At 47.1% G+C, this 58175-nt stretch overlaps 1 protein-coding gene across 1 annotated transcript; it reads right to left on the reverse strand.

Annotated features, from left to right (window-relative positions):
* Positions 1–5833: 5833 nt before the first annotated feature.
* GSDME (gasdermin E) lies at positions 5834–56367 on the reverse strand. Its single transcript, XM_056118375.1, has 10 exons — positions 56218–56367; positions 45997–46226; positions 36823–37015; positions 28081–28252; positions 25946–26066; positions 21673–21819; positions 19546–19673; positions 16899–17085; positions 11513–11586; positions 5834–6098 (listed from the first exon to the last, which is right to left on the reverse strand). Exons 2-10 carry the CDS (start codon positions 46205–46207, stop codon positions 5865–5867), a joined length of 1467 nt encoding a protein of 488 aa, XP_055974350.1. The 5' UTR covers positions 46208–46226; positions 56218–56367; the 3' UTR covers positions 5834–5864.
* Positions 56368–58175: the final 1808 nt, after the last annotated feature.

The raw sequence follows: 58175 nt of genomic DNA on the forward strand, positions 1-58175 counted from the left end.
CCTATCTTGTTGTATTATCACCCAAGCCTCTGCTGTGTTTTCTTGCATTTAAAAGTGATCCCCACATCCTGTGGCTTAATCCACAGTATTAAGTTTTAAGAAACCATCACTTTCTGTATAAGAAATGCATGCCTTTATTACAAGTTAATAGCAGGCCAAGAGTAAAAAAATTAATAAGTTCAGATTTGAAATTTGAGTTTCCTCATATCAAACAAGATAGTCTGGGAGATTGGAGGAAGGCTTATGAACTAGCTTGAAGAGAGGAGCGGGGAGAAAGTTAGTATTTTAAAATTCCTCAGGTAGAAATTAAAGCAGAAGTACTTATCAGGTAAAATACGAGGTATTTTATCTTCTTAAATAGGCAAGGAGGTTAGTTATTGTTAGTAATACTGCTTTGAAGATAATGGGATGGTTGAAGGAAATACGGTGTCAATGTGAAATGTCACAATGATTCATGCAGAAACTGCTTCGAGGAATGGCTCATCTCTGTGATTGAAAAACAAGATAATTATTTCTTGTATCTATATGTCCTCCTGTTTCTCCAGTATGAATGATTCTTAAGGAAATAGTAGAAATCTGCTGTAAAAGAATAAGTTCTCGGGCTGGAGAGAAAGATCAATGGGTAAGGTGTTTGCCTTGCATGTGGCCAGCCCGAGTTTGATCGCTGGCATCCCAGATGGTCCCCTAAGCCTGCCCAGAGGAATGTTGAGTACAAAAGTACAAAACCAGGGGTAACCCCTGAGCATTTCAGGGTGTGGCCAAAAACAGACAACAACAACAAAAAAAGACAAGAATAAGCTCAAGGGTTAATTAGTAAAAGTAATTTTCTACATGTGCTCTTGAGTTTGTATTAGAGTCTACCAAGTATTTTATGTGAAAGTCTTGCTTTGGTAAATTTACTTTTTTTTTTTTTCATTTTATCTTCATCTTATTTTTTGTTTTTGGTGGGAGTCGGGGTTGGGCATACCTGGTGATGCTTAGGGTTTACTCCTGGCTCTGCACTCAGGGATCACCCCTGGCAGGCTTGGGGACCATATGGCATAGTAGGGATTGAACCCAGGTTGGCTACATGCAAGGCAAATGCCCTACCCATTGTACTATTTCTCCAACTGCCTATCTTCATTTTAAACACAACCTCATATGTTCTTTTTAACTTCTAGTCTTTGAAATGATTGTAGAAAAGAACTTTTTTTTTAATGGAGGACAAAATGCTGAACAAAAAAAAAAAGCTGAACAAAGTAGTAACGTAGGGTTTTGATTTAAGTTTGAAATAAAGGGGTCAGGAGCTGGAGCAATAGCACAGCAGGTAGGGCGTTTGCCTTATACGCGGCCGACCCAGATTCGATTCCCAGCATCCAATATGGTCCCCTGGGTACCGCCAGGGTGATTCTTGAGTGCAGAACCAGGAGTAACCCCTGTGCATTGCCAGGTGTGACACAAAAAGCAAAAAAATAAAAATAAAATAAAGGAGTCAGAATGACCTGGGTTCAGTCCCTGGCACCCCAAACACTACCAAGAGTGATTCCTGAGCGCAGAACCAAGAATAACCCCTGGTTATGGTCAGGCATGGTCAAAAAAATATTGATACTATTTTTCAAGTAATTGGTTATTTAGTTCCAGTATAAAAGACATAGTGCTGCCTTTGTGTAAACACAGCTTTCCTGCAGTACAATTAAGTGGGGTTTTTTTTTCCCAGAAACTGATTATTTCAGAAACTCTCCCTATAATTTTTCTTTGCATACATTTTCATATGCTGTCCCAAAGAAAGATGCTGAAACAGTCAAACCTGTGAGATCAAATACTTGTGGTAAGATGTTTTGCATAAGAAATAGATGTTCAATATCAGACAAATGTGTTTCATTTGTAACAAGATTTAGAGATAATATATCGCAGTTAGGAGCAGGCAGATGGCTCAGAGGGTTAGTGCACGTGTGAGATTGCACTTTACATGAATGATCCCCAGGTTTGTACATTCCTGGCCCTTTAACACCACCAGGAGGGAACCCCAAGCACCACTATTTATAGTCCAAAGTGGGGGGGGGGAATAAAAGTAATACTTAAAAAATATATACAAGATACCAGGTTAACTTTAGTAATTTCTCTTAAATACTAATCATCTTTGAAAAGAGCTTATAATGTCTTGGTTTTTCCAGCCAAAATAAATCTTCACTAATCTTTCCTATTTAACAAGGAAATCCTAATAGTTGTTTACCCTGTCCCAACCCTAGTGATTCAGTCAGTGGCTTTCAAAGACAATATAGCGCAAGAGAGAATTTGAGAGACAAAGAAAATTAAAACAGAATCAAGGGACCATACAGAGAGTACAGGAGGTAAGCTGCTTGCCTCACCTGTGACCAACATGGTTTGATCCCCAGAACCCTATATGGTCCACTGAACATTACAGGGTGTGTCTCCCCAACCACAAAATCCTATTTCCATCTTCCAGGTGAGAGGGCAGGTGGGGAGAGAACCCGTGGGGAGCACAGCCTACTGGGGCGTAGCTCTACCCCAGGTCTCCAGTGGAAAGGAAGTGGAAGACTGCCAGGTGAGCGCTGGGGGCTGGCTCCCGGGAAGGTGCTCTGGAATGTCTTCCCACACTAGGTTCTAAAATTCCACTTCACACCTCAGAAATTGTTAGTCCACTGTAAAGTTTGGTCTTTCATCTTATACTAGCTATCAGTTTTCTCCCTGCGGTAACAAATTACTGAGCTAGCAGCTTAAGACACGGCTTCTGAACTCAGATCTATAGTTCTGAAATCTAGTGAAGGTTACATGGGACTAAAGGTGTATCTCTCAGGGCCTACCCCATCTCTTTGGAAGGTTGGGGCCACACCTGGATGATACTTAGGGCTTACTCCTGGCTCTGTGCTCAAGGAACCATATGCAGTGCCAGGGACTACATCAAACAAGGGTAGGCCACACCACCTGACTCTTACCTGGAGTCTGGGAGGATAAACTGCTTCAGGCCAGCAAGCTGTCAGCTGACTCCCACTCCATGCCATTGTAGAACATGCATCGCCACTCTGGCTGTTCACTATTCTGCTCTCTGGTCTCCAAACTGTTCCCTGAGGTCCAACACTGATGCTCAGTGCTACTCATAACTCATACTCATCCAGCAATTCTTTGTTGCCAGGTCTTACTGATGCTAATGTCTCTCCCAGGGACCAGAGAGATAGTACAGTGGGTAGGGCATGAGCTGTGCATGTGGCTGACCCAGGTTTGGTCCCACGTACCCCATAGAGTTCCCTGAGCCTGCCAGGAGTGATTCCTGAGTACTTCCAGGTGTGGCCCCAAAACAAAAACCAAAAGGGGGCATACCTGAGCAGCCCAGAATTATCTGTCCCTCCCACAATCATAATCTTAAAAACAAACAAAATGTCTTGCCATGCAAAGTAACATATTCCCACAATCCAGGAACACCTCTGAGATGCCCGTAGTTGGAGCCACGCATGAGCCACTTGCCAAGCTCAATTATGAAGGACAGGTGTCCTCTCATGACTAAACTCAGTGTCAGAGTGACTGCTCCATGCTTGAAAATTCTATTTTATTGGCTGTTTTCTGGGTCACCTGTACTACCAGTTCTTGTTTTCAAGTTAACTGATGTAGATGTAGTTAGCTTGTTTGCAGTTAACTGATGTAGAGGTAGTTCTCTTGTTTGCAGTTAACTTGTAGAAGTGTGGTTCTTGGGCTAGGGAGGTGGTCCAAGGACTGGAGCACCAGCTTTGCATGTTGGAGAACACACGGCCCCCACTCCCAGCGCAACCCCCAGGCATGGAGCAAGGAGTTAGTCCACCTCCCACCACCAGGTATGACCCAATAACCAAGAAAAAGGTCTGATTCTTGGTCTAAGCAGTAAAAATGGGATCCTTTTAAATGCCGTTTATTGAAAAGAATGTCAGCCAGAACCTTGCTTTGACCCCTGACTGGCTCCCTTCCTCAGCCCCGCCCAGCCCCGTCCACCCCACCACATCCCTGAGGGTCAGGGGTCCAGAGAACAGGGAGCATCACAAATCTGTCATTTTCTGCATCTTTTCCTCCTCCCTTCCTTGTCTGCGATGACCCGGTGGTTCACCCACTGGGTTGCAAGGCTTCCTGGGAGGTCTCACACCTTATGTCTGCAGTGGTAAGATATTGGTCACACTCTTGTAGCACTGAGGGGCCCAGGAGAAGTGCTAGGATGGCTCTCTGAGCCCTTGGGGCAGTTCCAAGATTACAGGGCAGGTCCCTGCCCTTCCAAGAGTCCATTGGCCAGCAGTTTGACTGGGTAACTGGACAGCCCAGAGCACCTATGTGAATGGCCTAGTGCTTTGTTGCCTGTTGATATAATCCAAATTATGGCACTTGCTGGAATGGCGTGTTTTCTTTCCTATTGAAGTTTCCTTTTGAGTATTGGGTAATGGGAGAGAGTGTTCGGGGTGCAGGGGGGCAGTTTTATATATATAAAAAAGTAAAAAGGAGGGCTGCAGCGATAGTACAGCAGATAGGGAATTTGCCTTGCATGCGGCCGACCTGAGTTCAATCCCTGACATTCCATATTGTCCCCCAAGCACCGCCAGGACTGGTTCCTGAGTGTAGAGCCAGGAGTAACCCCTGAGCATCACTGGGTATGACTCAGAAATAAATAAATAATAAAAAGTAAAAGTAAAAAGGAATAGAAACTTAAGCCCCTAATCCACCCCCCTCTCCGCCCTCAGACTTTCCTAACTCTCAATCCTCTCCCCAAAGGCACCACTTTGGGGTTGCTCATTTACATCTAGTTCATACACAGCTTCAATTGCTGTCTGCAGTTTGCTGTTTATTCTTATTTCAGACCAAAAGGCTAATTCCTTTCCAGTTTGTGTATAAGGTGCTTATTCTGTGTGGTGTTGTCTTTACAGTTTCACTTTGCACTCTTTTCCCCCTTACAGAAGCATTTGCATCCAGTTGGTCTCATTTTTGAGAGAAGTAATGCAAGGTGACTTGCATCATTTCTTTCTTAACATTCATTTGAATAAGCAGATGATTTTGGGGGCGGAAAACAGGCTGTCCTGAGTAACATGGTTCTCCCCAACAGCTGCTTTTACTACTCATGCTTCCTGCTCCTAAAATAAGACAAACTCGAGCAAAAAGGCTGAGCTGTTTTTTTGGTGAGGGAAAAATCCCCTTGTAGAAATCAGCAGTGCAATCAGGGCCAGGAGGGAGATGGTCCAGAATATTTATAATGTAGGATGTGAACACAGAATATACAGCAAAATATATAGTCCAGATTTTCTTTTGATACAATATTTACTCTTTTACAAATTAAACATCATGTCTGCGTGAAATCAGCAATGTTCTAATGAAAAAATTTAGTGTGTTCATCAGAGAATAACAGCACCAAAGTATACCTAGCTAGACCCCTGCTAGGAATATACTAAAGGCATGTAGAGTTCATTTTTTAAGTCCTTATCCCAAACACCACCTTCAAGAAAACAGAAATTGCCTTCCCATGACATTCACAATTTAAAATGAGTGTCTGGAACAATGTCAAACTCTTCTGGTTTTGTAAAATTGAAAGTAGGGAAAATACATGAAAAGTGATGGCTAGGCTCATTTTTTCCGCAGGGAAAATAAACACAAAAAATACAGTCCTTAGGATTCTCAAAGCTCTTCAGATTTGATACTGAGAGACCACCCCAGAACACTGCTTTTGAATTTATGTAGTACCTAGTGCCTAAACATTGAGGTAAGCTATAATGCAGAATCACCATTTCTTAAACTGCTTCTGTAAATTAGTTTCACTCATCTGCTTTTAACATGCATCTGACCTAAGCTCCAAAGTATTATCTTGATGCAAAAAATTCCAGACTCAACCAACAGTGTATACTTGTAATTCCCATATGACGTTACTCATGAGCTCGTCCCAAAGCACGGAGCCCATTCAAGCTGATACAGAGAATTAGTGGGAACACATGAGGGTCCTGATGGCTGCTGGCTTTCACAGATGTCTGCAACCTCTCCAGGTGAATGTTGGCGTAGGCAAACAGCCGCTGCACGATCCCAAATCTTTCTGCATCCTGCAGAGGCACCAAGACTGGGTCCCCGAGGTCTGACACCCCATCCTCAGACAGAGCCCGGAGCTGAAGGAACACAGTGAGACAGACAGAGTTGGAGAGTAATGCACGTCAAGGTGATTATGGAAGACCAAATTAAGTTGTTTTGCTTCCCCAAACAGAACAGGAAAACTATTGAGATATATTTCAGCCAGGCCACAACATCAGATTAAATCTGACCCGATCTTACTTAATCCTGGAATCCCCATCTCTTCTGAACCAACTTCTCCTAGGTCCATGAACTCCAGAGCAAGAGAGATGTCAGAATGTAACTTCCACTTATGCTGTAGGCAAGGTTTGTTTTGTCTCTTAATGGTGGTAACAGAATTTCTTAACTATTTGCACAAGCACCTCAAAATTAGTAGTTGTATTTTAGTTATGCTTCCTTTTTCAAGAACCTTTGCCCTTGATGTTGGTCCTACCTGGGATACTTTTCCTGTAGAGCACCTGAAGGTCCTTGTCTTCCATGTCTAAGTCCCTAGGGATAATATACGCCATCCACCTATTGCCAGGTCACTGAAACACTATTAGGTCTTCACATCTTAACCATCTCTAAGATCATCTTGCTAAAATCACAGTTTAGTCTTTTCAGTAAAACTGAATCCACTCAGGAAATCATATTCATGGGTTACCCTGTCTAGTATATATCAAATGAAGGTTCCTCAAAAGACCACTTTAGACCCTGCGCTAATTATAGCTACTCAAAATGTTTTTATTCTGCTTTTTTGGTGCTGTCTTAATTCTTTTCAGTTGAGGTAAAACTGACATATGGCTTTCATTTCAGTTGTAAAGTAAAGTAAAGGCCCTCCCGTTGATCGTCGATTTGCTTGAGCGGGACCAGTAACGTCTCCATTGGAGACTTTGTTGTTACTGTGTCTGGCATATCCAATACTCTCGGTAGCTTGCCGGGCTCTCCGAGAGGGGCGGAGGAATCGAACTCAGGTCGGCCATGTTGGCCGCTTGTAAGGCGAACGCCCCAGCTCCATGAGCACCACAATAGCTGTTTGCCATCATGACCATATAAATGTACATCATCTTTCACCTTGTGACATGCATCTTTAAGATTGATTCCTGGCAGTTTTCAAGTAGGCACTATAAGATGACTGACATAATCATCATACTGTGTGCTAAACACCTTATATATTGGGAAGTCGGTGCCTCTCCCACATACACTGGGAATTTCACTGCCAACACACAGAGTTCCTCTCTGCCCTCATCCTAGCCAGCACTTGTTATTTCTCGCCTTTTAATTACAGTCATTCTGACAGATGTGAGGTCATCTCATTGTGGTTTCAATATGTAATACTCTGATGGCTAGTAATGTTCACTGTCTTTTCATGTGTTTGAAAAAACGTCTTCCTATCTGCTACTCCTTTATTTATTTGTTTTCTGCAGTGCCAGTAATAAAACATACAAGGCCTAAGCTATACTGCTAAACCAGTTTGGGACATTAATCCTTATTAAGTGGTTTGCAAGTATTTCCTATTATTGGGAGCTTCCCATTTAATTTTGTTGATTTCCTTTCCTGTGTGACACTTTCTCAATTGAGGTCATCCTAACTGCATGCTTTGGTTTTATTTGCTTTTATATATGATTATTGCCTGCAGTTTAATGCTATAGGTTCTATGTTTAAGTTTTTCATTCATTTTAGTAGTTTTTATATATGAGAGAATAGCGGTTCAGTTTTCTCAGCAACATTTATTAGAGACTGCCCCTTCCCCTGTGTATATCTCAGGTCCTTTGTTGTACATTAGATGACCATATATGTACAGGGATGTTTCTTGGCACTCTCTTATGTACCATTAAGCTAATTATCCTGTTTCTTTTTGGTCCACACCTGACTCTGTTGGGGATCATGACACACGGGGATTGAACCCCACAGCAAAGTTCAGAGATGCGTCCAGCCCCTTTTTGTCTGATTTTAAATCGTTAAACCATACTGTTATGATTACTATAGATTTACGATACAACATGAAATTGGGGCATGTAAATGTCTCCAGCTTTGTTCTAAAGATTGCTTTAGATATTCAGGTTTTCTGTGATTCCCTAATTTACATGCTTTTAGAATACCATTGGCATTTGGATAGAGACAACATTGGAATTATAGATTCCTTTGGCCATAGTATGAACACTTTATGAACATTAACTATTCCCATTCACCAGCACGGACTGTCTGCTTATGTGTTTTATTCAAGTTATTTCTTTCATGCTTAAAGTTCAGTGTACAAATCTTTCACCACCTTAGTTAGGTTTATTCTTTTGATGCAATTGTATGTAGAATATTTTTCTTACTTTCCCTGGCAGCTTACTGATAGTTTTTAGAAATGCAGAAGGCTTCGGCATATGTATTTGAGGACTCACTTTTGTTCCCAAATGAGTGCCTGGGATCAAACCTGGGCCTGGAACATGCAAGGCATGTACTCTATCATTTGAATTCATCCCTAAAGATTGATTTATAATTCATTTATTAAATTTTGGTGAAATCTAGGATTGTCTACAAATTAAAATAGTTTAACTTCTTCCTTTCCAATCTGGATTTCTTTTATTTCTTGCCTAATTGCTCATGCTAGGACTCAATACTATGCTGAATAAAAGTAGGAAGAGTGAGTATCCTTGTCTTGGTGCAGATCTGGGAAGAAACCTTACCAGCGAGTATGATGTTAATAGTGGGCTTGTCCTATATGGCCATCATTTTACAAACGCTGACCCATTCTTATATCCCTGAAATAAATTCTACTTCATCTTGTTTTATGATCTTTTAATGAATGCATCACTGAATTTGATTTGCCTTTTTTTTTTTGCGCCAGTGAAATGTCAGGGTATTTTAAGGATCCTGATTTGTGCCCGTGACTTTTTTATAATAGCCTGTAGCAATACAAGTTTTCTAGTAAGTTTTTTTATTTTATTTATATATTTTGGATTTTTGGGTCACACCTGGTGATGGTCAGGGGTTACTTCTGGCTTTGCACTCAGGAATTACTCCTGGCATTGCTCGGGAACCATATGGGATGCCAGGATGTTGGGATCAAACCTGGGTTAGCCACGTGTAAGGCAAATGCCCTACCCGCTGTACTATTGCTCCAACCTCAAAGTTTAACTTTTAAACAAGCACTCATTGCCAGACCTGATTAATAATAGAGATAGAAACATTTAATAGACTTCCTGCATTTTTTAAATTTTAATTATGCATATATTAGCACAGCGGTAGGGCGTTCACCTTACAAGCGGCCAACATGGCCGACCCGAGTTCGATTCCTCCACCCCTCTCGGAGAGCCCGGCAAGCTACCGAGAGTATTCCATATGCCAGACACAGTAACAACAAAGTCTCCAATGGAGACGTTACTGGGCCCGCTCGAGCAAATTGAAGATCAACGGGAGGGCCTTTACCTTTACCTTTATATATTAACTGAATTCAACTTCTAGGGGTGGGAAGATAGCTTGTGGGACAGGTGCAACATCCCTTACCTGTAGTGGGATCCCTGGCACCTCCATATTTCAGATCTAGATACTGGTGAGACAAAACTAATCTTGTCTATTGATGATGCTAATTTACCACCTAACCTGTTTATCAGATGTTGCTGCATCTGACACTACCCAGAAAGCCTCTCAAAGTCACTGCGACCTGTAGACAAGAAAAATACTGAAATGCAGGTAAATGTGTGCCCCACAAATCCCTTTGAGAGCATGTAGTACCAAGATTCCTTCCAAAACCTGGCTATCTGGAGTTGTTGAAGTGTGTGGGGAAGGTTATGTCAAAACACAGTCACTGTCACTGTCACTGTCCTCCCGTCGGTCATTGATTTGCTTGAGTGGGCCCAATAACATTGTAAGACTTGTTACTGTGTTTGCCATATCAATTAAAGAAAAAAATTATTTTTAATGGATTGTTTTGTGCTAAAGTAGAATCCTAAAACTCTTGTGTTGTTCTATTGTCTACTCAAGGACACCAAGACAAGGGCCAGAGTGATAGTACAACGGGTAGGGCATTTGCCTTGCACGCGCCTGACCTGGGTTCGATCCCTGGCATCCCATATGGTTCTCTAAAGCACTGCCATGAGTAATTCCTGTGTGCAGAGCCAGAAATAACCCCTGAGCATTGCCAGCTGTGACCCAAAAAGCCAAAAAAAAAAAAAAAAACACCAAGACACTCAGAACATGAGAACAATGTAAAGCCTAGAGCTGAGTGTTGGTGTGCTGGGAAAAGGACGTGGCCAGCATGGTCACTGCAGTATTATGTACTTCCCGGACATAACTGAATACCGTAAATACTTAAAAGGGCCAATTTGATAAAAAGCAGTGCATTTGGTAGCTTCAGGAATCTGGAAAACACTTTTTTCTTAAGGGGTTGGGCAGGGCATTTGCCTTGCACGCAGCTGACCTGGGTTTGATCCCCGGCATCCCAAGTGGTCACCTGAGCCTGCCATGAATTATCCCTGAGTGCAGAGCCAGGAGTAACTCCTGAGCAGAAAAAATAAATTTTAAAACAGGAATTTGGGCCCTGGTGGAAGAATTAGGGTGGTGCGGTATACCCAGAAGTGCTCAGTGCTCAGGAGACCTTATGTAGTGTAAGACAAGCACTGCCTGCTATACTATCACTCTAGCTAGTGGGGAAAGATTGTGGGAACTGACACCAGGAACGTTTTCAAGCAGATAGGATAAGGATCCAGCCCTCTTGCTGAGTAGAATCAATGTGTCAGCTGTGAGTGGCATTTGAACTCCTCAGAATAATGCCCGTTTGCAGTCTTTGGTGGCACTTTGCACAGTAAAAACAACCCAAAATACTAACCGCAGCGGTCCGAGTTACCCAAGTGTTGATGAGCGAGGCATTCTCTGAGGGCCAGTTCTGGCCCTGTAGCACCTGCTGGTCTTTGACCCTCAGTAATCAAACCTTTAAACAATCTGCCTCCAGATGCTCTGCCCCACGCTGAGCGGCAAGTGTAGAAGCCCCAGGACAGGATCCATCCCACTAATGTTCTACTGATGTCCTACTAATAGAACAGCTTTTCTATTAGTGACCCCATTTGGGACATGAAACGGAAATGTGCCCTTGGCTTGCCAGGGCTAAGCTCATCATTACCTAACTCTTTCGATGGCATTTCCCAAGAGCATAATGCAAACAGAAAGAAGCTGACTGTAGCTGGCCTAGAAACACCAGTCAAATAGCATAGTGCAGGATCCCCTTCCCTGCACTCATCCTTGGCCAGAATTCTCTCCACGCAGGAGGATTTAGACTCTAAAGACAAGGCTGGTATCCTAGTCCTGCAGGTAAGCTCTTCAAATCCTCTCCTCCTGGGCCTCCATCTTCCTGTGTGGTTAAAAATCATCCTCGACAAAGTATGTTTTGACAGCTACTGAGGATGAGCACATCTAGAAGTTTATCCATTTCTTTACCATTTCCCTGTTCCTGCCCACCCCCAGTTCCCATTGGGAGGTTCCTTACCAAGTGGCACAGCGTAGGAATGATCTGGAGTGTACAGCAAGTACCCAGCAGAGCTGAAGCATTATCTGGCATTTCTGCAAGAGACAAAGACCCATCACTATCAAGGAACAAAACTCAGCCCCTAGAGTGCTCCTAACTGATGTTAGTGCTCTCCCATCAGCTGGCCGAAGCATAAGTGCAGTGAAAGGCCCTGCTAAACCAGCAGCCTCGGAAAGCCTTCTGAAAGCAGGGAGTAATGTGCTCTTTGTTCAGTAACAAGCTATGTCCCCAGTCAGTGGTCATCAGTAGCTTTGTGTGTGATTAACTCTGTGACAGTCACACATTGGTCTAACAACACATTTCTCAAAATGTATTTGTATCTTTAAATAACATGGCGATGAGCAGAAAATTCACAGGCCTTGCAGACAGGCACAATATATTTATACTGTCTCAAGAAAAAAATTCCAACCAATAATATCCTACAAAATTGTCATTCAGAACTAAAGGAAATGAACTTTTCCAGATCAACTAGATGAGTTTATCACATTAAACTGGCCTTAAGTGTGTAAGGGACTTATTTAAAATGAAGAGAAAGGGCTCTAATGACTAATAACAAGAAAGCAAAGTATAAATCTCACCAATACCCCAAAGCATTATACAGATTCAATGCAGTTCCTATAAAGATACTCATGATATATTCTTCAAAGAAATTGTTCAAACACCCCTGAAATTCATATGGAACAATAAGCCCCCACAAATAGCCAAAGCAATTCTTTAGGGAGAAAAGATGTAAGGCATCACCTGCCCTAACCTCAAACTGTACTACAAGAACAAAAGTAACAGCAACTGGTGTTGGCATGGATGTGGGGAGAAATGGACTTTCCTTCTCTGTTGGTGGGAATGCTGACTGGTCCAGCCTTTTTGGAAAACACTGAACATTTCTCAAAAAACTAGAAATTAAGCTCCCATTTGACCCAGCAACCACTTGTGGGAATATCCCCTGGAGGCCCATCTGCACTTCTATGTTCATTGCAGCACTATTCACCATAGCCAGAATCTGGAAACAACCTAAATGCCCTAGAACAGATGAATGGATAAAGAAACTATGGCACACCGACACAATGGAATATTATGCATCTGTCAGGAAAAATGCAGTCATGAACTTTGCCTATAAATGGATGGATATGGAGAGTATCATGCTGAGTGAAATGAGTCAGGAGGAAAGGGACAGATCTAGAATGACTGCATTCATTTTGGTTTATAAATACAAATATATATGTATGTGTATGTGTACAATAGAATAATAATATCCATGGCCAGGGAAAACAGGGATTAAGAAGACTGGTCAATGGTTGGAATAATTGTGTGTGGGGTAGAGGGTAGGTAAGATAGAGAAGAGACTGCTATGACAATAATAGCTGGGAATTATCACACTGGACAAGATCTGAGGGTTAAAAGTAGGTAAAGATATTCTGGATAACCTTTCAGTATCAATATTGCAAACTATGGTACCCAAAAGGAGAGAAAGAAGGAAGAAAAGCACCTGCCATAGAAGCAGGCAGTGGGTGGAGGGTGAGGGTTGATGGGAGGGAACCTGGGGACACTGGTGCTGGGAAATATACACTGGTAGAGGGATGGGTGTTGAAATATTGTATGACTGAAATCCAGTCATGAACAGCTTTGTAATTTAATTTAAAATAAATAAATCTCACCAATAGGGGCAGAGCATAGCACAGCAGTGGGGCACTGGCCTTGCACCCAGGTTTGGTCCCCAGCAGCCCATATGTTCCCCCGAGCCCACCAGGAGAGATTCCTGAGTGCAGAGCCAGGAATAACCCCTGAGCATTGCCAGTCATAGCCCCAAAACAAAAACAAACAAAAAACCTCACTGGTAAAGTAAAATGTGTAGTGAAAGTTAAAAGATAAAAATAGGACCGGGGCAATTGTTCAAAGGGCTGAAGTATGCAAGAGCCCAGGGTTTGAACCCCAGAACCATCTGGTCCCCTGTGCAATGTAGGAAACACCTCTGCTACACACACGCACACACACACACACACATGCGTGTGTGTGCGCGCACACATAAATAACTAAGCCATTTAGGAAATGCACAATAGTAAAATGCACAATAGTGCTTCAAAGCAGATAAAAATAGAAAGCTTTAGAATGTAGAGAATTACCAGTTTAAACACAGTTAAGTTGTTAACTGTAAGACCTTGGTAACCATTGCAAAAACCTACAATAGATACACAAAAGAGAAAAGAACAGAGGGGTGGGGCCAAGATGACCAAACAGGGAGAAGCTGTGCAAAGCAAGTCAGAGCAAATGTACAGCGAAATTTGGTTTAATCTGCAAGAGAAACAAACTTGAAACCCAGGTCAATAGAGCTTCCCCAGCCAGGCACAAAAGAGAAAAAAAAAAAAAAGAGAGAAACTCCTTAGCCAAAAAAGAGACCCCATGAAAACAAATTACCGTTCCAGAAAAGATTAAAAGGCATAGAACTTGGAGTGAGTGTTATACCAAACACCTAACACCCCAATCCTATTATGATCTGATACTGAGGTCACCAGCACAGGAAGCAAAGAACTCTGGTTGTAAAGCAGATTGAAGGTGCCAGTCTGGATAACCCTTCAACCTTGCTGAGGGCAGTGGTGGTGGACGCTATACTGGAACCCTCTCTCCATATTTGTATACCTTGAGACTTCACCGAGTAGTTGGGTTAGCTTAGGTCCGAGAAACAACTATCAAGAGTTCTTGCTTCTGGCCAGCGGACCCAGCCCCTGGTGGTTTCCACTTGACTCCGATCAAGCAAACTGTATCTCCTACAGTCTCAGTTCTCAGGCCTCCTCAGGCATGGCCAGTATAGAAGCAGTCCCCAGTGTCCAGTGGACTCAACTGCTAGCCCAGTCAGCTAGATACTGCCTCCCGCCAGTCATGATGGAAAGATAAAGAACTAGTATAACAAAGGTTCATATACTACCAGAGAGAGACTTCAACAGGATTCATGATGCTCAGTGAAATGAGGTCAATAGAACGAAAAGGATAGAAGCACAAGAGATGCCCAAACACGAATCCTAGAGCCAAGGAATATAGAAGCTGCATGTTTCACTTCCCAGTGTGGAGTGTCTGTCTTTGACTTCACGGACTTCTGTTCTCTTTCTGGACCCACATGAGCAGGTATTCTCTCCCTGTTCATAAATATTCTTTACTTCGCACAAACACACAAATATAACCGGGGCTAGAGAGATGGTAGAGGGAAGTTCATATCAATACAGGAAACAAGAATCTCAAGCCTTGCCCCTAAAGGGAACTCAAGAAAAACAAAGAAAATTAAAATTAGAGCAGAAATAAATGAAGTAGAACTCAAAAAGGCAACACAAATTGATCATGGAAATCAGAGCTAGTTTTCCAAATGTTAAAATTGGCAAACCCTATATTAGGCTCACTTAAAAAGAGGGACTAGAGTAATAATACAGCAGGTAGGATGTTTCCCTTGCATGTGTCCAACTCAGGATCAATCCCCAACATCCATGAGTCTGGCAGGAATAAGCCCCGAGCATCTCCAGGTGTGGCGCCCCTCCCCCCCAAAAAAGGAAAGGAAACCCTGATAAATAGGATCCGAAATGAAAGCAGGTGCCACGAATAAGATCATAAGAGGGACTGGAGCAGGTAGGGCATTTGCCTTGCATGCGGCCAACCAGGGTTTGATTCCCAGCATCCCATATGGTCCTCTGAGCACTGCCAGGAGTAATTCCTGAGTGCATCAGCCAGGAGTAACCCCTATGCATCACCGCGTGTGACCAAAAATAAAAGTAGGATGATAAATTGTTTCAAATAACTTTATACCATTTAATTGGGAATCCTAGAAGAAAGGGAAAATTCTTGGTATTTTATAACCACCAACACTGTGATGGTAGAAACAGAAAATCTGAGCAGACCAATTATAAGCAGTAAACAGAACATCAGAAACAGTAAAAGGAAAAAAACGTCTCCCAAAACAAAAGCCCAGAATGGCTCCACCAGTGAAAAAGAATAGCGTTTATTAAGGAAAGTCTCATCAAGCTGCAAGATTCTAAGGATTCTAAGGCAAAGGGGCTACAAAGACTCTTGGGCCTGGGTGTTCTCTCGCAGACTTTTTCTGTCAGACCACAGTGCCCAAAAAGAAAATAAGAAAGAGAGAGAGACAGAGACAGAGAGAGTCTGCCATAGAGTCAGGCTGCAGGGGTAGCAGGCAGGAGGGAAACTGGGGACACTGGTAGCAAGAAATGTACACTTGGTAAAGAGATGGTGCTAGAACAATGTATGACTGAAACTCAATCTTGAATAACTTTGTAACTATCTCATAGTGATTCAATTTTTTTAATTCTATTAAAATAACAAAAACAATTTTTGTCCATGTGTTTGGACAAGGCACAGCATACAAGGTTCAGCAGCCAACAGTAGCCCTGACAACAGCCACCCAAACTATGAATATTCTAAGCGTATTCTCCAGAGAAACAGAACAAATGTGACTGAAAACTATACAGAACTTCAGTCAAAGCAGCCCTGGGGGAAGGGGGGTGGAGGGGGAGTGTTGGCATCAATGCACCACAACTTCAAACTACACTACAAAGCTGTCATCATCAAAATAGTGTGTTGGAGTCAAACTAAACCCGTGATCATTGTGACCCGAACAGAGACCTGGAGGACAGTCTGTGAGTCTTTAATCGAGGGCAGGGGCACAACCTTTGCTCACGGGAGCCCCAGGCCCCTGCCCTGCCACCACATCATCTTCCTGTCCCCCCTCCTCCCAAGTTACTTCCTCAAGCCAACCCCCAGGCGCCAAATTAGGAAAAAATAAAAGAACAAAGACTCTGAAGATGATCCGATCTGTCCTTTGTGGTGCCGAGTTGGACCCTTGAACACATCCAAAACTCAGTGCCCTGATGTCACCATCAAGAGAAGTCGATAAGGGCCGGGCTCCTTCGCCTTGTCTTGCCTTTCTGAGGAGTCCAAAGCTTTGTGGGTGGGGCCCTGCTCTGTGAAGGATGCACCCTGGAGAGGCCCAGGGCAGGATCACAGCACCACTCTCGAGACACTGTCCACCACCCATGGGGCTGCCCTGGGTGAGATGAGAAGCAAAGGGAGAGAAGAGGGTGGGAATGCTAACTGCCAGGGGGGTGGGGGGGAGGGGCTTGAGAAGGGGCCAAAGGGAAGCCACTGCGTGAGGCTGCAGGATCCTCAGGGAGGACAGCTGGACCCTGAAGTACCTCCATGCTCAGAGTTCATCTCTGTACCCCCAGCAGTGCTGAAGGCGGGACCTCATTCCAAGCAAATCTCTCACAACGGCCATTCCTGTAACCCCAGGAGCACGAGAAGTGACGTGAAAGCAGAGACATTATCATTACCCCCCCCCACTTTCCTTCCATACCTGCCAGGGCACTGAGGAGGAAGTAGGCGGTGGACAGCAGCTTCGGGGTGCTGGCCTCATCCTCGGCTACAGATCCCTGCATGTGGCACCCCACCAGCTGCAAGAAGGCGGTGGCAGCCTCCTGCTGTGGTGGCGGCAGCTTCCCCAGCACGGCCTGGGGTGACAAGCCCCTCACCAGGTCGTCACACTGCCAGGAAGAAGGAAAAAATGGGTCAGAGGGATGCAGCCCGGAGCCCACCAAGCCCGAGGCCACCCCAAGAAACACCAGCATGTGCCCTTCCCAGCCCCCAAGGAAAGCAAGAACCAAGCTCGTTTGTCTGAATATTGCTAGTCTGAGGGATTCAATGTCCTAGCAGGGAGCTGGTGGAGGGGAGCCCCACCCAGAGACCCTGCTATTCCGGCCAGTGCACCGGGGGGATGGGCAGGGCTGGGGTGGCAGCCAGGAACAAAGCATTGTACGTGGAACTGAGGGGTGGAATGTACAAGCGTCATCTGTCCTGTCCTGAATCTCAAGCCTTAAACGTCTCAAGCCTCTTATACCCAGCCAGGCTCCGGGGGGGTAGGGGACTTGCCTATAGGAGCTGGTCATAGGCAAAGGACATCCCTAGAGCAGTTCTGCTCCCTCAATATAGACCTTTGTCTGGGCACCTGCGGGAGCTCGGATGACCTGCCAGTGTCCTCTGGAAAGGGGTGATTGCAGGAAGCTCAATATGGGCTCTGCCCATGGACTCTGCGGGCTGTTCAGACTGTTGGGTATTTCAGCCACTGGAAGTAACTGCACTCTACGTACGTACAATCCAATTTCAAGAGGGGGGGAAAATAACAGAAACTCTCTCCTGGAAACCTTAACGCATTTAATGAGAAAATCAGAGTTCAAGCTGTGTAACAGAAGAGAGGGAGGGAAACGAAACCCAAAACCTATAGTAAAAACAATTTTTATGGTGCCCCCCTCCCTCGGTGAGGTGGAAGTCAGTGTGGCAGCTGACGAGCTGACACTTCCCTCCCTCTGTACAGCTGAGGGCCTCAGAGACCCCAGAACTTCCTCTCACTGCAGAACAGAGAAGACCCCTGGGATAGGTCCAGCTCCTCATTTAGTGGCCTGGACAGTGCCCCGCCAACAGACATCCCACTCAGAACTTCATAGCGTGGCCTTATTTAGAACCAGAATTTTTGCAAATGTAATTAGGGGTGTCGGGATCCTGAGAGGAGAGATTCCCATAGTGGAATACACGCTAACTCCTTTAAGTCAGAGCTTTGCAAACTTTCTGCCTCTGGAGGCTGACCATGGTGCAGTGACTAGCAGTCAAAGAACATTCCTTTGAAAAACTCCAAAGGTTGGGGCCAGAGCGATAGCACAGCATTAGGTAGGGTGTTTGCCTTGCATGCGGCCAACCTGGGTTTGATCTCTGTCGTCCCATAGAGTCTCCTGGGCCAGCCAGGAGTGATTCCTGAGTGCAGAGCCAGGAGTAACCCTGAACTCTGTCAGGTGTGTGCCCAAAACCAAAAATAAAAATAGGAAAAAAATGCTCCAAAGACAATGAGCAGACACAGGGAAGGTAGAACACAGACCAGGGTGATGTGGCCACAAGCCAAGGAAGTCCCCTGGCTGCACAGGGCAAGAAGGATTCTCTCAGAGTCTTTGGGGAGAGGGTCCCTCAGAGACACCCGGGCTTCAGATCCCAACTCCCAGAACTGTATGAAGACAAACTTCCATTGTTTGAAGCCATGGAGTGTATGGTGGCTGGTTCCAGCAGTGCCAGGAAACACGGCCCCCTCCTCCATTCTAACCCCACCCCTGCCCACAGACCTACAGGATGCAGGCTTAAGGCACCTTCAGGGTTGCACATGGCCAACCCAGTGTCAAAGTCTGGATTCACACCTTAGCACAGAGCCAGGACTAAGCCCTAAGCACTGCTGAGTATAGCTGCGCCCGCCCCCCCGCCAATTTAAAAACATTTTTAAACACTATACAGTTCTTGGGGCCAAAGTGATAGTACAGTGGGTCCTCTGAGCAATCCCCGAGCATTGCTGAGTGTGACCCAAAAAGGCAATTAAAAAAGAACTAAAGAATATATAATAATATAGAGTTCTGAAGAGGTAACATTTTTTTTGTTTGGCAGCCACACCTGGTGATGCTCAGGGGTTACTCCTGGCTCTGCACTGAGGGGTCACTCCTGCCAGGGCTGGGGGACCATAAGAGGTACCGGGGATTAAATTTGGGCCAGCCACATGCCAGGCACACACCCTCCCCACTGTACAATCGCTCCAGTCCCAGAGGTAACACTTTAAACCCAAGCTAATCTCAGCTCTGCTGGAGCGATAGCACAGTGGGTAGGGCGTTTGCCTTGCATGCGGCCAGCCCAGGTTCGATTCCTCCGTCCCTCTCAGAAAACCCAGCAAGCTACCAACAGTATCCCGTACCACATGACAGAGCTTGGCAAGCTCCCCGTGGCATATTCGATATGCCAAAAACAGTAACAACAAATCTCACACTGGAGACGTTACTGGTGTCCGCTCGAGCAAATCGATGAACAACGGGAAGACAGTGCTACAGTACTATCCCAGATCAAAGGCCTGTCCCAAGAAGCTGAGCCCAGCCCCAAGTCGAGGACACGCAGGAGGAGACACATGCCACCAGCTGCCTTACCACTTGCTCCAGGACCAGAAGTAACTCATCGTCGAACAAGACGGTCTGGAGCACATCGTGCAGAGCTGTCTGCTGCTGGGTCGGCAGCTCCGTGAAGGGCTGGAAATCCTCCTCCAGGAGGCGGGCGGCTGTGGGGCGGAAGAGAGGCCTCCTGAGTGCCTGCGTGCCTAACCAGCCCAGTAAGGCCAGCCGCTCCGGGCTCTTAAAGCAGAGTGGCCTCTCTTCTGCAGGGGCACTTCAATTGCAGCTGGTCCCGGAACTAATAGGGCCCTAAATGCCACCCCAAGTGTGCCGGTAACTAAAGTACTCCAGAGCTAAGAGAGGAGCAGGGAGAGGGGCAGAGAAGGGGGTGGAGGTAGGGGACCGACACACAGCTTAGTTCCAGCATCATGCTCATCCCTGATGACTCACTAAGTGTTCATTAAGTCTAATCAGCTACTTCCTGTGTCCCTTGCAGAAGAAAATTATCAAAGCGAAATAAACATCAGTCGGTACTTTTATAATGCTCCGGAGTCCGATCCCGAAGTGTTTTGCGTGTCGGAACACATGTCAGATTGTGTGCCCTATCTACACATTTCTCAAAGGAGCCAGCATTCTACCTTTTTAAAAACTTTATCTAAGAACCAGACCTAGCAGTTTTTTGGGGAAAAGGGATCACCCAGCAGTGCTCTATGGTTCCCGGACTTTCTGGCAAACACAAATTCCTCCTCCTCCTCCTCCTCCTCCTCCTCCTCCTCCTCCACCACCACCTCTCCTTCTCCTCCCCCTCTTCTTCTTCCTCCTTCTCCTCCCCTCCTCTTCCTTCCCTCCTCCTCCTACTGCTGCCTGGGAAAGGGACCACATCCTGCCTCATGAAGCTTAGAGCTTTCAAAGACTACAGGATGCCTGAGCCCTTCTCCTTAGCACCTCGACAACTGCTGTTAGAAGAGGCCAAACACGGAGATAAAAGCTTCATCTGCTGCACCTACTGCATCTACTGCATGAACTCAGCCCCTGCACTGTCCACCAGGGCAGAGCTGTGAATGTGTATAAACACACACACACACACACACACACACACACACACACACACACCTTTGCCACCACAACACGAACACACACAACCACCTGTAGTGAAGGTAAAGTCCAGCACAGGGCATTAAACTGACTCCCCGGGGAGGGGCATATTATGTCAGCCAACAGGGAAGCAAAAACACGTAGGATCTGTCTGAGCCAGGCCAAGCCTCCCCCTCTCCTACTGAACAAGCTCCCAAGGCAGCCCACAGGCTCCTGTGGCATCCCTTGGACCCCAGTCAGGGCTATAGGACCAGTGGCTCAAAGCCCTGACACCACATTGCTTACGTGGCCGCTGAAGATGTCACCCAGTTGCCAGTGGAGAGGAGGCAGCCGCTCCTGACCCACCGGGTTCACCTTCTCCCCGCCCGCCTCCTGCTCCTGTCTGTGCATTCCCACCCGACTCCACCCCCATCCCAAGAAACCTACTTCTTTTTCCTGGAGACTTAGGGAAGCCCCTCAAGGCAAGTGCAGGAAGTCTGGGAGCCCCACCAGTAATTCTTAGCCCACTAGGCCGTCGGTTCAGTGCCAGGCCCAAGGATATGGTGCTGCTCCAGCAGTGCGAGGGTACCTGGGCCACCCCACGGGTGCCCGGGGTCCTCCAGAGCGGCACCCGGGCCATGCTCAGGTGCCCGTGTGGTAGCGGGAATCAAACCCACATCCGGCATGTGCCCTAACCACTGCGTTATCTCCTGGCTCCGAAACCAACTCCCTAAGTAGCAAAGCTGCAGAGAGCAGAGGGAAGGGCTGGAGCGAGTCCTGGAGGGCACCACATGGCTCCCTTCCTGTGGAGAGATTCCATGGCAGCTCACATGGTGCTGACCACACCTTGCTCCTCTGGGAACCAGGGCTGAGAATATGATGAACCACCTGCAGGTGGGGCATCCGTGAGACCCTGCGGGTCACAGACACAGACTGGCTTGCCCCACAGACTCACTGAGCCTATGAAGCTCCTCCCAGGTGTTCCCAGGGTCCCACCCAGCGGAGACCAGGCATGACTGCCCACGGTTCCCGCCCCAAAGGCCATGCCATATCGCTTGGTAGGTCCAGGGCTCTGCCCAGCCCACCCAGTACCTTGCTTTAGAACCCTCAAGGGCTCCTGTGTGCCATCGGGCATGTCCCCGAAGTGGAACTCGCGGAAGGGCAGCGGGTCCATGGATGCGTAGCGGCTCTTCTGCTCCAGCTCGAAGCCGCCGCTCTTCCCTTGCAGGAGGCAGAACTCTGTGATGCAGTGAGGATGCAGGTCAGTCAGCCCATTGCATCGGGACATCACCCCAAGCCCCCCAAACCCCTTCCATACATGCGCTGCTGCAGAACCCAAGTCCAGATGAGCTGTAACTCTTTATTTTTCTCAAGGTTTTATAGTATTTTTTTAATTGAATCACCATGAGATTTGCTCGAGCGGGCCCAGTCCCAGTAACGTCTCCATTGGAGACTTTGTTGTTACTGTGTCTGGCATATCGAATACTCTCGGTAGCTTGCCGGGCTCTCCGAGAGGGGCGGAGGAATCGAACTCAGGTCGGCCATGTTGGCCACTTGTAAGGCGAACGCCCTACCCGCTGTGCTATCGCTCCAGCCCAGTTACAGAGATACAGTTACAAAGTTGTTCATGATTGAGTTTCAGTCAATGTTCCAACTCCCATCATTTCACCAGTGTACATTTCCCATCACCAATGTCCCAAGTTTCCCTCCTGCCCGCCTCTCCCCCCCACACACACACACACTGCCTCTATGGCAGACACTTTCCCCTCTTTCTCTCTCTCTTTCTCTGTCTCTGTCTCTAACTCTGTCTTGTCTCTGTCTCTCTCTGTCTCTCTGTCTCTATCTCTGTCTTGTCTCTGTCTCTCTGTCTCTGTATCTCTGTCTCTGTGTCTGTCTCTGTCTTTGTCTCCTTCTGTCTCTCTGTCTCTGTCTCCTGTCTCTCTGTCTCTGTCTCTGTCTCTCTCTTTCCTTTTGGGCATTGTGGTTTGCAATACAAGTGCTTTTAAAATGTTATTATGTAGATCCCTTTACCTACTTCCAACTACTATAGTCATAGAGATCCCTTCCCTATCCTAAGAGCAGTGGCTCTCAACAGACAGGAAACCATCTCTCAGCGTCAAGAGCATCACCTGAGCCCTTGACACGGAACGCAAGACACACACAACTCAACCAAATCTGAATGTGATCTGTTCAACGTAACGGAACTGAGATTGAGTCATTGATACTTAAGTGGTTATCTGGTAAGATTGTGTTTTAAGAGCCCATACCCCAATAATAAAATACACAGCAATAAAAAAAGGAGCTATACATTTCTGTATTTGAATGAATGAATCTCACAAACACAGTCAGCGTGTAAAACAAGACATAACACGATATTTTCTCTCTGGATGACATAAAAGTAAAAAAGACCTTAAAAAAAAGACTTATCCTGGGGCCAGAGAGATAGTCTTGGGGAGACAGCACTTGCCTCCCACACAGCCAGCCTGAGTTTGTTCCCGACACCCCATATGGTTCCCCAAACCTCACCAGGAGTGATCCCTGAGCTCAAAGCCCTGAGCACCACCAGGGATGGTGGGTGGGGGGTCTGGTGGGAGACATCACTGGGTAGAGGGAGCACAGGTCTCACCCTCCAGAAGTTCGCACCAAAAAGGCAAAACTTGAAGTGGATAAAGCAATTCTGGGTAGTTGTGAGGGGATCTGGTGGTACTGAGGAAAGGGCTCTGGGGCAAGGGCATTTTCCTCGCCCCCGCTCCTCCCCCCATGGGACAAGGAGGGGTTGGGTCTCCCCTCCAAGTTTCAAAGGGCCAACAGGATCCTGACCAAGACACTGGCACCCCAAAAGTGGGAGATGAGGCGTCTCTGACAGCGCCCCCTGCCTGCAGGTCTGTGCTTCTGCAGCCTGATGAGAACACCCAGGGCTCCAGCAAGAGAAAACAGATCGGGGGAGAAGCGGAACTGGCCCGAGTACAGCCCCGAGTCACCGCAGAGGGCAGCCTGACCACCAAGAAGCAAAGGCAGCGCAGCGGGCAGCAGGCAGTAGGGGGCCGAGGCTGCCCGGGCCAGGCGGGATAGCAGCCCGGAGCCGCCTCCCGTCTCCCAGGGGCGCCTCCTCTGCAGCACAAAGAGGAGTTTATTTTCAGAGGCAGCCAGATAAAGGGCCTGGAATGGAAATGCAAATGGGCCAGCAGCTCGGGCCAGGCCGAGGCTTTCCCAGCCCTTCTGAAAAACGGGAGACCCGTGGGAGCAACAGCACCCCGACAACGCCTGGCCAAGCAGGCGCCAGCACCCCCCACACGCAGGAAGGGCACCAGCACGGACACCCCCGCCCTCCCCGTGCCACAGCGGGGCTGAGTGAGCAAAAGGCCTTGGAAAGGTCACACCTCCCCTGCCCGGCCCCCAGGACAGGCCACCAAAGTCTCAGGCAGGCCCTGAGCCCAGCTACCCCTGCCGGTGACAAAAACTGGACAACTCGATCTTTTAATGTGGCAAACAAGGAAGCCGCTACCAGTCCGAGGGTCGGAAGGCTGCACTCCGGACTGTCCCACGCCTGCCCCACCCTTGTCTGCTCTAGGACAGCGCCTCAAAACTTGCACTGTTGGGCTGGAGCGATAGTACAGCCAGGAGGGCGTTTGCCTTGCATGCGGCCCACCCGGATTTGATCCCCTGCATCCCATATGGTCCCGCCCCCCCCACCCCCAGCACTGCCAGGAGTAATTCCTGAATACAGAGGCAGGAGTAACCCCTGAGCATAACCAAAACGAACAAGCAAAATTAATCAAAATGGTTTAATTTAAAAAATAAATAAAACTGTCACCTCTGCCACCGCCACCATGGAACCCAGCTGCTGCACTGATACTGAGTCTCGGCTCTCTTCTGCCCACCTCACATGCCAGTATGGACCCTGAAGCTGGGCCCCAGGAGCCCTGAAAAGGGTGTGGGCACACTGAGTCCTGAAGACTTCCTCCCTCCACACCTGACCCTACCCTAACTGACTGAAAAGCTTCCAGGAAGCAGCGACGACAACCAACCCCTGTGTGTCTGTTCCACACCCTGGAAAACTCTGGAAATGGCAAACCACAGAGAACAGAGCAAGGCTGGGGGCACACTGGCAGAGTCAGCAGTTCATCCCCAGCACTGCAAGGTCCCCTGAGCCTTCCCAGGAGCACCATGCTAGAAGTAGCCCTAAGCACTGGTGGGTGTGTTCCAAACCCCAACCCAAGGAAAGAAAGAGGGGGCCAAAGAGATAGTATAGTGGTTAAGGCAGACCACATGGCAGAGCTGAGTTCCATCCCCAGCACCGCTACAGTCGCCCCAGCCCCGCCAGGAGTGATCCCTGAGCACAGAGCCAGGAGTCAGCCCTGAGCACCACCAATTGCAGCCCCCAAATAAGAAAATAAAAACCCTAACACACAGCCAGATTCAAGAATGTCAAGAATGGCTGGGATCCCACCATAACCCGGGCATATGCACTTTATTGTGCTTATAGACTTGAAGCAAACTGCAGGAATGTTTCATGGGTCAGGCTCAATATAAATCTGAAAAAACATAAGATGCCCCTTTTACAAACATGACATAACACCAGTACCACCCTGGAAAGGTGAGCACTAATGGATCCTGTTACAGTTATTCAATCACGTCCCCAAGAACCCACAAAATCCTTTTTCTGGGTTCCACATCTGCTCAAAAGAGCCATGATGGGGGTTGGGGGAGGTACACCCGAGAGCAGAAAAATGTAAGCCTTTCCTTTTCCCCAGAATGAACAACGGAGAGCCCCACTCTGCACTGGTGGGCTTCTAGGAGCAAGGTCAAGGTTAAGAATACCATCAAATGACATTAGCTTGGCCCTGGCAGGAGGGAGGTGGGAGAGGAGGAAGAGCAGCTAAGGTGGAGGGAGACATTTTGCTGGCATCATAAATAAGCACCTCGCCATCTCATCCCGTTCATCCTTCCCTCCTGCTCCCCCTTCCCAGGGGTGAGTCTAAGATTCAATCCAGAGCAACAGTAAAGCTGGGAAGGCGCTTGCCTTGCACTCGGTCGACCCGGGTTGGATCCCAGCATCCCATACGTTCCCCTGAGCCCTGCATGCAGAGCCAGGAGGAACCCCTGAGCATCGCCGGGTGTGGCCCCCAAACAACAAACAATTAATCCAACATCTTGAGCATGCGTGCACACGCCCTGGCGGCAGGCTTCGCACCCATCCACGCCCCTCCCTGCACCCTCCCCATCAGCATGCCCCCTGGGCTCAGCCCCGAATCCTGCGGAGGTTCTTGTCTCTCCATCCCCACTGCAGGATTGGGGGTCCCTGGTGCGCTCCAGGGAAAGCTGGGGTGTCTCAGCACTGGCTCAGAGCAGGAGGGGCACTCACCGAACTGCCCGTCCTGTTTCACATATAACTCAATGACGCCGTAGGCGATGGTGGCAGCAGCCGGGATCTCCAGCACCACGTTTGAGTCCTTGACCAAGTTGCCGTCCTCAGAGGCTGACACCTGTGAGCAGAACATGTGGCCACCTGCACACCCAGACACCCGTGTCTCTCTGCCTCCCCCTAGTGGCCAGTCTGGCGCCCTGCATGCCAGAGGGCCGGGGCACTGGGGAAGCGGAGGCCCCAGGAGCAGATTGGCAGAATGAAAAACTTGATTCATCCCTGTGGGCCTCATGATACTGGACACAGGAAAGGGCCAGCCTGATGGTGCAAAGGTAAGATTACAGAGTACGGGGACACCATGAAATTATGTCTGAATAAAGAAGATAATAAAGTGGCTTAGGAATCGAGCATCTTCTCTGCAACTGTGAGACCCTAGGCTGAATCCATGGCATCACAAAAAGCAGGAGGAAGAGGCCCAGATAATTTGCACAGGATCTTAGGATGCAGGTCTTGAAAGCATCTGGTCATAAGTTCAAATCCCCAGCACCCCACGTGAGCCTAACGCAGTGCCAGCAGCTCTGCTCTCTGCAATCCTCACCACTACAAACAGCTTCTGACACACCAGGTGAGCGTGAGCACTGAAAGGGGGTGAAATGCCCCACAGTGAGCACAACTGAAAACAAGCCCTACCCGGGGAACACCCCAACCATAACTTGAGTTGCCTTAACTCAAGCGGGAGGCCCCACCAGCATATGCATAAACACCATAACTAAAGATGTGTGCGCCTTCGTGAAGGCTTTGGCTGAGTGTATGAGCACCTCAACCTGATGTGTGACCCCCCTCCCCGCAAGCACCACTGCTAAAATTGTGCAGCTCCACAGTTGGATGGGTGTGGGATCCCAGCCCCGACAGCTACTAGGGCTCAGGGACCACAGAACGTTGCTGGGTGTAGCTCCAAAAGTAAAACAAAAAATAAACTTTTAAATCGTAATGATCACCCCACAGAGCTAGGAGTAAGCCCTGAGCTCTTCCAGGTGTGGCCCCAAACCCAAAACACACACACACACACACACACACACACACACACACACACACACCTTGAGCACAAAGGAGTGTTCAGCCAGAAAAGCCCAGCAAAATGATTAAAAGCTAGAGACGATATAAACAAGTGAACACACAGGATCCCTTCATTAATCACTAGGGAAAACACTTAAATTCTAATGATGGACTGGGAGAGGGGGAGGAGAAGGGAGTAAAAGGGAGTGGGGGCTGGAGAACAGCAGGTAGAACGTTTGCCTTACACATGACCAACCAGGGTTCGATCCCTGGCATCCCATATGGTCCTCCGAGCATTGCAGAGAGTGATTCCTGAGTCCAGAACCAGAAGGAAACCCTCAGCGTCATATAGCTCCAAAAATAAAATAAAAACTATCTTTTTAAATCCTAATGATCAGCCCACAGAACCAGGAGGAAGCCCTGAGCACTTCCAGGTGTGGCCCAAAACTCAAACACACACACACACACACACACACACACACACACACACACACTCAAACCTGAGCACAAAAGTGTGTCCAGCTGGGAAAGCCCAGCACAATCTGACCTCAAGGACCCCCAGCCACAACACCCCCCCCCAGGTAGCAGCAGGACAAAGGAGCCTGGAGCCATCAGCCCACCTGAAGAAACTTGAGAGCAATGACCAAGCCCCAGAACCAGAACTGGACCCTGGATCCCCAGATCCAGCAGGGATGTAAGTCTAATGAGTCAACAGTCCCTTGCCAATTGTGCAGATGTTGGGTGGATTTCTGATCACTTGCTACATAAAGTGCCCTGAAGACACCCAACAATCAAAGAAGTCCCTGTTCTGATGGCCTGTAACCCTGATCCTGCTTATATCTCTGCCCGTATCCCCCTGAACTCCAGTGGCCCATGACCCCTAGCCCTAGCCCTACATGTTATCCCTGGCCTAACATGTGACTCCTGGCGCCACATGTAACCCTGACCGTTGGTGGCCTATGAACCCTGGATCTGCCTGTGATCCCATAAATGTGACCCCCAGTCCTACCTGTGACCCTGACCTCTGGTGACCTCTGGCCCATCTGTGACCCCTGACCCCTGACCTCCCAGAAGCACACCTGCAGAGTCTTGGTCTGTATCCCCACCATGCCACCACAGCGCTCTTCAATCTGTACGTGCTCCGAGATCACACATTTCTGCGTTGTCATGATCTTCTGAGTCAGGACACACAGCACCTCCTCGGGCCTCTCCAGCACCTGCTGCAAAACGGGGTTTTTCAGGTTTATTGTCCTGCAAGAGAAAAGTGGCCGTGAGTGGCCCAGTGCTCAGTCAGGGACAGCCTCCATTTGCCTCTGTCATGCTGATAGCTGAGAGGTAGGCAGGTGACCACTAGTGGTGAATGACAGAAGGGCGGATCCTTGAAAGAGATCAGAACCCAGATCCACATGGCCACTGGGAAAAGGCTGGAGTTGTGGGGGGCGGGGGGAAGGGCTACCCCCCAAATCAGAGTGGAATACAAAGAATCATTGTAGGGGTATAACAAACGCGCAAAGGCAACACAAACTGAGAACAGATCTTCAGTAGGAATCTCGGGGTAGGGTGGGGTGGGGTCACTGGGACAATGGTGGAGGAGGCGACAGTCTGGTGGAGGGGGTGGAACACTGTACGCAGAAACCCTGCCATTAACAGGTTTATAAATCACAGTATCTAAAACAAAATTTAAAACAATTTTAAGTATAAGGTGCCTGACCAATAGTATAGCAGGTGGGGGCACCGGGGGTGGGGTGGGCACTTGCCTTACATGAGACAAACAAACCAAAAAAAAAAATTTTTTTTTTGGCTTTTTGGGTCACACCCAGCAATGCTCAGAGGTTACTCCTGGCTCTGCACTCAGGAATTACTCCTGGCAGTGCTTGGGGGACCATATGGGATGCTGGGAATCGAACCCGGGTTGGCTGCGTACAAGGTAAAATGCCCTACCCACTGTGCTATCGCTCCAGCCCCCACAAATAAAAATCTTTAAGTATAGAATCTGAACTTCCTGGGCCAGGGGCTGAGGAGAGGTCTGTAAGGGCTAGAGCACAGCTCCCAGGTGGAAGGTCCTAATTCGACCTGTACCTTCTCCTGATCACCGGAGTACTGCTGGGAGCCAGGGAGAAGCCGCCAGGCAACTCTGAGTAGGGCCCAAACCCTAACGCTGAGGCTGGAGAGGGCTGAAGGGCTGGAGGCCTCGGTTCAGTCCCGGGCTCTGTTTGGTCTCCTGAGGACCACTGGGAGCGACCCCTGAGCACATGAGCCTAAGTACTTTGTGAATCCCAGGCCCCCAAAATAAGATTCCTGGGACACAGGGAATTGGGGAGGGAGCCAAGGCCAGTGGCAGCTCTGCTGTTGAGGGTCCCAGGAGCCACAAGAAAATGAGTGATGGCGTGCCAGCAGGTGTGTGCACCCCCAGAGCAATGCCTCTGGGAGGGTGACAGCACCAGAGCCTAGTGTGTGAGCCCCAGTCACCCCAGAAACACCAGCACCCGCAAAAAGGGGAGTATTACAAAACTAAACACCCCCGTTCTTTGAGAGCACTGCCACTCATCCTCAGGCCCACACACACAAAGCACGGGGCAGAGGGAGCCCAGGGATGGGATTTCCTTCTGGACCGGGTCCAGGCGCCCCTGAGCCCTCAGAAGGCGCCGGTTCCATCCCTGTCACCACAGAGAGCAGCCCCTGAGCACTGCAAGGTGCAGTTCCAAAACAAAATAGGGAGCCCCATCCCCGGCGGTCCTCGTAGATGCGGACTTGCTCCTCCGTGGGCAGGACCAAAGCTCACCGCTCCTGTTGCGGTTGCAGTGGTCAGAGCTGCACAGAGGAAACCGTGTTTGCAGATCAGCTGCGGAGCAGGCTGCGCTGGGGTCAGGCACGGAGCTGGCTTTGCTCTGTCGATGCCCGACCCCATGGCAATGGCTGCTTCTCCTCAGGGGCCAACTTCCGCCCACCCAGACCAAGTTCAAGGTCAGGTCTGCCTCCCAAAGTCCCGGGTGTCTGCCCCTAACTGCCTTCACTCCTCCTGGGGGACATGGCTTTTGCCCATTAAAGTTCACAATTCTCTGAGAGGCGGGTGGGGGGAGGTCAGCAGCCCCCCAATGTACCCCCCTGCCAGTTCTCCCTGGACCAGTGCTGCCTGAAAGAAGCTCTCTGTGCCTGAGGGCCCAGAGTGTGGAGCCCAACAGCATGAACCCCCCACTCTGCTAATGTCGGGCAGCATTCCTCCCAGAAATCTGCTTGTATATGAGTCCCTCAGCCAACCTTGGCTCTGCTTGGTCCTTTTGCAGGGTCTGGGGTGGGCTGGGGTACCTGGAGCAATTGTGGCCAGTGGGACCGGGGTGTTGCCTGTCCGAGGGGTTCCAGGAAGACTTTCCTCCCTCTTAGAGAGGCACCAGGAAGAGGGCATTTTTCTGCCCCACAAAAACTTGGAGACAAAGCAATCTTGGAGGCACCAGCACCTGGCAACCAGCAATGCCTGGGAGCTGCCACAGTGGGGTGCCACGGGGCCAGGGATGAGCCCTGCTCGAGTCAGTCTGGTGACACGTGACACATCCTGCCTTGGGCTGTGCCCTGATGAGGAAGAGCAGATGTTGTTGCAGCTGCTGTGGTGCTGCCCACGGGGCCCCTCCACTGTGTTGCTCACATACACCTGGCTTGGTGCGACCTGAGTCTGGCATGGCAGCAGAGCCACCGGTTATGCGCAGGAAACAACCAGGAGAGAACTCGCTGCCAACACGAGGAAGGAGGGCACTTGGTCCACTGAGCCTGCTCCAGACCCTCCAGCGAGACTGTTCCAAAGGGGCTGGGGGGAGACAGCACAAGGCGCTCAGCAGAAACTCTGCATGTGGAAGACCCAGTTTGAGTCCCCGGCACCACAGGGTTCCCCAGCAGGGTTGTGAAGGACACCACGATTCTGAACACAAAGCAAGTGCACTGCCAGGAGGGCCCAAAACCCAACACACACACACACACACACACACACATGCACACACGCACATGCATACACACATACACATGCATGCACACACATGTGCACACACATGCACACGCACACACACACATGCACACACAGTACTTTAAGATAAACACAGAGCTTTCTTTCAAAGGGGTCAGCTCCAGGGGCTGGAGCAATAGCACAGTGGGTAGGGCGTTTGCCTTGCACACAGCAGACCCGGATTCAATTCCCAGCATCCCATATGGTCCATTGAGCATGGCCAGGAGTAATTTCTGAGAGCATGAGACAAGAGTAACCCCTGTGCATCGCCGGGTATGACCCAAAAAAGAAAAAGAAAACAAAAAACCAAAAAACAAAAGGGGTCAGCTTCAGTTGTCTGGAAGAATCCCAAGGCAATGCCTTTGTGCCTGCCTCTGACGTATCAGGGGCACATACACGTCAGTCTTCCTGGTTAAGGACAAAACTGCTCACTCTGGTGATCTATATACTTCTGGCAGTAATACTGGATCAATGGGGCCAGAGAGACCGCACTGCAGGCAAGGTGGTTACTTGCCTTGCATGCAGCCAACCTGCGTTCGATCCCTTACATCACATAGTGTTCCCTGAGTCCCACCAGGCGTGACCCCTGCACACAGAGCCAGGAGTAAACCCTGAGAATAGCTAACTGGATGTGGCCCAAAAGAGCTAGCAAGATGGTTTGTGAGGGCGACAACCTGGGTGCTGATGACACAGTATCTAAATGACCCGAAATAAAATGAGGGTGAGTCGGATGAGAACGGGTACTAAGAATTCCTCACCACCCTCCTGGGCCACACATGGCGATTAGTACCTTATCAGCAGACAGGTCCTGGGCGTGGGTGACGAAAGGGTTTATGACTCTGAGTGGAGCAGTGCAACCCAGAAGCCCTACTCTGGGACTCCCCTTTAGCACTTCGCGATGGAGCGGCCAGAGCAGGGACTCTGCGGGGACTGTGCAGGGATGCTCTTCCACGTGCAGGCGTGGACTGGCTCCTCACTGAGCTCCCAGTATCCCCTCCAGCCCTTCCTCATCACCTCCAAAGACTCCCGAGAAAAACCTCTTCCTGCGGGCTGGCTTGGAAAGGCAGCTGGTTCTCTGGACAGCCCCCAGAGTGGTCACATTCCCACTTCCACAGGTTCACCCTGTGCTCTGCTTTTAATTTCCTTGACCTTTGCTTCACAGTCATGTAAACATGAGCTAGAGGCAACTTTGCAGCTGAAAAGTCCTGGATTGAATCCCAGCCCCAATCCTTGAATTGACAGGGCTGAGAGCATGTTCCCTCCCCCACCCCCCACCAAGGCTCAGACCATATGAATGAAAACAGCAGAGCAATGAAATGTGGATTTTATAAAGTGTGGGGCATCCATGTCCCTCACCCCTTTCTCTGGACCGCTGCCGGTGACTGCTTGGCCGGGCTCCCTTTCCCGCATAGAGCGTCTTCTCCTCACTGACAAGCCCCCACCTCACCAACACACACATACACACACACACACACACACACACACACACACACACACACACACACCAACAGACTGCATGCTGGCACCATCTCCCACACCTGACTCGGGAAGAGAGTGAAAAGCCTCAGCGGCAAGTGTGATTACAGAGCACTGCCAAACAGCATCTCTGGAGACAAAAATAACAGGAAGGCAACAGAGAGATGAGTCCAGGGCACTTTCTGAGACCATGAAAGGCTTCAACACCCCCCCCCCCACCACCACCAACCCGCCCAGTCCCCCATTTCTTCTCCCTTCCTTGCAGACTTAACAAATAAAAATCGCAGGGACCCCAGGTAAATGCCTCCCTGTGAAGCAAAGGTGAGTACAGCCAGGAAGCTGAGCAGGAGAGACAGGGCTACCCACCGTGAGGTCCCAGGCGGGCACCGTCCCATCTTCCAGAGCCTTGGGACAGGTGGGGCTGCAGGCTGAGGTTCCTGTTGCCTTTGTCCTAAACTAGCACTGCTGGGGGGTTCTGGAAACACCAGAAGAGTGGGGAGGAACCAATCCTGGAGCAGTGTCCAACTGCATCAAAGCAGAAGGGCCTGAGAGGTGAGTGGATTTTAAAGACTCTAAGCGGGGCTAGAGCGATAGCACAGCAGGTAGGGCAGTTGCCTTGCACACGGCTGACCCGGGTTTGATTCCCAGCATCCCATATGATCCCCCGAGCACCGCCAGGAGTGATTCCTGAGTGCAGAGCCAAGAGTATCCCCTGAGCATTACTGGGTGTGACTCCAAAAGCAAAAAAATTTAAAAAATAATAAAGACTCCGGGTACCTAAGCACCCTCAATGCCTGAACAAAATCTGCAAGCCAGATGGTTGACTTATGAGGGCTTGGGCCACACCCAGCTGTGCTCAGGGCTTACTCCTGACTCTGTGCTCAGGGGTCACTCCTGGTGGGGTTCAGGGGGACAACAGACAGTGCTGGGTATTAAATTGGGGTGGGCCATACACATGCAAGCACCTTAACCACGGAACTCTCTGCCCTGACATCAGAATTTTATGTGGCATTTTCTTACTCATGATTTTTTTTTAAAAAACCATAATTGCGCCAAAGAATTTTATAATTCGTCTAATCTAAAGCATTGCGGAAATGGAGATTAGCCACCCATCTTTAAATAGAAGTTAAAGCTTTCTCAATTTGGAGTTTCATTTCCTTTTGAGAAAAAAAATGGTGGTGGAAATGCATGTGAGAACATACATATGTTGCCATTCCAAATGAAATGTCACTGTGTGTTAGGACCATGAAACAGCCTTTCACTAGAACCCCTGCTTCCACCAGTCTCCATCAACCCACTAGCCAAGATGATCCACCTGGTACAAGGTAGAGACCAGAGAGGATACTTGAGCCAAGAAAAATTATACCTATATAATATACACCATTTATATTATATTATATATATTACATATACACCATATATATTACACCATACACCATACACCATATATATTACACATACATACATACATATGTACATATGTACATACATATGTACATATGTACATATGTTGGGAACTAGATAGACAAAGTAGACAGAATGGATGATAGTTCAAGGGCCCTTTATTTTTTTTTAGTTAATTTTTTATTGAATCATGGTTTCTTTAAATCCAGATTTAAAATCCAGAATAAAAACCCTGAGGTGGATGCTGCTCAGGTAGTGGGGGGAAGAAGAAGCCTGTTACTGCTCTATCTCTGCTTCCTTTCCTGGAAAAAAAATCTCCCCTTGAGAAAGCCCAGAGTCATACCCACAAACCACCTCTGATGCCAGTCATGTAAGCTCCAGAGAATCATAAATAAATCTTGAAAGAGATCCACAAGCCATAAAAAAATTTCTCCAGACCCCCACCTAAGGCTGAGACATCAGGGGCACCCCTGAGGGGGAAAGTGAGCCGAGTTCCTGCCAAAACAGAGCCTCAGCAACCACTTGCTTCCATACTCCAAATTCAGCGCCATGCTCCTTGAGAAAGCCCGTCAGGAAGATGTTCATCCCCACATGCTAAGGTCCTCCGATGTATAAAAGTCTAGCCTGGGTAGATTAAGAGAGCAAGCCCCTTCACCGAAGAACGTTTCTCTTCTCCTTCTGATGACTACTGGTTCTAAGCAATAAATACTGTACATGGAGGAGAGTCGAGGCTCTCAGTCCAAGAGGCTGTGAGATCCCTGGGCTCATGCTTTTGCTCTGCTATTTCTGTCTCTTCTCTTAACTCTCGTGGCGTTCCTGCTTCAGATTGTTCACCAACGGCTGGTCCCCGGCATACATACACATATAAGATACAATCAAAATAAGACCTGGGACTGGAGCAATAGCACAGAGGGTAGAGCATTTGCCGTGCACGCAGCCGACCCGGCATTCGATTCCCAGCATCCCATATGGTCCCCCGAGCACTGCCAAGAGTAATTCCTGAGTGCAGAACCAGGAGTAACCCCTGTGCATCACCAGGTGTGACCCAAAAAGCAATAAATAAATAAATAAAATAATAAGACCTGTCAAGTCATGCAACATCCCTACCAAAGTCTCAGGCAGTGTCCCTCTCATCCATGTAAGTCTTCCCCAGTGGCCAGCAAGGCTGCCACCTGGTCCTGATGCCCAGCTCCAGCCACACAGCTCTGCCCATATCAGGCTTGCCCAGCCCTCCGTGCCCAGGCCTTGTCCAACTTAAAGTCTATGCTAGTTTCCCAGGGTGCCTTCTCCAGTCTCTGCTTCAAGACCGAGCCCCTCCCTAGCAAGTTCCTCACCCCCTCTCCCCTCCTGGCTGTATTTTCCTCCAAACCACCAGGGTCTCTCAATCTGCTCTATTTTCCAACTTAGTTGCACATGAAATGTGCCCTGGCCCTGGCTGAGACAGTTAGGGTAGAAATGCCGGCATGATGTGCAGGCAGCATCTCTGACACATAAAACAGTGTATCAGAGGCACTTAACCCAATTATTGACTGAATGCTGAATACACATAAGATAAAATGATGAGTCACACTGGGGTCAAGGTACTTATTGAAAGGTAAACAATGAGTAAGTGTGAGTTTTCCTTCAAGTCTTCAAAGTTGAGAGCCCAGAGACTGTACAGGGGCTTAAAGCACCTACCTACAAGTATATGGTCATGGGTTCAAATCCCTGGAGTCCCATATGTGCTGAAAAAGGTCTTGGCAGCACTGCTGACTGACACCAAGTGACTTCTGGTCACCACTCAGCGTGCTTGTGAGCATCCCCAAAAGGAATGCCATCCTCCACCAGCACCATAACTAAAATGAAGCATGCAAGCACCATGGTCAGGAAGTGTGGTTCCTGGTGAACAAGTGTAGGAGCATAGCAGTGACCCCCAATGGGTTCCACAACTATCACTTGTGAAGCTCAAATAAGAGTGCAGCCCCCAACAAACACCACAACTAAAATTCAGCACATCATGTGTGCCCCCAGCCACAGGGAGGAGTGGAGGGGGGGGGGATCAAAAGTCCTCAGAGAGTGGGAATGATAGTACAGCAGGTAGGGCATTTGTCTTGCACGCAGCCTAGCCATGTTCGATCTCTGGCAACCTGTATGCCTCAGCCCAACCAAGGCCTGATTTCTGAGTGCAGAGCCAAGAGCACTGCTGAGTGTATCCCCAAAACCAAACAAACAAAAAATCATGGTTTAAAAAATGTCATCAAAGTTGAAAGGCAGCCTTTCCCCAGGACACCCTCCCACTCTTTCTTCTTTTCCTCATCAGAAAATTAAAATGCCCCAGAAGGGCTGCAATTTTCCAACTTTAGACAGTGACATTCAAAACTATGAGACCTTGGAGCAGAAATGATAGCACCATGGGGAGGGTACTTGGGTTCAATTCCCGGTACCTCATATGGTCCCCAGAGTGGTCCCTGAGCACAGAGCCAGGAGTAAGCCCTCAGCACCACCAGGTATGGCCCAAATAGAAACAAACAAACAAACAAAACCTTGGGGATGAGCATTTTTCCTACTGGCATTTTTTTTTAAATTGTTATGACTAAAGGAAAAAAAATTAAGTACCTATTTGCCTAAATCATCTCCTTTCAAAGTTCATTCTCAGTCTTTCCCCTGAGGCTAAAAACAGTTAAGAAAATGCAGAAAAGGGGAACAGAGTGATAATACTGCAGATAGGGCATTTGCCTTGTACATGGCCAAGCCAAGTTTGATCCCCAGCGTCCCATATAGTCCCCTAAGCACTACCGGGAATAACCCCTGAGCACTGCCGGACGTGGCCCAAAAAACAAAACTAAAGGAAAATGCAGAGAAAAAGAGAGCCTCTCCTGAATCTCAGCCCAGCCAGCCTCTGTGATCAGCCCAGCTCCAACCTTGCTGTGCGGGTCATGTCAAGATCCAAAGAGCCAAACAACCTCCTTACCTGTCCACGGCCTCCCGGATGAGCTGCTGCAAGTCCACCTCCTGCTTCCTGAGGGTCCCGAACGAAGACTGACTTTCCACCAGGCCTTTGCCGCCCACGTTCAGCTTCACTCTCCCCAGGGCCGTCTCAATGGACCCGCTCACGTGGTTCTCAAACTTGCCTTCATACTTCACAAAGTCCGACTCCACGACCACTGAAACAGGGAGGCAGAGCTGGGCATCAGAGGCCTCTGTCCCCAGACCACCCCTGGGAAACGGGAGGCTAGAACTCGGAACGAGGGGCTGACATCCATGGGTGGGGGATAAAGAAAATATCCCCAGCACCCCCCAGATGCTGACAGGTGCACAGTCTATACATGAAGCACTACTATTTGTGCATGCATGCATGTGTGGAAGCACCAGAAAGCATTTATAGAGTCCAACAGATCAATTCAAAGCCAAACATCTATCTAATCACTCTCAGAGAGAAAAGCAGAATATTTTTTTTGGATGTGGGGAGGGTGAGGAGGTAAGTTGGGACCACAGCTGGCAGTGCTCATGGCTTACTTCTGGCTCTGTTCTCAGGGATCACTCCCAGCGGAACTTATGGAAACTCTCTGCGTGTCAGACATTGAGTCGGCTGCACGCAAGGCAGGCAAGCACCTTGCCCCCCATAGCAATCTCTCTAGCCCAGAAGCAGAATCATTCTGAGATCACATTTTTTTCCAAGGGAAAGACTGGAAAAGGACAAGATGTGGCTGACCCTAAGTAGAGAGAGGCATGGGCAGCCTGCCGCATCCCCCGCCACCACCACCCCAGACTGGTTAAAGACAGCCTCACTCAGCATCTGACAGATGGGCCACCTGGACTCTCCTCAAACATCTTCCCTCCACCCAAAAGGAGAGAGAGAGAGAGAGAGAGAGAGAGAGAGAGAGAGAGAGAGAGAGAGAGAGAGAGAATATGCCTGCCACAGAGGCAGGAGGTGGGAAAGGGTGAGGGTGGCAGGGGGGGATACTGGGAACATTGGTGGTGGATAATGGGCACTGGTGGAGGGATGGGTGCTCAATCATTATATGACCAAAACATAATCATGAAAGTTTGTAAGTCTGTAACTGTATATCACAGGTGATTCAATAAAAAATAAAATAAAATAAAATTTAAAAATAAATAAATAAAAACATCTTCCCTTCTCTTCACTAGTCTGGGAGAACATTCCCTAAGCCTCAGTCATTCCCACCTCCATACATACAGCTAAGTCTCTTCCCCAGCTTCTATTTGACCTCTATCCTGCCTCCAATTCCTTATCATGCAATCCCTTATCTCTGCACCCCCCCACCCCTCTGGTATAAGCTGCAGCATGCCCTCCTCCCTGCCCAGAGCACACCAGCTGGCATTCTTGGTGGATCAGTACTCAGAAAGCTGCCCCACCTGCCTGGTGGACCCATTTAGATCAGGTCCTATAAGAGGTGCCATGCTGTCATCACCTGTGCCTATCTAGATGGTGGCTATCAGATGGTCTTTAGATCTGCCCTTTGGATCTGAACACTAAAGATAAAGGATGATGACCTCTCCCTCCAGCTACCGCCTCTCCTAGCTCCAGATGCCTGCTGCTGTTCTTTTCAATGGACCCAGATACCAAGCACAGAAAGAGTGCAGCTCATCATCATTATGGAGGCAGTACTGAGAGTCTCTCGGTAACTTCAACAGGGCACTTCCCAGTTTCCTGACCCAAGGTTCTCCTGAACTCCTGGTGGTATTACATGAGACTAAAACCCACCTGCAGCTTGAAAGACTCTCTCTTTCCAGCTTCACTCCTGCCCCAAAAAAAGCATTTTCCAATGGGGCTGAATGAAAATTCATCACTCATGAGCTTTGCAATGTACAAAGCAGGGAATCATCTTAACCACCAACCACCACTACCACCACAAAAAAGGAAATACTGGGCCAGAGGAACAGCAAAGACGCTAAGATGCTTGCCTTGCACAAGACTGACCCAGTTCAACCCCCAGCATAGTTCTACAAACACCAACAGGAGGGATCCCTGAGCACAGAGCCAGGAGTAAGCCCTAAGCACAGCCGAATGTAGCCCCCAAACCGAACAAACAAAAGAATAAATAAAGGGCTGTGAAAACATCCCCATCCCCAATTGAGTGCCTTTTCCTACTCCATTTTGTGGAACGCAATCACTTCTGGAAATACAAGAAGTAGGAGAGAGCTCAAGATTTCACTGCTAGTATGATATTCCTAGTAGGAAGAGCTTCACTCATCTCCCTAAACCTCGAATTTGTCATCTTTAACCTGGAGATCATTAATACTATCAACCTGATGGATTTTGCTGAAAGCTGTTGTGTGTATCTGCTACCAAGCCTGGCATTCAGCTAATGTTTCATCTATCCTTTGTGTTGGGGGCAGAACAATTTCACTTTCTGAGAACCAAGATCATTTGAGGTTCATCAAAAAGCTACACAGGCAGAAATTCCATTTTATGAAGAAGTTTCAGTCTCAGTTCAACAGGATACAGGACTGGGGTCCAGCTCTGGCCATTGTAGTCACTTGCCATGAGGAGTAGTGGCCTTCTGGAACATCACAGACAGGAAGAGGTTAGCACAGCCACCAAAGTTGTTACTTGACGGGCTCAGGACCCCACTCATTGCCCCTGCTCAGGTTCATATTGTTGTCATTTCACAACTCAATAGATGTTTTACCAAAAAGTCTAACTCCAGCGGGAAGAAATCACATATAATTAATTTCAACTCATTGACCCAGGGCTTGGATGATCTGAACAAAAAGCCTGGCTGATGATCTACTGGCTAGAAATCTGATCTGGAAGAAAGCCCAAATCTTATGTTAGTTTATTGATCTCTAGATACTTTCCCATTGAATAGAGATATTTTCATAAAATTAGGGCCTTTAAAGATGAAAGATTTGGACATCATTTTTCACAAATGATTAAGAGCTGATATGTTCATATACTGCCACTTCCTCAAAGCAGTGCAGTCATAAGTGTCAAAAATCTCCAAGAAGTTCTCAATTTCTAGTCCAATTATTCTCTCCAAGAATTTGTGCTAAAGCAATTGCTTAAAGAAAAAACAACAACAAAAATCCAAACAAAAGTGTTCCTTCCAACCTTATTCACTAAGCACAAATGAAAATTATGGAGCAAATTATGGTGCACATACACAAAAGAGGTTTGTGTGTGCTTGTCAACAGCTGTTAAAAATACTTAAACCTTAAAAACATAAGGTTAAATAAAAATGAAAAGGAATCTTTAAAACTTATATGTATTATGTTTCTAATTTTGTTTTAAACAAAATGAGAGAAAAACACTACAATCTAAGTACTAATAGGATTTAATACTAAGTAAAATCTTTGACAATTTGTTTTCCTCCTTATTCCTTTGTATATTTTAGAAATTCTTTACTAGAATAGTGAATCTGAATCCACTGAGGAGAGTGGGGGTTGGGGCACACCTGCTGGTACTCCTGGCTCTGAGCTCAAAAGTGATCCCTGGCAGCACTTAGGAAACTATATCTGGTGCCAGGGATTGAACCAATGTTGGTGGGATGCTAGACAAGTGCCTTAAGCCCTCTGTACTATCTCTCCAGGCCCTGAATTTTTTTTTAACATGGAGGAACTATGACAAGAAGTGCTCTGGGGACTTAGAAGCCATTTCTGATAATATCAAGCCTGGCTATGTGGGCCTGATGTTCAATCCTTGGACCCAGTGATCATTGAGTGATGCTGGGCAGGGAGGCATACAGTACTGGGGAAGGAACACCAGGCCTCACATATGAAATATGTGCTGGCATCCTTTGTGTCCTCTATTAGGGCCCAATACCCGTCCCTCAGCCCCCATCTCTTTTTGCTTGCCCCCCTCTTGCTCATGGGCTCTGGTCTCTGCAGGAGAAGGCCATGAACAATGGGGAGAGGTGGACAGAGGGAGAAACCTGCAGTGTTGGTATGGAAACCCTGTGTTCTCAGTGGTTGGTACTGGGTCTTAGTTTCTATCTGGCAGGGCATGGGCTGGATAGGCAGGTATGGAGCTCCCCACAAGACAAAGAAACTCTTTTTTCGCTGTTGTTTATTTGGGGGCCACACCCAGAAAAGCTCAGGGGTTACGCCTGGCTCTGTACTTAGGAATTAGTCCCAGCAGCGCTCAAGCGAGTATATGAGATGCCAGGGACTGAACACGGGTTGGCTGGGTGCAAAGTAACTACCCTATCTTTCTGGCTCTCCGATTCCCCTTTCGATGTTTGCTGACAGCTGTCTAGGCCGTCACACCTCCTTCACACTACGCTGTCATCCACTGGCACCATCAAGTCCCACAAGTTCCAGCCCACAGGCAGATTTCTCACCCCACCCCACATCCTAATCAAAAAAGTTAGACCCGTCTCTTCCGTTCCCTTCTCTCTGGCTCTGTAAGCCAGCTTGGCAGCTTGCCCTGGTCTCCCTCCAGAGACTCCGAATATGGGCAATAAGTTTTGCACATCCTCAGGATGAAAACCAGGCATCACCAACCCAAATTTTGGACAGCAGATCCATCCTATGGATTGGATCCAAATTTTGGATCAGCAATTTCTTCAACAGGTATATTGTTTTATACTTCTATACAATATCATTTTTCCACACCTGCAATATCATTATTTCACACTGCAGAATTTTACTCATTTTAAAAAAGGATACTTTTTTATGGCTATTGGCAAAGAAATAATCTTCATCATAAGGAATCACCTTAAAAAAATCACTCTACGCCCTCTCCTCTCTGGAAAGAAAGATGGCGGCCGCATGGGAGCCTTGTGGACAGCAGGTATGAGCCAGGGGTCGGGGGCGACAAAAACCTCATGGGAAAGGGGACATTCCGGCCCGTCCTTCACACCCTACCGAGGTCACCAGTTGCCCCCCACGAGCAACTCTCCAGCACAGCCACGACTCCAGAGCACAGAAACCAATCTCTTAATTATCTGACTTTTAGTAGAAATACTTCCAGGGTTAATAAGTAAAATAGCAGAAATCCAAAACTGCGCAGCCGCGACAACATTTAATTCTTGAACCCAGCTATAGAAAGCAAATCATTTCACAACACTTTTTCAGCATGTCTGATTGGGGGGGGGGGGGGTAAACTCTAAATAATAATGGTGCATCTTTTATTGAAACAATGAATCTAGTCAAAGTAGATAAGAGTGTTAACTAGAACTCATCTGCCTCACAGGATTTGGGAGGGGTGGGAGGTGGGGTTCTATTGCGGTTCGTGGTAAAAAATAAGTATCGGTAAAGGGAAATGTGTTTGATATTTACATGACTGAGACCTAAACCTGAAAGCTCTGTAACTTTTCCCACAGTGATTCAATATATAAATAAATTATAAAAAATAAATAAATAAACAAAATGTGCTCAAAACTCTAAAAAAAAATCACTCTAGAGATTGCCCGGCTAACTCAATCAGTAGAGCATGACACTCTTAATCTCAGAGTCATGGGTTCAAGACCACATTGGGCATCGTTTTGGGCCTCACAAAATTTATCACTTTCAAAAATAACCCACCATCTTTTTGGGGGTCGGAGTGATAGTACAACAGGTAGGGTGTTTGCCTTGCACACAACAAACCTGGGTTCAATCCCCAGTATCCCATATGGTCCCTCAAGCACTGCCAGGAATAATTCTTGAGTGCAGAGCCAGGAGTAACCCTTGAACATTGCTGGGTGTCACTCCCCCCAAAAAATTTTAAAGCAATCTGGAAAAATTATATCTAAAAAGAAGTCTTCTGTTCTAGAAACCAAAGAAATTCAAAAGATCATCAGAGACTACTTTGAAGGTCTGTATGCCACAAAACAAGAGAACCTAGAAGAAATGGACAAATTCCTGGATTCCTATAATCTCCCAAGGCTGAATCAAGAAGATATAGAGTACCTGAATAGACCTATTAACATCAAGGAAATTGAAGCTGTAATCAAAAGTCTTCCCAAAAACAAAAGCGCAGGTCCAGATGGATTCACTGGCGAATTTTTCCAAACATTTAAAGAGGACATAGTCCCAGTTCTTCCCAAACTTTTCCAGGAAATTGAAGAAACGGAAACTCTCCCAAATAGTTTCTATGAAGTCCATATCTCTCTAATACCAAAAGGAAACAAAGATACCACAAGAAAAGAAAACTACAGGCCTATATCACTGATGAACACAGACACGAAGATCCTCAACAAAATACTAGCAAATAGAATTCAACAACTCATCAAAAAGATCATACACCATGACCAAGTGGGATTAATCCCGGGAATGCAAGGATGGTTTAACATTCAGAAATCAATCAACATAATCCATCATATCAACAAAAGAAAAGATAAAAACCATATGATCATATCACTAGATACAGAGAAAGCATTTGACAAGATCAAGCACCCATTTATGATGAAAACCCTCACCAAAATGGGGATGGAGGGGACTTTCCTCAACATAGTTAAAGTCATCTACCACAAGCCTACAGCAAGCATCATCCTCAATGGGGGAATTCCCCCTAAGATAAGGGACGAGACAAGGATGCCCACGCTCTCCACTGCTGTTCAGTATAGTACTGGCAGTACTTTCAATAGCGATTAGGCAGGAAATAGATATTAAGAACATCCAGGTAGGAAAGGAAGAAATCAAGCTCTCACTATTTGCAGATGATATGATACTATACTTAGAGAACCCTAAAACCTCTACCAAGAAACTCTTAGAAACAATAGACTTGTATAATAAAGTTGCAGGCTATAAAATCAATACCCAAAAGTCCATGGCTTTCCTATACGCAAATAGTGAGAGAGAAGAAAGTGACATGAAAAAAACAATGCCACTCACAATTGTGCCCATAAAATCAAGTACCTAGGAATCAGCTTAACTAAGGAAGTAAAAGATCTGAACAAAGAAACTACAAAACGCTTCTCCAGGAAATAAAAGAGGACACGAGGAAATGGAAAGATATCCCCTGCTCATGGATTGGGAGAATTAACATTGTCAAAATGACAATACTTCCCAAAGCATTGTACAAATTCAATGCGATCCCTATAACGATACCCATGACATTCTTCAAAGAAATGAAGCAAACACTCCTGAAATTCATATGGAACAATAAGCACCCACGAATAGCTAAAGCAATTCTTGGAAAAAGAAAATGGGAGGAATCAACCTCCCTAACTTCAAAATGTACTACAAAGCAGTAATAATTAAAACAGCATGGTACTGGAACAAAGGCAGAGCTGCAGACCAATGGACAGGGTTGAATATACTGACATCTCCCCCCAAGCATATGATCATCTAATCTTTGATAAGGGGGCAAGAAATGTGAAATGGAGCAAGGAAAGCCTCTTTAACAAATTGTGCTGGCAAAACTGGACAGCTACATGCAAAAAAAAATGGGCTCAGATCTCTCCCTAACACCATGTACAAAAATAAGATCAAAATGGATTAAAGATCTCAACATCAGACTGGAATCCATAAGGTACATTGAAGACAAACTTGGCAAAACCCTCCATGATATTGAAGCTAATGGTATTTTCGAAGATGTCACACCACTGGTCAAGCAAGTGAAAACAGCAAGTGAAAACAAATGGGACTATCTTAAAACTAAGAAGCTTCTGCACCTCCAAAGAAACAGTGACCAAAATACAAAGACAGTCTACAGAATGGGAAAGGATATTCGCCCAATACACATCAACAAGGGGTTGATATCATGGATATATAAAGTTCTGGTTGAACTCCACAAGAAGAAAACATCCAACCCCATCCAAAAATGGGGCAACAAAACGAACAGAAACTTTCCCAAAGAAGAAATCCAAATGGCTAAAAGGCACATGAGAAAATGCTCCACATCATTAATCATCAGGGAGATGCAGATCAAAACAACAATGAGATATCATTTCACACCACAGAGACTGGCCCACATCCAAAAGAACAAAAGCAACCGGTGTTGGTACGGATGTGGCGAGAAAGGGACCCTCCTTCACTGCTGGTGGGAATGCCGACTGGTTCAGCCCTTTTGGAAAACAGTATGGACTATTCTCAAAAAATTGGAAACTGAGCTCCCATTTGACTCAGCAATACCACACCTGGGAATATATTCCGGCAAGGCAAAAAAGTATAGTTGAAGTGACATCTGCACTTGTTTGTTCATAGCAGCACTGTTTACAATAGCTAGAATATGGAAAAAACCTGAGTCCCCGAGAACAGATGACGGTTAAAGAAACTTTGGTATCTACACAATGGAGTACTATGCAACTGTTAGAAAAAATGAAGTCATAAAATTTATATACAAGTGGTACTACATGGAAAGTATCATGCTAAGCGAAATGAGTCAGAAAGACAGGGACAGACATAGAAAGATTGCATTCATCTGGGGAACATAAAGTAACAAAATAGGAGACTAACACCCAAGAATAGACGGGATAAGCACCAGGAGGATTATTGCCGCACGCGCTTGGGGAAAAGGCAGCTCATATAGAGAAGGGAGCACCAAATAAAGGGTGTTGGGAGGTTCCTCCCAGGATGGGAGATGTGTGATGAGAGTAGACTATAGACCAAACACGATTGCCACTCAATATCTCTTTTGCAAACCACAGTACTCAAAAGGAGAGAGATAACAAAAGGGAATGCCCTGCCACAGAGGTAGGGTGAGATGGGAGGCATGGGAGGTGGGAGGGATACTGGTGTCAGAGTGGTGGAGAATGGGCACTGGTGGAAGAATGGGTATTTGATCATTGTATAACTGAAACCCAAGCACAAAAATTTGTAAATCTACAACTACACCTCATGATGTTTCACTAATAAAAATTTAAAAATAAATAAATAAAGGAATAACATTTAATAGGTAATAATAATAATAATAATAATAATAATAATAATCTGGAGCAATAGCACAGCGGTAGGGCATTTGCCTTGCACGCAGCCAATATGGCCGACCCGAGATCGATTCCTCCACCCCTCTCGGAGAGCCCGGCAAGCTACGAAGAGAATCTTGCCCGCACGGCAGAGCCTGGCAAGCTCCCCATGACGTATTCAATATGCCAAACACAGTAACAAGTCTCACAATGGAGATGTTACTGGGCCCGCTCGAGCAAATCAATGAACAACGGGAGGACCGTGACCGTGAATAATAATAATAATAATAATAATAATAATCAAGTCTTCTGTTCTAGAATAAATTATAGAGTGAAAAAAAGCATCATACCTGGATTCATAAACTGGTCTTCTGTAAGCACATCTCCTAGTGTGAGAGACAGAAACTGGTATTTGGGTTTCTGCCAGCACCAGAATCTTCTCTTTTTGGTCACCAGACTTAGAAGCTGTAATTTATCTGAATCATTCAAGTTGGATACCGCAATCAGGTTACCATCAGCATCAACTTCTTTGAGAAAATTCCTTGTTGCTTTGGCAAACATTTTGAGAGCTCTGGATTACCTGAAAAAAAATTTCCAACAATTAAGAAGTTATTATTTCATGTTTTTTATTCTAAGATGTCCTCCTTTCTCCCTGGTATACATGGAACCACTGGTTCTCCATAGAAACACCTTTAGATGAGTTCAGTTGACGCCAGCTCAAATAAAATTACTGGAAGAGTCCGTGTAAGTCAGGACAAACTATGCTCTGGAAATAAACAACTCCTATGAGTCAGCGGCTTTGTTTGTTATTCATCATCCATAGCCAATACAGGAACATAGAAGATTTTAGCTCCTCAAAGTAATTCCAGGATCCAGTCTGAACGAGCAGCCACCATCTTGAACACTGTCGACTATCAGCCAATGGGAAAGAGAGTTCTGAAAACTCTGATTTGTTTTTATTTTTTCTTTGGGGACCACACCTGGTGGAGCTCAGGGTTTACTCCTACCTTTGTACTCATGAAATACTCCTGGCAGTGCTTGGGGGACCATATGGGATGACAGGGATTGAACCTAGGTTAAGTGCATGCAAGGCAACGGTCCTATCTGCTGTACTATCTCTGCAGTCCCAAGAGTTCTGGAAAGTCTTCTACCAGCAATTTAATGCTCTGGTTCAAAACTGACACAAGGTGGGAGCTGGAGCAATATCAGAGCAGGTAGAACATTTGCCTTGCATCTGGCCGCCTCGGGTTCAATTCCCAGCATCCCATATGGTCCCCGAGCACCACCAGGAATGATTCCTAAGTGCAGAGCCAGGAGCAACCTCTGAGCATCACCAGGTGTGACCCAAAAAGAAAAAAAAACTGACACAAGGCATTCTCATTCACATTTGTAGTGTGGCCTCAGCCAACCATGTGGTTAGGAAATAAAATTGCACCAAGTTTCTGGAAGGTAAAGTCATGGGATAGTTCTTGAACAACATACATACTGCTCTAACTTGTATATGACTTACAGCAATTGCTTTAAAAGACTGGCCTGGTTTTTCCTCTAGTCTGTGATTTCTCTTACTTGCAAGTATAAAGTTATTAGCTATTACTTTAACCAAGAAATAAAGAACAGTGCCAGAACAAGAGTACAGAGAGTAGAGTGTTTGCTCTGCACACAGCCAACCCAGGTTCCATCCCAGGCATCCCAAATGGTCTGTCCCACAAACCCTTCTAGTGATTCCTGAAAACAAGCCAGGAGTAAGCCCTGAGTGCCAGTGGCTATGTACTAAAACCAAAGCAAAATTAAAAAATTTTTTTTTAAAAAAATGAAGAACTCACTTCAACTGAAGGCAAAAATAAGAGAAATAGTGAAAGATTCTACAAGTACTGTGTTCCATAGAAGAAGCATAGGTCAGTAGACAGTGTTATATCAACTAGTTAATCTGCAAGAAAAAAAAATCAGCTCCGCCATACACATGAGAAAATATTCAATAGATTGTAGTGATTTCTGAAAAACAATTAAACCATGAAAAGTATCAAAAGGAGCACTCTGAAGATCAAAGATCAAAGTACCACAGGTAAGGCACTTGCCAAACAGAAGGCCAACCCGAGCTCAAATCACTGATACCATATATGTTCCCCAGAGCACCTTCCCCAGAGCACCTCAGAGAGAGAAAAAAAAGGACACGGACACTAATGTTGTATGTTCTTCATTACCAAACACTTACTCTAGGAGTAAGCCCTCAGCACCACTGGGTGTGGCCCAACCCATGCCCCCCCCCAAAAAAATACTAGAAAAAAGTGCAACTATTTTCACAATTATAGATGAGAAAGGTCTTCCGCAAGACAAACAGGAAAACGAGGAAAAATGCTTACAGTATCTATAACAAAGAACTAGAGAATTTATGAAGGAAGATTTTATAAACTCATCTTAAAATTAGGCTGGAGAAACAGTCCAGTGGGTAGGAAGCATACCTTGCGTACAACAGACCTGGGTTCCATCCCTGGCATTCCATATAGTTCCCTGAGCATCACCAGGCATAACTTCCCAAAATCAATTAATTGATTACTTAATAAAACATGTTCAAGAGTTATGAAAAATTCATGATAAACTGCACATGTTTATCAATTACAGTCAATTATATCTGTAAACAAACCGGTCCACATGTATAACACACATAATCATTACAACTCAAGACAAGTACACATTGAAATAAGATTCTGGTGGCAACAGGTTAATGGGAAAGAAGAGATGGACTAGAAGCACCATAAGGACAGTGTGGAGGCAACATCTGAAACCAGCCAGCTCAGGACACACCATCTTCTGTTCAGAAACCCAATGCCACTTCCCTGTCAGAACTGGAATCACTTGTCAAGCTCTGAGACCCATTTCTGATGGAAGTTCAGGGTTTTAGCATGGAGTAGGGAAAGTAACAGGCTAAGGCGGCCTTGGTGCTGGTCCTAAGTCCTGCCCTGACTGAGAGCTTCAATGAACACTGTGGTGGGAACTCGCTTAGGGAATCAGCCACAAGTCAAAAGGACACAGGTTAGAAGAGAGCAAGACTTGAGCTACTGACAATGGGGCTGTGAACTGTCAGCAGCCTTGAGTACAAGGAGCATGCTGGCCTGTCTGTTTCCCTGGAAAACTGGCAGGATGGTAGGGGGGAGGGGGGGCGGGGAGGAGACACAAGGAAATTCCTCAGGCAGTACCAGCCTGCTGGGAGTTCAGGGGTGAGCTGGCTGATGAGGAAAGAGTGAATGCATCCAGAGCTAGATGTGGGGCAAAGTGACCACAGCTGCTGAAAGTTTGTCTAGACAAAACACAAAGATTAATTTGACAACACGGAAAGAGCTTTTCACCAGACATTGTCTCTCCAGCGACTTGTAGAGAGGCACCCTGCCTGTCCATGAGAAGAGCCTCAGTTTGCCACTGGCATCAAGAGCTGTATTTTTATGCTTCTTATTCCTTTCTGGAACAGTCTGTTAAGATTTGGTTTGGTTTGGTTTGGTTTGGTTTGGTTTGGTTTGGTTTGGTTTGGGGCACACACCTGGCTTTGCTCTGCCTGGTTCTAAGCTTAAGGATCACTCCTGGCAGGACTTGAAGGACCAGATGGGTGCCAGGGACCAAACCCAAGTTGACCGCATGCGAGGCAAGCACCCTAACTACTGTACTATTGCTCCAGCCCCACTTTCTAGAACAATCTGAAAGAGAGTGCCTCAGCCTTCAGAACAACTAGGTTTCTGCAGAAGCCACATCAGACACTGAAATAAACACAGCAAGGCTAACAAGACCCATCTGCTGTGGCAGCAAAACCCCGGTCAGGATGTCAATCCCCAGGGGGCTGAGAGACCAAAAAAAAGGACAAGGACACTAATGTCGTATGTTCTTCATTACCAAACACTGAACACAGTCAAGGTTCCTGCTTTGTTTTCAAGTTGCCTTTTAGATAAATTAAAATCCTTTAGGAAAAACCAATCAAGCTATTTGTATATTTTTCTGAGAATCAGATTTAACCAATTAAGGAATTCTTTGAGAATATTCTCCTTCTGAAGTTTCTTTGTTTTTATTTTCTTTTATTTTAGTGGTGCAGAAGGGAGGGATGGGGTGGGGGGGTCAGAATCCAGAGCCTCATCCCCAGCTCTCTCTTCATAATTTGTAGCTACAAGTTTCTGTGTAAACATTAGTATTTGAATGCAAGCATTCAAATACAATACATACTGTGTTTGAACACATCCTTCATTTAGCGGCTCAAATATCTAAACTGCCCTAAAAACAAAACAAACAAACAAACGAAAACAAGAGCTCTCGTTCTACCAGCATAGACCCTCTACCATGCACAACCTGAACACAACCTTGCCTGAACACAACCCTTTCCAACCCCCTGGTATGTCACCGTCATGATGCTTCGTACAGGTAGAAGTAACAGAGTCTGCACACTGTTCTCCACCTTACCTATTGTCAGGAAAAAATAGACTCCAGAACCTTCCCTACCTTTCTCTTCACAAAGGCAAAATTATCTTGCAGAAAGATCTATTGTGTAACCCTCTCTGTTGGTTAATCTGACTGCTGGTCACTGGAGCTATTTCTAAATTGTTATTATTGGACTGGAGAGATAGGAAAGCATGGAGGGTACTTGCCTTGCATGTAACCAACCCTGGTTCAATCCCCAACATCACCAGGACTGATTTCTGCCAAGAATAAGCCCCAAAAACCATCAGGCGTGTCTCCCCAAAGAAAAACTAAGTTGTTATTTAAGTGCCATACTACATTCTTCTAAATGTATATCTTCATCATACACGGGCAAGTGCCCAGAAGGGAAGCTCCTACAGGGAACCCTACAGCAAGGAGAAATGGTTCCTCACTGAAAGGAGGCTCCATTCTCAGGTCCCACCAATATGGTATGAAAATATTAGTCGAGCTGGAGAAATAATGCGGGAGTGAAGGCACTTCCCTTGCACACAACCAACCCAGGTTTGATCCCCAGCACTCCATATGGTGCTCCAAGCCCTTCTAGCAGTGCTCTTTGAGTGCAGATCCAGGAATAAGACCGAACACTACAGGGTGTGGCCTAAACTTCCAACACCCCATAAAATGAAATATTAATCTCAGCAACAGAGGATACTATCAAATGGGCATCTGTGTAAATTTCATAGGTGAGAAGTAGTATAATGTGATTTCCTCTTTTTTTCCTTTTTTTTACTCTTTGGGTCACACCTAGTGATTTTCAGAGGTTACTCCTGGGTCTGCACTCAGAAATTAATCCTGGTGGTTCTCAGGGAACCATACGGGATGCCAGGATTTGAACCAGGGTAGGCTACGTGCAAAGCAAACACTCTTCCTGCTGTACTATCGCTCCGGCCCCTGTGGTTTCAATATAAATGAAATCAAATGCCTTGTTTATAAGCTTTTCTATGTATTTCCTTTTTGTGTCCCTGGTCCATTTTTGTTGTTGTTGTTGTTGCTTTTTAAAAACTAATTTCTAGAAACTTCAAATATATTAGCAAAATCAAATAAAATATAAGATAGAAAATACAATAGAGCTTATGGTGTGGCACTGGAAGTGTGTAAACTGCTATCACCCCTATGAACACCTAAAGTAACCATTTATTTACAAAAATGGTCTATTAGGACTGGAGAGTTGGGCCAAGGGGCTGTAGCTCATGTGTTGCATTCAGGGCCCTGGATTCAATCCCAGGCCCTGCACAGTGCCCTGACAACTGCCTTGCCTGAACACAACCAGGAGAAGCCAGATGGGGCACACAAATCAAAATAATAATTTTCCCCTTTGTAATAGCCTCAGGAGAGACAAAAATCCACCGCATTTAACTTCTGTATCAGAAGTCCAGGGCTTCTCTTAGCATCAGTTCCTACTCATCTGCCATGGTGGCCCCAGCTCAAAAATGATGAGCAGCCAGAAAGCCAAAGTGAATGTAGCAAGGATGTGCAAGTTTGATTCCTACTCTAGAACGACAGGAAGCCCCAAAGGAAGGGAGCAAGAAAACAAGGCACCATTACCAATCCACAAAAATGTCCCATCAGCCAGTGCCCCTCACTGCTATGAACAAAAAAATCCTAAAAATATGGTGGCCAGAGAGATCATACAGTGGGTAGGGTGTTTGTCTTGCACATGTTGACCTGGATTCAACCCCTAGTATCTAATATGGTCCCCGGGCACCACCAGGAGTAATTCCTGAGTGCAGAGCCAGTAGCAACTCCAGAGCATCGCCAGTGTGACCCAGAAAATAAAAAAAAATTAAAAATTAAAAATTAAAAAAGTCGCAATGTTTCACAAACTTTTTTTACGGAATTATTTTTTGACATTCCATTTGCCATTTTGTTGAAACAATCAATATAAAAAATAATTTTGTCCCTGCTAAGAGGACAGGCTTAGTGGATGGGGTTGGGAAACCAGGGAAAATGGTGAAGAGAAGTCACACTGGAGGTGGAATTGAATGCCTGAATATAACTGTATTATGAACAACTTTGTAAACCATGGTATTTAAATAAAGTTTTTTTAAAAAGAGTTGCAAGATAAGGATTGCCTGACAAGATACTCTAGTCACTAGAGTCCATTCTGTTGCTGTATTGTGTCTGGTGCGAGGATGGATATGCCTGATTGATGCTGGGGATAAGGGGACCTTCCATGCCAGGGATTAGGCTCAGAGCCTCACAAGTGTAAGGCTTTGATGCTGAGCCACACCCTGGTCTTTTAGTGTTCATTCCTAAGACTGACTTAGGCAGACTGTCAGAATGACCACATCTTTGGGGAGAAAAGGACTTTTGTCTTCCTTCCTCATACCTAATTTATGCTTCTTCTCCAAAAGCAGCTCTGGTTGATCACTGATCCTTTGCTTAAATCTTTTTAGGGACTGGCCCCCAAAACCACAAGAGCAACTGAAAAGAAAAGAAGGGCCTTACTGACCAGTAAACAGTAAACTGGGCAGCATGTCTAATCAGCACAGTCTTTAGAGAAAGCTTCAAAAAGAGCAAGAGAGGATCTGGTTTTATGCCAAGTAAACTTAGGGTGACATAGTAACTTTACACACATGTAGAAGTTTTTTTAGGAAATTTCATGCATAATCATGAAGGAGAAAAGTGAACCAGTGCAACTGGGAGAGAGACAATAAACATACATAATCAAATATGGCAATACATAAATGGCGAAAAAAAACATCAGCAGGGTTGATTCCTGAGTGCAGAACCAGGAGTAACTCCGGGGGGCAGAGGGAGGAGAGGAGGAGAGGGGGTAAGGAAGAGGAGGAGGCGGTAAAGAAGGAGGAGGAGAAGAGAGAAGGAGAAGAAGAGGAAAAATAAAGAAGAATAAGGAGAAGGAGGAGGAGGAGGAGGAGAAGAAGGAGGAGAAGGGGAAGAAGGAGAAGAAGAGGAAGAAGGAGAAGGAGGAGGAGGAGGAGGAGGAGGAGGAGAAGGAGAAGGAGAAGGAGAAGAAGAAGAAGAAGAAGAAGAAGAAGAAGAAGAAGAAGAAGAAGAAGAAGAAGAAGAGAAGGAGGAGAAGGAGAAGGAGAAGAAGAAGAAGAAGAAGAAGAAGAAGAAGAAGAAGAAGAGAAGGAGGAGAAGGAGAAGGAGAAGAAGAAGAAGAAGAAGAAGAAGAGAAGAAGAAGAGAAGGAGGAGAAGGAGAAGGAGAAGAAGAAGAAGAAGAAGAAGAAGAAGAAGAGAAGGAGGAGAAGGAGAAGGAGAAGGAGAAGGAGAAGAAGAAGAAGAAGAAGAAGAGAAGGAGGAGAAGGAGAAGGAGAAGGAGAAGAAGAAGAAGAAGAAGAAGAAGAAGAAGAGAAGAAGAAGAGAAGGAGGAGAAGGAGAAGAAGAAGAAGAAGAAGAAGAAGAGAAGGAGGAGAAGGAGAAGGAGAAGAAGAAGAAGAAGAAGAAGAAGAAGAAGAAGAAGAAGAAGAAGAAGAAGAAGAGAAGAAGAAGAGAAGGAGGAGAAGGAGAAGGAGAAGAAGAAGAAGAAGAAGAAGAAGAAGAAGAAGAAGAAGAAGAAGAAGAAGAAGAAGAGAAGGAGGAGAAGGAGAAGGAGAAGGAGAAGAAGAAGAAGAAGAAGAAGAAGAAGAAGAAGAAGAAGAGAAGAAGAAGAGAAGGAGGAGAAGGAGAAGAAGAAGAAGAAGAAGAAGAGAAGGAGGAGAAGGAGAAGGAGAAGGAGAAGAAGAAGAAGAAGAAGAAGAAGAAGAAGAAGAAGAAGAAGAAGAAGAAGAAGAAGAAGAAGAAGAAGAAGAAGAAGAAGAAACTTAAAGTCAGAAGGCTCCATGCAGAAGCTCCCACTCACCAGCCAATCAACAGCATGAAGGTATTTATGAAGCTCTGTTCATACAATCTGTCCATCGTCTCTTTAGAGACGATGGTCAAACTACAAACCCAGAAAGTCCATATAAATAGGGAGAGTGCTGGTGGTTAGAGGGACTGGAGGACACAAAGTTGGAAAAAAAAATGTTTTTGGAAGGGGGCACAGCCAGCTACACTCAGGAATCACTTCTGACAAGGCTCCTGGTGAAGGGATAGAACCCAGGTCAGCCATGAGCAAAGTCAGTGCCTTACTCACTGTATTCTGTCTCCAGGCCTAACTTTTATAATTTGATTGAAGGAAGAAAATTCAATATCAAACTTCACTCTAGAGAGGGGCAAGTGTCAGAGGAGGACCTGTGATCATTTCCTCAGGAACAGATCCAAAGGCTCCACTTTACCGGGTTGTGAGTCCCTGTCCTGAGGCGCATGAGCCAGTCAGGGAACAGAAGCACCAGACCTAGCCACTCTGTGGCATGCAAAATCAAGACAAAAGCAAGTCTGCTCCTAAACCTGAAGGACTACACACCACACCACAAACGCTGTCTAAACCAGAACTCGGGAAACGTTTTCTCTTCAGGCCTTCCCACTCCCCCCACCCCCCCCCCCCCACACACACACCCTCCCACCTCAATTGCCCTTCCAGAAGGGCAAGACAGGTGAGAGTTGCCAGAAACAGTCAAAATGTGATTGGTCTTGAATTGATGTTGGGTCATAGGGCATTCAGAAACCTTTCCCGGTTGTCAAAGTTTTCATGACCCCCCACATTCAGTCACAACCCACACACTTTCAGTAGCTAGGTAACACACACAAATGATCAAGCACACTTTCATCTACCGCTCCCAGCCACTGCTTTTGCCTTGATCTAAACCATAGTCCCTCTGTCTAAACCATATTTGGGAAGACAAGCCTAAATCTTATCCCTCTTCCTATCCCATCCACACAAAGCCGGGCTTCTTTAAACTTCCTCCGAGTCTCTGATAAGCCCAGATCTTGGGGGTAAGGGAAGCACTCACTGGCTGGGAGGCCTGGGGACACCCTATAATGTGAGGTCTCCTTCACTGTAGGCAGCAGCTCACCCCCCCCCCACCCCAACCCCGGCCCCGCGTGGCCCTCAAAGCACAGGTCAGGCACGGAAGAGAACTGAGAGACAATCAGCGCTGAGACCAGATTCCAACCAAGGAACTCCCCTGCCGCCAACCTGGACCTCTAACCCCACTCTGACTTCCTCAAACATCCAGTGTTTTAACGCTTGCGAGCACAGGGTCCGAGACATCTAGAACAGCGGGTTAAGGCGCTTGCCTTGCTCAGGAGTAAGCCCTGAGCACGGCTGGGCGTGGCTCCAAAACAAAACAAAATTGTATCTTTCCAAAAAGCAACCTGGGGCCTGAGAAATGACGATGACAAGACAGGCATGAACTTGAAGAAGAAAATCAGGTGAGGCAGTACCGGCTTTTGGGGAGTGGAAGGAATTCAGGACAGAGGTGCCGGGAACCCCAAGTCTCCAGAAAGGCCAGAAGGCCCTAAAGAGCCTCCAAAAGGGGGCGGGGGGGGGGGCTGAGGTCCAGTCGCTGGAGAACTTCCGTGATTTCTCCCATCTCCCTGGGCTCAGTCTCCCTGGGCTGTTTTCCCAGGGTAAGCGCTCCTCCTCTTTAATTCAAACAAATTAATTGTTGGAAAACACGGCACTTGATCCGCAGCATCTCTAAGTAGCGGGCACTTTCCCCCCTGGGAGCCGGCGCCTCCCTCCCGCGAGGTCCTGTCTGCTTCTCCCTTGCGGGGTTCTGGGCAGACCCTAAGGTGGGGCCGGACAGAGACGAAAGCAGGGCGCCGGCTTGGCATGCGGGGGCCGGCCTCCATCTCCGCATGGTCCCCGGGAGAACAAGCCAACACCACCGCCGGGTGTGCCCCCCCCCCCCCAAAGAGCAAAACCCACCGGGACAAACGACTCGCAGGGTGCCGCCAGCTGGCGTTCCTCTCGGGAAAGCCACTTGGGCTGCAGGGTGTCATCCCAGGCCAGGGAGCACCTAGTGTGTTTGGGGAGGGGGGAGCTGTTCCGCCTCCCCCAGCGCCGACTTGGACCCCGGATGCAGGCGAAGGGGGGCGGTGGGGTGCACCGAGCCCGCCAGGCCAAAGACCCGCAGACAAAGGAGTGGGGGGAGGCGGACCGCACCCCCCAGCTAGAAGCTGAAGCAGCAGCGGCCGCGGGAAAGCGGGATGCCGGCCCTGGGCGGCAGGCCCGGGTGGGAGAAAAGGGAGAGACGGTCCGCGCGCGCGCCCCCCCGCGTGCACTCACCTCCCGCAGCTGCGCGCCCCGACTCTCGGGCGTCCCCGGGGAGGGCCCGGCCGCGGGGACCTTTGCTCGGTTCCCGCCTTCCCGAGCCGCGGGAGCTGCGGGGCGCGGGGTGCGCCGGGCGGAGGCGGGGCGCGGGGCGGGGAGACGGTTCAGGCCGGCCCGGGGCTCCCCGCGGCCCCCGGCGCCAGCGAGCGGCTAAAGTCCCCGCCCACCTTCCCGGGCCTTGAGGTCAGGGGCGCTCCCGGGATGGTGGGGGGGGGGGGGGGTTGTCCCTGGAGGTGTGACCTGGCCTCGCTCTCCCTGGGCCTCGGATCGTGGCGCCTAGTGGGGTGTGGCCGGACACTGTCTAAGACCTCTCTACTCCCCCGGCACCCCCCTCGCTGGACCCTGGGCGTTTTGTCTGGCATCTGCATCTGCGCCCAAGCTGAGGGCCCTCACAGACTAGATACTCATTCATGCTGAATGAATAGGCTTGAATGACTTTCAGAGGAGGCTACAGGGTTGCCACTGGCTGACTTGAACATTGCATCTTTTCTGCTAGAGTGACAGCAAAGAACTGAGAAAACGTTCCTTCCCTCATTAGATTACACTTAACGATTGCAGTGACGGAAGTAGGCAAAGGGACGTACATGATAACCTCTCAATACCTGTTTTGCAAACCATAATGCCCAGAAACAGGGAATGCGGGGGAGGGGAGAGAGACACGCATACAGACAGAGACAGAGACAGAGACAGAGAGAGGCTTTGGGAGGATGGGCAGGAGGGAAATTTGGGGCGTTCATGATGGGTGATGGAACATTGTTTAACGTTTCATGAACAACTTTGTAACTGTGTGTCTCAGGGTGATTCATAAAAAAGGTGTAGTGTCTTCTTGCTGCCCTTCACTGCCTCCCAAGAGGCAGAGTGCTCCCCTGGAGTCCCTTATTTTTTGCACCTATCCCTAGCCTGCAAGTTACTCCTTATCTCAGTAAATCCATCCTGGACTTTTGAAACTGAATGTGCAACCAGTTCACGTCCTACAGGATCCCTCCTCCCAGTTCCTCCCCTACTTTCTTTTCCGCCTTTGCCCATCACCATCTGATCTGTGACTGGCAACAGTTGGTCAGTGAAAAGGTTATTGCTGTCCCTAACACGTGCTACAGTACTATTATGAATACTAAAATAAAAGCATTCTTATTATGAATACTGGCTTTTATTTCTGCCTTCAAGGCCCATAAAATAATTTCCCTGATTTAAGAGTCTGCAGGTATGAAAAGGTGGAAAACCAGCCATATGTCTCTTCTTTCTTTTCCCAGAATTGTAGGTCCATGAGAGCAGGGATTTTGCTTGTGGGGTCTCACCGTAAGCTACCCAGTGCCTAATGCTTCCCAGGTAGTCAGTGATGGATGGATGAAGGAATGAAGGCATCCTCTAGTTTGTTGCTTCAAGTAGATAATCTCCCTCATCTTTTCAGTTCCAGACACAAAATAGATACAGAAAGAGTTACTCATAGTTACTGGAGGAAGGAGTGAATAGAGCTGGTCAAGAGACGCCATCCTCCTGCTAGATCCCATTCCCGGCCAAAGTGAGTTGCAATGGGAAAAAAATACATGGTACACGGTCCTCCCATTGTTCATCGATTTGCTCGAGCCGGCCCAGTAACATCTCCATCATGAGACTTGCTGTTACTGTTTTTGGCATATCGAGTACGTCACGGGTAGCTTGCCAGGCTCTTCTGCGCGGGCGAGATACTCTCGGTAGTTTGCCGGGCTCTCCGAGAGGGGCAGAGGAATCGAACTCGAGTCGGCCATGTTGGCTGCATGCAAGGCAAACGCCCTACAACTGTAATTTCAATGCCCAGGGTTATCTATGCCTCTGGTTCTCTGTGTTTGTGTAACAGTGTAGTGATGACTCTGGCTTGTTATCAGAGAGCATTTATTGTCTTCTGACCTCGACCATTAATCTTAAGAACATCCTTA

The sequence above is a fragment of the Sorex fumeus genome, unplaced genomic scaffold, assembly GCF_029834395.1.
Source record: "Sorex fumeus unplaced genomic scaffold, SorFum_2.1 ptg000037l, whole genome shotgun sequence".
NCBI lineage: Eukaryota > Metazoa > Chordata > Mammalia > Eulipotyphla > Soricidae > Sorex > Sorex fumeus.

What these genes read in the sequence shown, in the direction of transcription:
- GSDME (XM_056118375.1), bottom strand. Translation starts at nt 46,207, where the DNA reads ATGTTTGCCAAAGCAACAAGGAATTTTCTCAAAGAAGTTGATGCTGAT. An exon ending in CTTGAGGGTTCTAAAGCAAG is followed by an intron (nt 19,674 to 21,672) that starts GTACTGGGTGGG and finishes TCCGCCCCACAG; the next exon opens with CCGCCCGCCTCCTGGAGGAG. An exon ending in TTCTGGTCCTGGAGCAAGTG is followed by an intron (nt 17,086 to 19,545) that starts GTAAGGCAGCTG and finishes TCTTCCTGGCAG; the next exon opens with TGTGACGACCTGGTGAGGGG.